The sequence below is a fragment of the Lactuca serriola genome, chromosome 9 (genome assembly GCF_051521515.1).
Source record: "Lactuca serriola cultivar US96UC23 chromosome 9, Lser_US96UC23_V15, whole genome shotgun sequence".
In the NCBI taxonomy this organism is placed as follows: Eukaryota; Viridiplantae; Streptophyta; class Magnoliopsida; order Asterales; family Asteraceae; genus Lactuca; species Lactuca serriola.
The window spans coordinates 185066095-185138183 of NC_136416.1; the positions used below are offsets into that span (position 1 = coordinate 185066095).

The following is a 72089-nucleotide window of genomic DNA, read 5'->3' on the forward strand; positions in this document are numbered from 1 at the left end:
GATGGTACCGAGCCCATCGGCGAGAGGTTGCGTGAGCTCATCGCAGCTGAGGTTATGAAGGGCATCCTTGAAGCTACCCCAATTATCTTTGGGACGCTCAAGGAGGGTATGATAGAGATTATGGAGGAGAGGCTCAGGGCATTCAGAGTCGAGAATACTACAGGCCAGGTTGGGGCACGAACTCCCTCATTCCAGGAGTTCAAGGTGTATGGGGCGCTGGAGTTTTTTGGGGTCAGGGACCCCATTGTTAGCTGACGTTGGGTGGCGAACATAGAAAACGCCCATCGCATGAGTTCATGCCCTGATGCGGTGAAGGTGGGGTTTGCTTCATGTATACTGAGAGACAGAGCCCGAGACTGGTGGGGAGAGGTTACTAGCCATGTGGGAGCAGCCGGTGTGGCTGAGATGACATGGGTCGAGTTTGTTAGGCGGTTCGACTTAGAGTTTGCACCACCTATTGAGGTGCAACGACTTGTGAGGGAGTTTCATGACCTTCAGCAGACCACCGAGACTGTGGCGGAGATCACTGCCATGTTTTGAGAACGAGCATTGTTGATCCCACAGTATGCTACAGATGGAGATATGAGGTGGACGAGGTATCATTCCATCCCGAGGGATGATATCCAAGAGTTTGTGAGCTTTACAGGGTGCAAAACCCTGAATGAGATGGTGGAGAAGGCCCGTGAGCGGGAAATGGAGTTGGACTTCCGCACCAAGCGGAAGCCGAAGCAGGCACATACAGTAGTAGGTCAGCCTAAAAAGCCTAAGACCTCATATTCTTCTAGTAGAGGCCAGCATGGTCGTGGCCAGTGTGCCAACTGCAGCAAACCGCACTTTGGGCTTGTCGGGCGGCAGGCTCGGGATACTACGCATGCGGCCAGTCGGGCCACGTGATCAGAGATTTTCCCCAAGAAGGGCTTGATTTGTTTCCACTGCAACCAGGCTGGCCATAAAAAGGCTGATTGTCCGAGGTTGCAGGGAGGGGGAGGAGCAATGGCGGTGCCTGTATCCGCCACAATGAGGATTAATGATGGCCGCCCTTCTAAGGCGGATGCTCCAGCGGTGAAGAGCCGCAAATTTCAGTTGACTACCGAGGAGGCTTGGGCAGCGCCAGATGTTGTGGCTGGTACATATTCTATTCTCATGCTCTATATTTATTTGCATTTCTTACGTGTGTATTGTCCTTATGTATAAGGACCTTTTTGGTCAACGGTATGTCAGCTCACATTCTATTCGACTCGGGGGCTACCCGGTCGTTTATATCTCTTACACATAGCAAGAAGTTCCAGATGCGACATGGACTTTGGGTTCCCTGCTTAAGGTTGAGATTGCAGACGACCGCACTATGAGTGCTGCAAGGGTGTACCGGGACTGTGTCCTGAATGTGCTTGGAGATAGGTTTTGTGTTGATCTAGTTCTGATACCATTGCGAGGGTTGAAGGTGATTATCGGGATGGACTGGTTGGGGGCCAACGGAGCCATGATCGATTGCGAGCCCCAGTTGGTGAGGGTTCGAACCCCAAGTGGGGGAGAACTGATCATTCATGGTGAGAGGGCCTCACAGGGGCCAACCATTTGTTCAGTTGCGAGAGCTAGGAGATTTCTGCAGCAGGGTTGTACGAGATTTTTGGCATATATCTCGGATACGAGGGTTGAGCCCACAACGGATGTGGGCAGTGTGCCGGTTGTATAGGAGTTTCAGGATGTCTTTCCCAAGGCGTTACCGAGAAAGCCTCTGGAGAGGCAAGTGGAGTTTCACATTGATTTAGTGTCGGGTGCCGCTCCTATAGCGAAGGCATCGTACCGGCTAGCACCGCCCGAGATGCGGGAGCTATCTATGAAGCTTCAGGAGCTGCTAGACCGAGGGTTTATCCGTCCGAGCAGTTCCCCGTGGGGAGATCCGATCCTGTTCGTGAAAAAGAAGGATGGATCACACAGGACGTGCATTGATTATCGAGAGCTGAACAAGCTAACGGTGAAAAACTATTACCCGTTACCGAGGATCGATGATTTGTTCGAGTAGCTACAGGGTGCGTCTTGGTTTTCCAAGATTGATCTTCGGTCATAGTATCATCAGATGAGGATTCGAGAGGAGGATATAACGAAGACAACTTTCAGGACTCGGTATGGGAACTATGAGTTCGTGGTGATGCCGTTTGGGCTCACCAATGTCCCAGCAGCGGTCATGGATCTCATGAACATAGTGTGCAGACTGATGCTGGATCGGTTGGTAATCGCTTTTATTGATGATATCCTGGTCTATTCTAAGACCAAGGAGCAGCATGAGCAGCATCTAAGAGACGTATTGGAGACACTGAGGGCGGAGAAGCTTTATGCAAAGTTCTCCATGTGTGATATCAATCAGGAGGGCGCACATTTCGGTTGACCCAGCCAAGGTTGAGGCAGTGATGCGGTGGGAAGTACCGAATAATGCATCCGAGATCCGTAGCTTCTTGGGTTTAGCGGGCTATTACTGGAGATTCATCCGAGATTTCTCCAAGATCACCGTGCCGTTAACCCGCTTGACCAAGAAAAATGTGACATTTCGATAGAGCACAGATCAACAGTTAGCTTTTGAGACCCTCAAACAGAGGTTATGCGAGGCTCCGATTCTAGTAGTACCTGAGGGGTTAGATGATTTGGTAGTATACTGTGATTCATCGTTCTCAGGGTTAGGCGCAGTATTGATGCAAAGGGAACATGTGATAGCCTACGCATGGAGGCAGTTGAAGCCTCATGAGGCGGATTACCCCACTCACGACCTGGAATTGGGGGGAGTGGTTTTTTTCCCTCAAGATTTGGAGGCATTACTCGTATGGAGTACGGTGCATGATTTATACTAATCACAAGAGTTTGAAGTATTTAATGGGTCAGGAGAACCTCAACAGGCGGCAGAGAAGGTGGTTGGATGTGATGAAAACTATGATTGTGAGATCTTATACCACCCAGGGAAGGCCAACGTGGTGGCCGATGCTTTGAGCCGCAAGGCGACTGGTTCCCCGATTGGTAACGTTTGTTTAAGGATGACGGTGATCTCTCCATTATTGTATATGATCAAAGAGGCTCATGTAGAGGGGGTTAAGAAAGAGAATTGGAAGATAGAGTGGATTCGAGGTTAGTATCCCTTTTTTGTTCGGGAGAGCCGAGGTCTTCGGACACAGTGCGGCCGGGTGTGGGTACCTGTGACTGGCCTTGCCCGGATGATACAAGATCTCACAGTCATAGTCTTTCACTACATCCAACCATCTCCTTTGCCTCATATTCAAGTTAGGCTGATCCATAAGATATTTTAGGCTTTTATGGTCAGTGTAGATGGTACACCGAACACCATAGAGATAGTGGCGCCAAATCTTGAGAGCGAAAACCACTGCCCCGAGCTCTAAATCGTATGTGTGATAATTGTAACACCTAAAATTTTAGACCAAATTTTTAATGTTTAATTTACCAAAATCAGAGTTTCACAACCAAGTTATCAATTACATAATTATCTCAAAACAACCAGTATAAAAAATATTAGATTTCATAAACATGTCCCGGTAGTAAATCTCCCAACACATGTGTACAATCAAACCTTCGCCATCTCGTGGTCCTCGGAAGTACCTGCCACATATAAATGAACAAATGTAAGCACGAAGCTTAATGAGTTCCCTAGGATACCACATACAACAGAACATAAATAAACAACTATGGGTTATCAGCAACCCTGGGAACTATCAGCAGTCCCAATGAGCTAACAACACGCCTTGTAGGTTATTAGCAACCCTGGTTGGCTATCAACAACCTCAATCTTATATAAATTGCATCACACAACCATACTAGCTAGACCCAAATGTCATCATAAATACATCTATTCTACCACATAGGTAAGAATAAGTGAGGAGACTTACCTGATACTGACGACACGTAAATCTAGCACCCGAACTGCCGGATCTAGACACTGCCTAGTCAACAAAATAACTAACCCTAATATAGCACCTGGTTCCTGGTATGTGAAATTTATCTAAGTGTTTTGCATTTTTAGCCTTGGACTCGGCGAGTTGTAGGCCCGAATCGCCGAGTAAAGACGGGATATGGAACACGTTTAAGTTGGTGACTCGGCGAGTCCATATTCTGGACTCGGCGAGTCCCCGGTGTCTGATGAAACCCTAAATTCCAAGGGTTTGTACCCTATTTAAACCAACCATATGCACCCCAACCTCACCCCCTTCACCCTAAGAGCTCCCTATATCGTCCAAACCTTGTTCCTTGTGAGATTGAAGTGCTTTGGTGTGTTTTCTTGAAGATTTTGAGAGAAAAGAAGAGTAGATCAAGAAGAGAAGAAGGAGGCCATACATCTTGGTGTTATCTCAGTGATTCCCTTGAGGTATAACTCAGTTTCCCTCTGTTTTCATGCTTATAGTCCCTTATAGCTCCATTAAAGTTCTTCTTGAGCCACTTCCAAGCTTAGGTAGGATTTAGGGTCTGTAATAAGTCGATTAACCTTTAGATCTAGGCATGATTGAGCTCCAGGAGCTTGGATCCACTGCCTTTATGAAGCCATATTGCATGAAAGCCCTACATCTACTCTTTTAGTGCATTTTGAACCCTAAAACTTTCATTGGTGTTTATTTACACGTAAAGTTGGAAACTTTACGTGTTAATCAAGCCCTAGAAACCCAGATCTAGGTATGGCATGAGATGGATTCAAGCAAAATCGAGTGTATATTATTTGCATGTGACTGACTCGGCGAGTCGAGTCGCAAGTCCCCGAGTTTTCCCCCTTTTCGTGTTTGCGGAGTGGAGTAGTGAGTCATGGGGTGTGACTCAGTGAGTCGGAAGCCAGACTCACCCATGAAGTAACTCAGTGAGTCAATGCCCTAACTCAACGAGTCCAAGGCAATCTTCTTGCCTCAAGAACAGACTCGGCGAGTTGTTCATACAACTCGGCGAGTCTCAGCATAGCATGTTCTTCGGATGAAGATGAACTCGACGAGTTGTTCATACAACTCGGCGAGTAGGATGAAGGACTATTGGACATCGGTTAGAAGAAAACTCGTCGAGTCAATGCCTAACTCGAGGAGTAGAGACGGGATTATGGTCAATCAAATGAATAGGGACTCGGCGAGTTAGCAAGCCAACTCGGCGACTCGGGTTAACTGGAAGTTGACTTTGACCTTGACTCTTGGCTTGGTTAGGGATAAATGGTCATTTTACCATGAGGTCGATTAGCAGTATTTGATTGAGTGTTTTATGTGAATTATAGCTGGAGGATTTATGGGGCAACAGCGGCAGAAGACAGTCAGTTCCCACGCAGATCAGCAGCTACTTTGAGGTGAGTTACCTTCCAGTAGCGGTGGGTCTACGACCATAATGCCGGCCCACCAATAGGAGTTTTATGATAGATGTTTGTCTCTGTGATATTCATCTAGGGTTGCTAATACCTGTGATGTGTTATTGTGCGAGTATGATATGATGTTATGTGCTAGTGAAAGTAGGGAGGGGGGGGGGGAGATAGTCCCCCAGAATACCGGTCGATAGGGCCTAAGGGGCGGTCATGCCCAATCATGCTAGATAGATTATGTGATATATGTGTTATGTGGTAGTAGTAGGGGGTGAAATAGTCCCCAGTATTTGGTCGAGAGGACCGAAGGGGAGGCCAGCTCCCAGATATGCTAGTCAGCATCTGGTCGAGAGGACCGAAGGGGAGACCAACACCCAGATATGCTAGTCAGTATCCGGTCGAGAGGACCGAAGGGGAGGCCAGCTCCCAGATAGACTAGTCTGTATCCGGTCGAGAGGATCGAAGGGGTAGGTCGGGCACCCAAATATGCCTGACAATATATGTATGTTATTTGATTGTATGGTATGTGGTTTGTTGGGGGAACTCACTAAGCTTCGTGCTTACATTTTTCAGTTTTGGTTTTAGGTACCTCTTCTTCGAAGGGGAAGGAGTTGGCGCGGTAGCGGCACATCACATACATGCTTTGTATTCCGCACTATGAGATCTTCCTGGGGATTTGTACTCTGACATTGTTATGTTTTATAAAACGGTTTCCAGACACGCAACATCTTTTATGAAATGATATGATCAGTGAATGTTTTATTTCTAATGTTTTGCTAAGTGTATGTTTTAAAAATGAAACTTTTGGCTCGTATTTTTGGGACGTTACAAGTTGGTATCAGAGCCCTGGTTTGAGGGATTCGTACACACCTTCGGGGGTGTTTGAACTTAAATCAAGGGATTAAAAGATTTTAAAGAAGAAAATATTTTCTAAAAAGCTAAGTAAAGAGTTTTAAGAAGGAACGAAGTGTGTGATGTGCGCGACTGGCCGAGCTCAAGTAAGTATTCCCCAAAGTACCCATACAAGCTTATGTTATGTTTATCAGTTTCGGTAGAACAGCATGCTAGAATAGGACTAAGGATCTAGGGTGATGCCTTATGTGCCTGCTTTATGTGCTTCAGTATATGAAAATTGCATGCTAGGATTGAGTAGACGGCAGTAGGATAGCCTGTTTAGGTTATGCCTGATAGTATGAGTTTAACGTTGGATGCTAGTTTAGCTTCTCTCTGTGAGGACGGATTTGCTTGAGATTGTTCCCTTTTGTCTGAATGTTGCTTGCTTTGTGCTTTGTGGGACTCTGAGTGATGGGAATTAGACATTAGGTGAATACGTCACGTCACATGTGATTAGGGTTGAATAATCTTAGAATGCTGGATTTGGCCCTATTGCGCAACTCTTGTCCGAGTCTAACCGTTGTAGAGCCAAGTCTGTTACTCGAAGGATTATCTGAGCCTCGCCTCATGTGATGGTATTCAGGTAATGACTAATTGGCATTACAAGGAGGCCTTCAGCAGTTGAGGACCGGGTAGGGTGGAGTTAGAGATTTTCCTGGGGCAAGCCTACGATGAGTATAGCAGTGATCAGCGGTAGTGAAAGGGACCTGGTGGAGTCAAGGCAGTCCTTGGAGAAGGTACGAATAGATGTGGAAGGTAGTATGGGCCCGTACTACTGAAAGCAGAGGATCCGTACCCGAACCGAGGAAGGCCAAGATAAGACCAGGGAACTTGTAGTAGGTGTGATCCCTCCAGAGGTATCAGTATCACTAACGATTATTATTTATGTATTTCAGAATGGTGGTACTACGCTCGAGGCCAGCAGTTGGCAGTACGGGAGAGGGATCGGGTTCGGGATCAGGTTCTGAGCTAGTAGATGAGGGGCTACATGAGTTGATCGCGTCAGAAATCACCAGAGGCATCCTTGAGTCGACCCCCATTATCTTCGGGTCGATCAAGGAAGGGATAGTGGAGTTGATGGAGGATCGCCTTAGGGCATTCAGGAGCGACATTGCATCCAGCCAGTTGGGATCTTGCACACTGTCCTTCAAGGACTTCCGGGGCAGTGGTGCGTCGGATTTTCATGGGGCGAAGGACCCCATAGCTGCCAGGCGATGGATCGCAGACATTGAGTCTACACAGTTGACTAGCTTCTGCCCTGAGGGGTTGAAGGTGAGATATGTAGCAGGATGTTTGAGAGATCGAGCTAGGGATTGGTGGGAGTCCGTTGGTGACTCGTTGGGAGCCTCGGCTGTCGAGGCTATGACCTGGTCGGACTTCGTGACCAGGTTTAGGGCAGAGTTTGCGCCGGCTGTCGAGCTTCAGCAGCTGGCCAGGGAGTTCCTAGATATGAGACAGACGACGGAGACTGTGGCGGAGATCACCGCCAAGTTCCGGGAGAGCAGGTTGCTGGTGCCCCAGTACGTGGGTGATGAGGATATGAGGAGGACCCGCTATCATGACATGCTACGAGCTGATATTCGGGAGCATGTCAGTTTTTCAGCTTGCCCTACCCTGGACTCTATGATTGCCAGGGCAAGGGAGAGGGAGATAGATCTGGAGCACATCCGGAAGAGGAAGGCGGAAGAGGGGCATGTTATGGGGGCTTCAGGGAAGAAGCCCAAGGGACCAAATGCGGGGCCGAAAGGCCAACAGGGGCGGGGCCACTGCCGGAAATGCGGCAAGATGCACAAGGGAGCGTGCAAGTTGGGATAGTCAGGCTGCTACAAGTGCGGCAAGTTAGGGCACTTCAGCAGGGATTGTACCGCCCCTGCACCTGTGATGCAGATATCGGAGTTGCTGTGTTTCCACTGCAACCAGAGGGGCCACAAGAAGGCCAATTGCCCCTAATTGACAGCATCAACGCCGGTTAAGGCGCCAGCTCCATCTACCCTGCGGATTACAGATGGCCGGCAGGTCAAGGCAGAGGCTCCAGTAGTGAGGAACCGGACGTTTCAGCTGACTATCGAGGAGGCATGCGCCGCACCCGATGTGGTGACGGGTATGATTCTTTCCCTCTATCTTATTTTTATGATGTTATGATATTGATTTGTGCTCTGTGTATATGCGTTAGGATCGTTCCATGTGAACGGTATCCCTGTTCAGGTGTTGTTTGACTCGGGTGCCACCTGATCATTTGTTTCCCTTGCGCTTAGCAAGAGGTTTACTGAGTCTTCGGGCATGTTGGATTGCCCTTTAGAGGCAGAGATTGCCGATGATCGATCGGTGCGAGCGTCAGCAGTGTTCAGGGATTGTGTTCTAAGGTTATTTGTGGAGCGCTATTTGGTAGATTTGGTTCCCATCCCATTGCGGGGGAACAGGGTGATTATAGGCATGGATTGGCTGAGCCCTAATGGGTCGGTGATAGATTGTGCACAACAGCTAGTGCGGATCAGGACCCCAAGTGGGGGAGAGTTGGTGATCCACGGCGAGAGGTCACAACGTGGACCCGTAGTATGTTCAGCAGCGAGAGCTAGGCGCTACCTTCAGCAGGTTTGCGCGGGATATGTCGCGTACGTTATGGATACCCGGGAGACGGGTAAGGCGACAGTGAGCGAGGTTCCAGTGGTGCGAGACTACACTGATGTGTTCCCGGAGGAGCTTCCTGGAATACCTCCGGAGCGTCAGGTAGAATTCAGGATCGACCTAGTTCCTGGTGCGGCTTCGATAGCCAAGGTACCCTATCGGCTGGCTCCTCCCGAGATGCAGGAGTTGTCTACGCAGCTGAAGGAGCTGCTAGACAAGGGATTTATTCGACCGAGCAGTTCAACCTGGGGAGCCCCGATCCTATTTGTGAAGAAGAAGGACGGGTCGCATCGGATGTGTATAGATTATCGGGAGCTGAATAAGGTAACGGTGAAGAACCGTTACCCACTCCCGAGGATTGATGACCTCTTTGACCAGTTAAAGGGAGCATCTTGGTTATCCAAGATCGATCTGCCTTCAGGTTATCATCAGATGAGGGTCAGAGAGGAGGATGTACAGAAGACCGCGTTTCAGACACGTTATGGCTATTATGAGTTCGTGGTGATGCCGTTTGGGCTCACCAATGCTCCTGCCGCGTTCATGGACCTCATGAACCACATGTGTAGACCGATGTTGGATCGGTTTGTGATAGTTTTCATTGATGACATCTTGGTTTATTCCAAGACGTAGGAGGAGCACGAGGAGCATCGATCTGAGAGAGGTTTTGGAGACCTTGAGGAGGGAGAGCTTGTACGCCAAGTTCTCCAAATGTGAGTTTTGGTTGCGCGAGGTGCAGTTTCTTAGGCACCTCGTCAACCAGAACGGGATTTCAGTAGACCCGGCCAAGGTGGAGGCCGTGATGAGATGGGAGGTTCCGAAGTCTCCATCCGAGATTCAGAGTTTCCTAGGATTAGCAGGCTACTATCGGATATTCATTCAGGATTTCTCCAAGATAGCCGTACCCCTGACACGGTTGACTAGGAAAGCCGTGGTCTTTCGATGAGGGCCTGAGCAGCAGGCAGCATTCGAGATTCTGAGGCGAAGATTGTGCGAGGCGCCAATCTTAGCCCTGCCTGAGGGCGTTGGGGATTTTGTGGTATACTGTGATGCGTCTATCTTAGGTTTACGCGCAGTATTGATGCAGAGGGGGCATGTCATTGCTTATGCCCTGAGGCAGCTGAAGCCTCACGAGGCGAACTACTCGACGCATGATTTAAAGTTGGGGGCGGTGGTCTTCGCCCTCAAGATTTGGCGGCATTACCTCTACGGGGTTCAATGTACCATTTACACGGACCACAAGAGTTTGACGTACCTCATGGATCAGCCGAATCCGAACATGAGGTAGCGTCGGTGGTTGGACGTGGTGAAGGATTATGATTGCGAGATCCTTTATCACCCAGGGAAGGCCAATGTGGTGGCCGATGCGCTTAGCCGTAAGGCGGCACCGATCAGGGATGTGTGTATGAGGATGACGGTGGTGACACCACTGCTAGAGCAGATTCGGGAAGCTTAGCGGGAGGCTATGAAGGAGGAACATCGGAAGAGCGAGCGAATAGTGAGTCAAGTCACCTCCTTCGATTATGATAGCCGAGCATTATTGACACTACACCATAGGGTGTGGGTGACGTATCACGGAGGCGTGCGCCAGATCTTGATGGAGGAGGCGCACAAATCCCGATTTTCTACTCATCCAGGGGCGACGAAGATGTCTAGGGATCTTCGCCTAGACTATTGGTGGCCCTGCATGAAGCGGGATGTGGCCTGGTATGTCGAGCAATGTTTGACCTGCAGGAAGGTCAAGGCCGAGCATCAGAGACCGCACGGCAAGATGCAGCCGTTGGATATCCCGTTGTGGAAATGGGAAGATATTACGATGGATTTTATCACAAAGCTTCACCGGACTGCGCAAGGAGTAGATTCGATTTGGGTCATCGTGGATCGATTGACGAAGAGCGCCCATTTTATTCCGATCCAGGAGAGTATCTCGGCCGAAAAGTTGGACGATGTCTATATCAGGGAGATAGTGGCGCGGCACGGGGTGCCAGTGTCAGTGATATCAGACCGAGATGTGCGGTTCACTTCCAGGTTTTTGGAAGAAGATTCATGACGAGTTGGGCACTCGTCTGCATTTTAGCACCGGCTTTCACCCGTAGACGGATGGTCAGAGCGAGCGGACCATCCAGACGTTGGAGGATATGTTGCGGGCATGCGTGCTAGACTTTGGTGGTAGTTGGGATACCTATCTTCCCTTGGCGGAGTTCTCGTACAACAACAACTACCACACGAGTATCGACCGCCCTCCATTCGAGATGTTGTACGGACGGAGGTGCAGGACCCCGATATGTTGGGGTGAAGTTGGCCAGAGGGTCATGGGGAGCACTGAGGTGGTGCTCAAGACGACCGAGAGAATCCAACATGTTCGAAGCAGGCTGCAGACTGCGCAGAGTCGGCAAAAAAGCTATGCCGACAAACGCCGGTCAGACCTAGAGTTCAAGGTCGGGGATATGGTTCTCCTGAAGGTGTCGCCTTGGAAGGGCGTCATTCGATTTAGGAAGCGGGGCAAGTTGGGCCCGAGATACACTGGTCCGTTCAGGGTTGTAGCCCGGGTGAGCAAGGTGGCATATAGGCTGGATCTGCCAGCCGAGCTCAGTCAGATCCACAACACCTTCCATGTCTCCCAACTGCGGAAGTGCCTAGTGGATGATTCAGCGGTGGTGTCATTAGAGGATATCCAGGTTGATGACAGCCTGAATTACATTGAGCGCCCAGTCGCAATCCTAGACCAGAAGTCGAAGGATCTGAGGAACAAGAAGGTGGAATTAGTGAAGGTGCAGTGGCAGCACCGAAAGGGTTCGGAGTGGACTTGGGAGCCGGTGGAAGAAATGATGGAGCATTACCCCGAGCTGTTTCAGGATCGAGCAACAGACTTCGAGGAAGAAGTCTAAAATTAGTGGGGGAGATTTGTAGCACTTGGTTCCTGGTATGTGAAATTTATCTAAGTGTTTTGCATTTTTAGCCTTGGACTCGACGAGTTGTAGGCCCGACTCGCGGAGTAGAGACGAGATATGGAACACGTTTAAGTTGGCGACTCGGCGAGTCCCCGCTATCTAATGAAACCCTAAATTCCAAGGGTTTGCACCCTATTTAAACTAACCTTATGCACCCCAACCTTGCCCCCTTCACCCTCAGAGCTCCCTATATCGTCCAACCCTTGTTCCTTGTGAGATTGAAGTGCTTTGGTGTGTTTTCTTGAAGATTTTGAGAGAAAAGAAGAGTAGATCAAGAAGAGAAGAAGGAGGCCAGACATCTTGGTGTTATCTCAGTGATTCCCTTGAGGTATAACTCAGTTTCCCTCTGTTTTCATGCTTATAGTCCCTTATAGCTCCATTAAAGTTCTTCTTGAGCCACTTCCAAGCTTGGGTATGATTTAGGGTCTGTAATAAGTCGCTTAACCTTTAGATCTAGGCATGATTGAGCTCCAGGAGCTCGGATCCACTGCCTTTATGAAGCCATATTGTATGAAAGCCCTAGATCTACTCTTTTAGTGCATTTTGAGCCCTAAAACCTTCATTGGTGTTTATTTACATGTAAAGTTGGAAACTTTACGTGTTAATCAAGCCCTAGAAACCCAGATCTAGGTATGGCATGAGCTGGATTCAAGCAAAATCGAGTGTATAGTATTTGCATGTGACTGACTCGGCGAGTCGTTCATCGGACTCGGCGAGTCGAGTTGCGAGTCCCCGGGTTTTCCCTCTTTTTGTGTTTGCGGAGTGGAGTGGTGAGTCATGGGGTGTGACTCAGTGAGTCGGAAGCCAGACTCACCCATGAAGTAACTCGGCGAGTCAACGCCCTGACTCGGCGAGTCCAAGGCAATCTTCTTGCCTCAAGAACAGACTCGGCGAGTTGTTCATACAACTCAGTGAGTCTGCATAGCATGTTCTTCGGATGAAGATGAATTCGACGAGTTGTTCATACAACTCGGCAAGTAGGATGAAGGACTATTGGACATCAGTTAGAAGAAAACTCGTCGATTCAATGCCTAACTCGACGAGTAGAGACGGGATTATGGTCAATCAAATGAATAGGGACTCGGCGAGTTGGCAAGCCAACTCAGCGAGTCGGGTCAACTGGAAGTTGACTTTGACCTTGACTCTTGGCTTGGTTAGGTATAAATGGTCATTTTACCCTGAGGTCGATTAGCAGTATTTGACTGAGTGTTTTGTGTGAATTATAGCCGGAGGATTTCCGGGGCAACAGCTGTAGAAGACAGTCAGTTCCCACGCAGATCAGCAGCTACTTTGAGGTGAGTTACCTTCCAGTAGCGGTGGGTCTACAGCCACAATGCCGGCCCACCAGTAGGAGTTTTATGATAGATGTTTGTCTCTGTGATATTCATCTAGGGTTGCTACTACCTGTGATGTGTTATTGTGCTAGTATGATATGATGCTATGTGCTAGTGACAGTAGGGGGGAGATAGTCCCCCAGAATACCGGTCGATAGGGCCTAAGGGGCGGTCATGCCCAATCATGCTAGATAGATTATGTGATATATGTGTTATGTGGTAGTAGTAGGGGGTGAAATAGTCCCCAGTATTTGGTCGAGAGGACCGAAGGGGAGGCCAGCTCCCAGATATGCTAGTCAGCATCTGGTCGAGAGGACCGAAGGGGAGACCAACACCCAGATATGCTAGTCAGTATCCGGTCGAGAGGACCGAAGGGGAGGCCAGCTCCCAGATAGACTAGTCTGTATCCGGTCGAGAGGATCGAAGGGGTAGGTCGGGCACCCAAATATGCCTGACAATATATGTATGTTATTTGATTGTATGGTATGTGGTTTGTTGGGGGAACTCACTAAGCTTTGTGCTTACATTTTTCAGTTTTGGTTTTAGGTACCTCTTCTTCGAAGGGGAAGGAGCTGGCGCGGTAGCGGCACATCACATACATGCTTTGTATTCCGCACTATGAGATCTTCCTGGGGATTTGTACTCTGACATTGTTATGTTTTATAAAATGGTTTCCAGACACGCAACATCTTTTATGAAATGATATGATCAGTGAATGTTTTATTTCTAATGTTTTGCTAAGTGTATGTTTTAAAAATGAAATTTTTGGCTCGTATTTTTTGGACGTTACACCTAATTAATAATTAAGGTCCAATACTTACTCGCGAGTCCAAATCCCACAACTAAACCTTTTTAGGGCAAAAGGACCATTTTTCCATTCTCATGGTCCAAAACCCTAAATCTTGACCAAGGATCAAAGTCGATAAAAGTCAACGCTCAGCGAGTACACTGAGCGTACCATTCCTTACGTTGGGCATACAAAGAAGTTAGCTTTAATCGGGGGAGGAAGTGGCTACACTGAGCATAGCTAGGAGTATGTCCGACGTACTCTGTCTACCTCTACTTCCACCAAGTTAGTGTCTTAATCCTTTAAGACAACTAACCTAACCACATATCTGACTAATCTAAGATGTCTTAACCCATAAAGTTGTTTGCTTTAAGCCTTTACATGGCGAGGAAGGACCTAATGCAACAATCTTTAGCTTCTAATGCACTATAAGCTACCTTACTCATGCATGAGCCAAAGGGAATGATCAAGGAACCAATTTTATGGATCTATAGGTCCTAAAATGCATGAACGGATATATACAATTCCTTAGAGTGTTCGAAACTCATAAAGGTCCAATCTTAGGGACAAAATTTCATAAAACATCAACCATGAAGATCTAAAGAAAGGCTTGCCAAGGTATAGAATTTATACCTGAAAATGATGCATACAGAGGGAAGGTTTATGGATCTACAAGCTTGCAAGCACTCATTCTTTCTTCTTGTCACAACTAGAAATTTTGTGTCTTGTAATCACTACACTCAAGTAAAATGTAGAATAATAAAAAAAAAAACTCAAAGAGCATGTACGATGCTTACTCTATGACAACAGAATTTCAATCAAATACACCATACAAGTGCTACAAATAGTCAATAAGCAATTGGAAACCCTAGAAGTTCTTGTTTAGGTCCATTTTGGACTAGGACTTCCTTATTGGACTCAATGGGCCAATAAGCTTCCAATTTGACTATCATGGGATTAGAACCTTTAAATGGGCTCTAATTAGACCCACATTCATGTATTTCAACATTTTGGGCCATATTGGACCTAGAATGAAATAAATTAAATATTTTGAATCATAATTAACTCAAACTAGCCCAACAAAGTGTAAAAATCATATTATATTTTTTTTTGGGCCAAAGATCATCCAAACTAACTATAATATGGGCTTAGGGGCAATAAAGCCCAAAAATCTTTTCTTCCTTTCCAAATCTCGGTCCAAGACAAGCCCAAGAAGAGGAAGTGGACTATTGGCATGACACCTCACTTTTGTATGGGGGATATCCAAGTTTTACACCTCAAACATCCATGCAAATCTCATCTCTCCATGCAAACCACTCTCTTCTTCTCCCTCTCTCTCATTCTCGGCCGATTCCAACACACACACACACACACAATTCACTCACTTTTCTCTCAAGGAAACTCTCTCATAACTCATCTATATTTCGAGATCTAAGGAGAAATCAAGAGGATTTTTACACAAAAATCAACATCTAAGGTAAGAAATCTCTTAGATCCTTAAACTAGCTACTTCATTTCATCCAAAAATCACCACTTAATTCATTCAAACTCATGATCTTGCATCCTAGAAACACCTCAAGGCCGAGATCTTCATCAAAGTGCTAGGGCCGAAAATCACCTCATTTTCTTCCATCTTTTCTCCAAAACCGAAACCACACCCAAAGGTGAGCTTCATACCCCCTATTTTTCGGTTTTTACAAGTTTTGTGGGGGGGGGGGGGAATACAAGCAAATGTGTAGATCTATAAGTATATGTATGCTTTGTATGATTTCTATGCTTATATACATGTTTATATGTGCTTATGGTGTTGAAACTAGTCAAAAAGCCCTTAAAATCGAGATTTGCATTAGGATGTATGAAACAAGTGTTAAACATATTGCTATACACAAATCATTTCTAGAAAAATAGCCAACTTGGTTTAGATGAACATCTTGGGCTAAAAATCACATTTTTGGACTTAAAATGTTAAAAACATGAAGTTTAAGGGCCCAAAACGTCAAAATACAAATTCTGGAGGTTAAGATGTGTCCAAACAGTTTCATATAGTAATTTTCCAGAAATATACACTTTAGAATGTTTAAAATGTATATTTCTAAACTTAATGGGCTAAAAGGGAACTTTTCGGCCCAATAAGGCCCAATATGCGAAAAATCCAAAGTTGAGGGGCTGAAATTGCGTTTTTCTGTAAAACAGGGGACTACTAGTGTCCCAAGTCCATTTCAAAGGTTAAAAATGCTTTTCACATTTAAAAGGGACCAAAAATGCAAAAATATTCTATTTTGGGTCAAAAGTGTAAAAACTGCGAAATTAAGGGTTCTAGCCGAGAAAAATTTCTTTTGGTGGACTAAAACTGTTTTTCAAATAACTTTGGGCTGAAAAATAACTTTTCTACAAGTTTTGATACTAAAGTGTCAAGAAAAATAGTTTGAGGACTAAAATAGAAATTATTTTATATAAAGGATTAAATGTGTAAATTATCCAAAAGAAAAGGGGATGCAATAATGAAACATCCTAAAGTTGTAAATAATAGATCCGTCATGATGAAATTCTAACATCTCGACTATCGGCAAATTATAATACACCTCCAACACCAAAATCGTTATCAAACGAATTGATTCGGTCTCGAATCAATAACAAATCCGAAACTACTAACGCGACGACACTTCAATACACACATGAAACTCTCGGGAACTCAATACACACGTGGGAATACACCAGACGTCGATACACCGTCTTTGGGCCCAAAAGTTTCAAATCATGTTTGTTAGGCCTAGCTAGCCCAATGGCATGATCTTTAGGCCCGATGGAAATTTGCTTACATGTAGTTGGGTCTAATACGACTTAATTCCGTGTAAAAGGACTTTCAATGGCAAATGTGCTGCTGGTCCCCAAGGGTCCTTCGGTACTACTAGCAAAGTCGAGAATTCACCAATGCGAGTTGGGCTAAGGGTCCTTCGCATTCACGATAGTCTTGAACGACGTAGGGAAATACCGAGGTTTCGCACCCTCTTCTTTTCCCCTCGGTTGTGGGGCTACATGAGTCCGGGTGGTTGGGTTAAGTGAATAAGTGCAAGCAACGCCTAAAGGATCGTTTGTACGGTTGTCAACTGGTCGTTTTCAATAATGTACGTTACAACAATTCACAATCCACTATTAATCCAACGTCTCCGGAGCTCAACGAATACACCTGTCGTAACGAAATAACAACACATGAACTAATTAAAGTAAAGTGATAGGAAAACGTCGGGTTTTCCTAGGGTTTTCAATTAATTCACCTTCGAACTACATACCGAGTTTTACAAATTGTACTCTTACATTTATAGAAACAAACAAGCATACTTATGGATCTTCACACCTTTTTGACTATACTATATTCAAAAAATATCGGATTTTCTGGTGGTTTTCAAACAATACAAAACATTGGATTTCAAACACTACTTATGAACTCACCAACATTTCATATGTTGATGTTTTTCAAAATACTTGTATTCTCAGGTAACAGATAAAGTGAAGGAAAAATTGTACTCTATGATGTTTTGCTGTTGTTTAATTAGTATCGAACAATCTACTTTTGGGCATGTAATATTATGGAACAATGTAAAGGATGTAAACACTATCAGTTGTAATATTCCAATGCTTGGTATTGTATGATGTTATGTTTCATGTATATTCATTGTGATGGTATTCAATTTAGTCACAACAGCCCCCGGACGTTTCCGCCGTCTGGTTCGGGGGTGTGACACTTCTCGTGTCTCCTTCTTCCACTACAAGCACCAAGAACACTCAAAAACTTAAAAAAGCTCACATAGGCAACACAACTCGGGATTAGGGTTGTAGAGAGGGTTTGGAGGATGATAAGGATGCTCAAAATGAAGACATAATGCTCTTTAAACAGAGGAAACCCTTAAGAACAGGGTTTAAAATATGGGATAGTACGCCCGGTGTACCACACACTGTGTAGGACCAATTCTGCAAATCTTTTTCTTCAAGTGACCAAATGTGCCACTTTTGATAAAGATTCAAGAGATAATAATTATACCTAATTTTAGGATGTTACATGAAATATATAATTTTTTCTAAAGGTATACTACCAATTTGTTTGTGTGCTTCCATTTGTTGAAAATTTGATCTTTGCTTTGGTAGGAAACTTGGCCCATTTCATTGTGGAATCATTGGTAAATTTTGTTTCAAAAAGATTACCCACTTAAATAGCCATTAACCATTGGGTCCTCCTTTACATCCCAAGGCTACCAACTACCTCTTCTGTGGGGGTCCAATGATGAGTGGTTGAAGAAACCCTTTTTTTTTTATAGAGGTTTAGTGTAACACCCCGAATTCAGAAGACCTAGAAAGGAAAGGAAAACCTCAAAATCATAAGGCGACTTGTCGAGTAGGTTGGGTGACTCGACGAGTAGGAGCGCGTTCCAGGTCACGGGTTAAGTGACCTACTCAACGATTCGGAGGACCGACTCGGCGAGTTGGTCAGGGTTTGGGAAACCCCAAATTCAGGACTTAGCACCCTATTTAAGCATCTTATTCTCCTCCTCTTGGTTCCATTCCCAACCCCCATTGTCCAAAACTTAACCCACGAAACCCTAGATCATTTGGTGAGTGTGTGAGCCATTCTTGAGTGTTTTGGTGTTCTTGGAGACTAGACGAGAATGAGAAGGAGATTAAAGGTTCCAGGAGGAACTTGTATATCTAGCAACACCATCTCCTTTCCATCATTTTCTGGTAATCAAGTCTTCATCTTGACTTATAGCTTCTTAGATCTATTTGTGTCCACTTTATGAGAGTTTTGGTCCATGGAGCTTGATCTATGGGACAAGGATGTCCCAAGAAAAGATCCTTTCAGATCTGGGGTCCCTAAGAGTGTTTAAGGCATAAAGGTGCAAGCTTTATGCCATTGGAACCCTCATGAAAGCTTTAAAGAGGCTATTATGGCCTTTTGAGCAAAAAGGGCCATGCATGGATGTAAAGGCATAGGATTTGTGTGTTATTTTCGACCCTAGATGGTTAGATCTGGGTCCTAGATGCTTTGTGTTCGACTGAACTCGTCTGAATAGACTTGGACTTAGAGGGTCCCAGAGAGTCGCTCATAAGACTCGATGAGTCAGGCCGTTTTCTTGCCCAAAACCCTTCTATTAGTGGGTGTGAGTTGAGTTGGAAGAGGACTCAGCCAGTTGGGTTCATTATGGACTTGAAGTTCATCATACTCGACGAGTTCAAGGAGGAAGTCGGCGAGTCCAAGGCAAAATCCCTAACTTATGAAGATGGACTCGACGAGTCCAAAGGTGAACTCGGCGAGTTAGTTGAGCAATGGTCCCGACATATTTGAATGAAAACTCGCCACGCTCAAGGAAGACTCGACGAGTAGGATCGAAGTCTAGAGTTATGTGTAGATTGTGGGACTCGACGAGTTGGTGGGTCAACTCGGAGCGTTGACTTTAACCTGGTTTGACTTTTGAGGGTATTGTGGTCTAAGTGTTATTTTGGGTATTGATAGTTCAGGGAGCGGAAGGATCAACAGTTCAGGAATTGCCGATTAGCAGTCAGAGGTGTTCAGCTAGTCTTCAGCAGTGCGAGGTGAGTCTCCTCACTGTGTGCATGGGTCTACTGCCACAATGCCGGTCCATTATGTTTATGTATCGTAGGAAGGCCCGGGGGTTAGCCCTAGGCACTTATTGTATATGTTCCGGGTTACAAACCGATGCCGAGCGAGGCCCCATGAATGTTAGTATAATATAAGTCTTTGTGATTCTTGCATGTGTCGATACGATAGGTTCCGGACCAAGGTCCGATGTCAAGGTAAGACCGAAGTACATTTATATGGTAGTAAGTTCCAGACTAGGGTTCAATGCCGGGGCAAGCCTGAGGAGGATTTATAAGTACACGATAGATTATACTTGTTGTCTTTGTGATACTTGTATGTGCCTGGTAGGGAGGTGAGTGTGGGCGAGGTCTCGTATCTCATCACTAGTTGAGTATGGATGGGGTTCTATATCTCGATATTAGCAGAGTAGGGGCGAGGCCCGTGATAGGAGATAAGTGAGTGTGGGCGGGGGGCCATATCTCACTAACAGTAGGAGTGTGGACGGGGTTCCATAACTCATCAGTAGCAGACTAGGGGGGGCCAAGATAGGCGATACCTTAGGACAGAAGTACAGTAGATAATGTTTTCTTTATGTGCTAGTATGTTTTCTTTATGCGCTAGTATGTTATTTGATTGCATGTATGTGTACGAGTTGTGTTGGGGAACTTACTAAGCTTCGTGCTTACGGTTTTCAGTTTTGGTTTTAGGTACTTCCGGTAGCGGAGGGAAGAGCTCGGGATGATCGCATGACACACACCAAAAAGTTTTAGCCTGTGATGTTTTTACTCTGATAATTAGAACCTGTTTTGAAATGACAAACTAATTTGACATATCTGTCTTTCGTTATGGTTGAAATGACGCTTTTTGAGGCGACAAATGACCATTAGCGACGACTAGTTGGAGGGAAATGAATGTGCCATTTTCTCATGATTATTGGCCGTTTGATCATGTGAACATCGTAGGGTCAAGATTTCTTGTCATGTGGGTCACACGGATCGATGGCAATAGCGGTGACACTCTCGCCGCAAAAGGTATCATTGCTACTGCCTTTTAGCGGCGACACCACACATGTCTTGTCTGATGTCGCTAAAAGGGTTGTCCCTAATGCTCTGTTTTCTTGTTGTGATCTTTTATTATTTAGGTGTAACGTCCCAAAAATTCAAGACTAAAAATTTCTTTTAATAAAGTACCACATAAAGTAAAATCATAATTTCAAAACATAAACAGAGTATTAGTTTTCAAAACGCATGTTCATTATCAGAGTAAAACATTCCCAGGCTAACTAATCTATGGTGTGTGCCATGAGATCATCCCGAGCTCCATCATCCGCTACCGGAAGTACATGAAAACAAAACTGAAAACCGTAAGCACGAAGCTTAGTGAGTTTCCCCACCTTACCACATACCATGCAAACATGTAACATACATACTGCCAGGCTATTCTGGGGTGCCTGACTACCCAGTACGACCGTTCTGGGGTGCCGTCCTACCCGTGTCAAGCCATTCTGGGGTGCTGACTACCCATGTCAAGCCATTCTGGGGTGCTGACTACCCATGTCAAGCCATTTTGGGGTGCTGACTACCCATGTCAAGCCATTCTGGGATGCTGACTACCCATCGGTCCTAACAACCGACCACAGGGACTGGTCCCCTCGTACTACCTCTATCGCATATAACATAACAAGCCAGCATGCAACATATCATCATATTCTGTCAGACGTATCTGGGGTGTCTGACTACCCTTCGGTCCTAGCGACCGAACTCGACTACTATCACATACAACATATCACGCTAGCATATAACATATCAGGTAGTAGCTATCCTAGATGATATCACAAAGACAATCATCTATCATACGTCTCCTACTGGTGGGTCGGCGTTGTGGCCTTAGACCCACCGCTACTGGAAGGTAACTCACCTAATACTGCCGAACTACTGCTGCTAACCCCTTTGACCGCTACCTGACCACTGACTCCGAACTGCTGCTCCGCTAGCTCCCCGAGCTACCAATATCAACATAACACTTAGTCTAACTGACCTTCAAAGGTCAACCAAGCCAACTCTGGTCAAAGTCAACGTCCTGGTCAAAGTCAACCTTCCAGGTCAACCCTACTCGTCGAGTCACCCTACTGACTCGCCGAGTTCATAAGTCCAGAGTCCTTCCACTCGCGACTCTACTCGCCGAGTCAGCCCCTGACTCGCCGAGTCTGCTGATTCCTGATTCCTGTCCTGCCCAACTCACTGAGTCCTGGCTCGACTCGCTGACTCGAGACTTAACTCGAAGGGTTTGGGACCACGCGACCTGACTCGCCGAGTCTAAGAACAGACTCGCCGAGCACACGGCAAACTTCATCCAACTCGCCGAGTTCATGCTCATCTTCATCCGACTCGACGAGCTGTTCATCCCACTCGTCGAGTTCCTCCTCATCTTCAAGCTACTCGCCGAGTCCACTCGAAGGACTCGCCGAGTCCATTAAGATCCACTTACATGCAGAGGACTTCCGAGTCATGCATGAACTCCAAACTGTAGATCTACCCTTCCCGAGCCTATTCCCCACGTAAAGTTGCAAACTTTACGTGTAGAGAGGGAGATCTAGGCAAAATGCACTAATAACTAGGGTTTAAGACCAAGAGGCTCCAAAATCCACCCGATGGCTGATACTTTACGGAATTCTATACCAACTCAAGCATGGATCTGAGGTAGCAACCTCAGATCCGGACCTCAAGCTTGAAATTGATCTTAGGCATGGCTTAAAAGCCCCAAAACTCATAACCAAAGAAGATCTAAAGGAGGGAAACGAATTGATACCTTCCAATGCTCTGAAATGTTCCCCAAACTTCAGATCCAAAGCCACTCCTTGATGCTTCAAAGATTCCCACTTCTTCTTCTTCTTCTAAATCACTCAAAAATGGCCAAAAGCATGAATCATCACAATGGAGGCTTAGGGTGCGGCGTTCTGGGTGTGAGGGGCAGTAAAGGGCCCCTAGGAAGAAGATTGAGACGTTTAAATAGGCTCCAAGCCCCGGATTTAGGGTTTTCCTCGCACAGACCAGACTCGCCGAGTCCACTTGGCCGACTCGCCGAGTTGGTCACTTACTCCTCGACCCGGATCCCGCTCCGACTCGCCGAGTCCTTCCTTGGACTCGCCGAGTCCCTCCTAAATTTAGGGTTTCCTTTACCTTTTGGCTTTCAAAATCTTGGGTGTTACAACTCTCCCCCACTTAAACTGAACTTCGTCCTCGAAGTTTACCATGGCCCACCGCCTGCGATCTGCCTCCAATACCCAACACCAGCCGCCTACCTGCGCTGGTCTTCCACCTGGTCCAATTAATCTACCGATATCTGAGTTACCGGACTCCCACCGGTCACGACACTCCATCGCAATCTCCTAGTCGCTTCCAGCGACTCCTGAAGATACTTCGACTATCTATAACTGTTCTATCCATTCTGCCGCTCATACTGAAACGATGCTGCTGGAACCAACTTGCTTATCTCCCATCTGATTATTCAACTCCTACTAACTCGAGCCTTCCATCCTGAAAGAAAAGCCTGCCTAGCTATCCTTACAGATCACTTACACTTGGCAGAAGGCTCAACTGATCCTGCTGAGAGAGACTTGCCATTTCCAAATCGACCAACTATACCGTCAGCACTTGCATTCCAACACAAATACTAATACTGTCCAAAATTCTGAAACTTTCCAAACACTGAACTGCCTGCAATACTGAACATGCCTGCAACTCTAAACTGCCTGAAACGCTGAACCGACTGAAATGCTGAACGACGTGAAACACCAAACTGACTGAAACACTGAGCTGCCTGAAACACTGAACTGACTGAAACACTGAGCTGCCTGAAACACTGAACTGACTGAAACACTGAGCTGCCTGAAACACTGATCTGACTGAAACACCGAACTGACTGAAACACTGAGCTCCAACCCAACTGTGGAGTCAAAGGACTCCTCACTTAGTCGCTTCCACGACTTCTGAACGAAATCTTCCTCTGGGACTAGTTTCCACTAGTTATCCTATCACTGTGGCTCTAGCAACCTTCCGACCCAACCGATCGGGTCCATACGTCACATCCTGACATCATCAATTCCACGACTAACAACATGATGGCTCCCAGACCGACGGTAGCCCTTAACATACCCGAACCCCAACGGTCCACTGCTACTCTGATCTCATAACTGATGTGACGATCTATATCCAAAATTGCTGACTTAGCCCTAACTGAACCATTTGGGAAATCCAAAATCTAACCCGTGGATTCCCATATCCTCACTGCTGCACCCGAACTGGTGGGTACTACTGCTTTCCCGCGTCCAACACGCGCTCATGCTACCTACTAAACTGATAAGGGCTGCGACTACGCTCGCGGACTTACAACTCTCTAATACCATCTGGCTACTAGTGACCGCTACGGCTACCCCCGCAGACTTACAACACCACTACTACTATCTGACTGCTAGTGAATGCTACGGCTACCCCCGCAGACTTACAACACTACTACTACTATCTGACTGCTAGTGAATGCTACGGCTACCCCCGCAGACTTACAACACTACTACTACTACTATCTCGAGGACATCCTGACTATCCCTGGTCCCGCTAGTGATTCCTCGTCCTAATTTCTCAAAACCAGCCCTCAATCTTTGAATACTGCATCATCCTCGACATCTTATATCCTTAATATACTTAGCGCTTCGTCGAGGAACTCTTCGGCTTGGTTCCCAAACCAACCGTCTACTAATCCGGATACAAGAAGCTATTGTTGGGAAGTTTCCAAACTCCCAACTCCTGAATTTACACAACCCTGCATGCTGACTCTGACACTGGCTACTAATACGAAAACATCTCTTGCTAACCGCTCCCAGGATCCTCATTCCGATTCACTTGAGCCCCTACAGGTAATCCTCCAATCCTGGATTCTCAACCAGATTTCGACCATCTTGTTTGCACGCGCTAACTGGTGGGGAGTTTCTCAAACTCCCAACCCTGAATCCTTAGTCCATCAAACGCTGAACTACTCCTTTTCCTTCTCGGAGGCCACATACTCGCTCTGGGTATGCGTGCTCTTACCTGGGCACACTCGGAGGATTCTCCCCCACTTCGATCCTGCTTACCCCTTGTTGCTTGATACTCAAAAGAGATCCCGATCTTTGCTGCCATTCCATAATCATTCTGCTAAGGAACCCAAGCCTGCCATAGCTAGGGATCTAACCAATCCGTCTCTAACACTATGCCACTCCGAACTAGCGAGACGTACCAAATCCTTCCCAAGCATGCTACAGTTACTGCATCCTTCGAAACCTTCTTCAATAGAGCACATCCCCTAACTACCATACAATATCCAAGGTATGCAGATGGCATATAAATCGATCACAATCAACCAATCAAAATAAAATACTTTTACCGCTAATGATGCAGAACCATAACAATGAAATCATGCACAAATAAAAGAACTGAAAATGGGAAATTGCATACCTGCAACGCCCGGCGTTGCTCGCGTCTCCAAGGTCGTCATCTGAAAAGCCCTGCTCCCTGCTGCAGGTGTCTCTACCCGGCCCTGACGGCCATCTGCGATCCTCAAAGTTGCAGGGGTGGGTGCCATCACCCGTCCCGCCGAAGACAAACTGGGGCACTAGGCCTTCTTGTGGCCCCGCTGGTTGCAATGAAAACATATCAAGTCTGGTCCCTGCGCGGCGGTAACAGTACAATCCCTGCTGAAATGACCAGTCCGACCGCACTTGAAGCAGCCAGACTCACCACCGCTACCACTCCTGCATGCGCCCCCGTGCGCCCTGCCACACTTTCCGCACCGACTGTGGTCCTGATGATCCCTCGATCTCGAATCCGATCCCTTGGGCCTTTTGCCCGAACCCGTAGCTACCTGAACCTCATCCGGCTTCCTCTTCCGGATCTGTTCCAAATCAATTTCCCTTTCTCTAGCCCAAGAAATCATATCTTCCAGCGTCTTACCGCTGGACCTGCTCACGAACTCCCTGATGTTATCCCTCAACATCTCATGGTACCGAGCCTTCTTCATCTCCTCATCCGCTACATACTGCGGTACAAGAAGAGCCCTCTCCCTGAACTTGGCGGTGATCCCCGCCACAGTCTCAGTAGTCTGTGTCAAGTTCTGAAACTCTCGTGCCAGCTGCTGCACCTCAATAATTGGCGAAAACTCCGCCCTGAACCTGGCCGAGAAATCGCTCCAAGTCATCGCGTCCAACGCGGCATCATCCCCCAAAGCATGACCAATCTCCTCCCACCAATCCCTCGCTCTGTCCTTCAGGAGACCGGAGGCGAATCTAACCTTGTCCCCCTCGGGACACTTGCTCGCACGAAAAGCGTTGGCAACATCAGCCAACCATCTGCTGCTAGCAACGGGGTCCCTAGCCCCATGATAATCTGGTGCCCCGCAGGCTCTGAACTCTCGAAATGTCAAGGTACGCGCGCCCATCAATGCCATCGTCTCAGTATGGAAGGCTCTCAGCCTCTCATCCAAAATCTCCAGTATACCCTCCTTGACCGTGCCAAAGATCACAGGAGTCTGAGCTAGAATACTGCGCGTAACCTCAGCTGATATCAACTCTCTCATCCGCTCCTCGAGCTGCTCGGTCCCTGAACCTGAGTCTGATCCCTCTCCGGCGCCTGATCCGCCCGCTGGTCTCTCTCGCAATGTCACCATGCTGAAAATATACCACAACCACTATCAGAATACTCATCACTGATGCGAGACCAGACATGCCCTACCAGGTTCCCGGTCTTGTCTCTGCCCTTCCCGAATCGAGTACGGATCCTCTGCTTTCAGTAGTACGGGCCCATACTACCTTCCACATCTATCCGTACTTTCCTCAGGAATTGCCTTGACTCCACCAGGTCCCTTATCCACTAATACTGCTCCCAACACTATCTCATCCTAGGCTTACCCTAGGGAAACCTCTGACTCAAATCAAACCAGTCCTCAGCTGCTGAAGGTCTCCTTGTGATGCCAATTAGCCATCATCTGGATACCATCACATGCGACGAGGCTCAGATAATCCTTCAAGTAAAAGACTCGTCCCTACAACGGTTAGACTCAAACGAGAGCTGCGCAATAGGGCCAATTCCAGTACTCTGAGATTATTCAACCCTAATCACATGTGACGTAACGTATCCATCTAATGGCTAACTCCCATCACTCAAAATCCCACAATGCACAAAGCAAGCAGCATTCGGACAAGGGGAAAATCTAACCACAACATACTCAAGCAATCATATCCACGTAGCAAGAGTCTGAACTAGCATGCATCACAACTCATAAACTCAGGCATAACCTAAACAGGCCATCCTACTACTGTCTAATCAGCACTATCATGCAGCTCAAAAGCACAAATAACAGGCACATAAGGCATCATCCCTAGATCCTTAGTCCTATTCTAGCATGCTGTTCTATCAACTGATAATCATAACATAAACTTGTATGGGTATTTTGGGGTACTTACTTGAGCTCAGTTGATTGCATGCACCACACCTCTTTTCTCTTTTCAAAGTTCTTTTCTTTTTGAATTCTTTTTGCTTTTCTAAAACTTTTTTTTTTCGTTCTCAAAATTCTTTTTACAAAACTGTCTTTTCACTTTTGAAAACTTTTTATCCGACCCCTCAGTTTGAGTTCAGGCACACCCGGGAGTATGTCCGAATCCCTCAAACCAAGGCTCTGATACCAACTTGTAACGTCCCAAAAATTCAAGACTAAAAATTTCTTTTAATAAAGTACCACTTAAAGTAAAATCATCATTTCAAAACATAAACAGAGTATTAGTTTTCAAAACGCATGTTCATTATCAGAGTAAAACATTCCCAGGCTAACTAATCTATGGTGTGTGCCATGCGATCATCCCGAGCTCCATCATCCGCTACCGGAAGTACCTGAAAACAAAACTGAAAACCGTAAGCACGAAGCTTAGTGAGTTTCCCCACCTTACCACATACCATGCAAACATGTAACATACATACTGCCAGGCTATTCTGGGGTGCCTGACTACCCGGTACGGCCGTTCTGGGGTGCCGTCCTACCCGTGTCAAGCCATTCTGGGGTGCTGACTACCCATGTCAAGCCATTCTGGGGTGCTGACTACCCATGTCAAGCCATTCTGGGGTGCTGACTACCCATCGGTCCTAACAACCGACCACAGGGACTGGTCCCCTCGTACTACCTCTATCGCATATAACATAACAAGCCAGCATGCAACATATCATCATATTCTGTCTGACGTATCTGGGGTGTCTGACTACCCTTCGGTCCTAGCGACCGAACTCGACTACTATCACATACAACATATCACGCTAGCATATAACATATCAGGTAGTAGCTATCCTAGATGATATCACAAAGACAATCATCTATCATACGTCTCCTACTGGTGGGTCGGCGTTGTGGCCTTAGACCCACCGCTACTGGAAGGTAACTCACCTAATACTGCCGAACTACTGCTGCTAACCCCTTTGACCGCTACCTGACCACTGACTCCGAACTGCTGCTCCGCTAGCTCCCCGAGCTACCAATATCAACATAACACTTAGTCTAACTGACCTTCAAAGGTCAACCAAGCCAACTCTGGTCAAAGTCAACGTCCTGGTCAAAGTCAACCTTCCAGGTCAACCCTACTCGTCGAGTCACCCTACTGACTCGCCGAGTTCATAAGTCCAGAGTCCTTCCACTCGCGACTCTACTCGCCGAGTCAGCCCCTGACTCGCCGAGTCTGCTGATTCCTGATTCCTGTCCTGCCCAACTCACTGAGTCCTGGCTCGACTCGCTGACTCGAGACTTAACTCGAAGGGTTTGGGACCACGCGACCTGACTCGCCGAGTCTAAGAACAGACTCGCCGAGCACACGACAAACTTCATCCAACTCGCCGAGTTCATGCTCATCTTCATCCGACTCGACGAGCTGTTCATCCCACTCGTCGAGTTCCTCCTCATCTTCAAGCTACTCGCCGAGTCCACTCGAAGGACTCGCCGAGTCCATTAAGATCCACTTACATGCAGAGGACTTCCGAGTCATGCATGAACTCCAAACTGTAGATCTACCCTTCCCGAGCCTATTCCCCACGTAAAGTTGCAAACTTTACGTGTAGAGAGGGAGATCTAGGCAAAATGCACTAATAACTAGGGTTTAAGACCAAGAGGCTCCAAAATCCACCCGATGACTGATACTTTACGGAATTCTATACCAACTCAAGCATGGATCTGAGGTAGCAACCTCAGATCCGGACCTCAAGCTTGAAATTGATCTTAGGCATGGCTTAAAAGCCCCAAAACTCATAACCAAAGAAGATCTAAAGGAGGGAAACGAATTGATACCTTCCAATGCTCTGAAATGTTCCCCAAACTTCAGATCCAAAGCCACTCCTTGATGCTTCAAAGATTCCCACTTCTTCTTCTTCTTCTAAATCACTCAAAAATGGCCAAAAGCATGAATCATCACAATGGAGGCTTAGGGTGCGGCGTTCTGGGTGTGAGGGGCAGTAAAGGGGCCCTAGGAAGAAGATTGAGACGTTTAAATAGGCTCCAAGCCCCGGATTTAGGGTTTTCCTCGCACAGACCAGACTCGCCGAGTCCACTTGGCCGACTCGCCGAGTTGGTCACTTACTCCTCGACCCGGATCCCGCTCCGACTCGCCGAGTCCTTCCTTGGACTCGCTGAGTCCCTCCTAAATTTAGGGTTTCCTTTACTTTTTGGCTTTCAAAATCTTGGGTGTTACATTAGGAACCTATTTACCTCTTTGGGCTTCTACTAAATTGAGAAATAGGTTTGACCGTCTATCTTTTTGATATATGGATATTTATATAAGGCATTTTCTGGATAATTCAAATCGAAGCAATTGGATATCCAGTTTGGGCCTATGGTCTTCGATGAGTAGCAAAAGAGCAAGAGAGGGGAGCAGTAGTGGGTTGGGTGGCCAGAGATAGAGAGAATAAAAGAAAGACGAGACAAGGGGTGTCGGTGGGGTGTGTAACGATGCATAGGTTTCAAAATAAACTTAGTGATTAATACCATCTAACAGTTTTAATCTCAATTGCTTTTATATATAACTTCAGTTAATCGTGTTTTGTGACAACTTTTGTCATATGTCATGGTACAACAATTGAGTATTTTGGTGCTCAAATAGCCGATTCATCCATTTGATTAGGAATTTGTAGATATTGTTGTGTGAATCATGACAAGACACTTGGTAATAAATTGAAATAAAAAAATCAACATCTTCTTTTTATCATACGCTAAATGGCAGAAACTTTATCGACATTTACAACACATAAACGCTCTCTGATTCGAACTTCTGGAGCTTAAGAAAACTAGGGCGATAACCCATTCCAGTGAAGTAACGGTTGAAAATTTTTGTGTCTTCAATTGTTCTCGTTTTAGGAGAATATGCCAACAACTTGTCTTCATAATAGATCATCAAAATTGTTCCATCTTTTAAACCTTCAGTCAGATACACAGGCTCCCACATCACCCAATCCAGATCAGGGCTGATACTTTCCTTGATAATCACCTCTCTATGCCAAGATTCCTTGATCCCATATTCCTTCATCACCCAAATCGTGAATTGAGATTCAAACGTATCAGATTGACATAAACAACCTTTAAGGACTGCCAAACTTTGGAAATGCATCTGACTCTCTTCTATAATTTCAACTGGAGGAGATGGAAACAACTCAAACGTCTCCTTGTCAAAATCAAACGTGCAAAGCTCTTCGGGGGAATCCCTGTCAAGAACAATCCAATGAGCGTTACCATTTAGAAATGGCCCAGACCATCCATTAAGCAAGTAAGGGACATGACCGAGACTTCGCCATTGACATGTGCCAAGGGTGTAAACCTCGGCTTCTACTATACTCGGCCGAGATGATGAGGTGGGGTCGGGAGGTATATCCCCTTGGAAGATCCGTATCACTTTGTATTCCTGTGTTAGTGACCCAACACCAAAACAATAAATAATCATCGCATAACCTTCTCTATAGTATTGCTGCCTAGGGAGGATCATATACTCTCTAGTGATTGGATTGCATATGTAAGTGTTATCACTTTTAGGACCATACTGCCATAGGCAGATCAAACCATTGACTGAGCCCACCGGGAGTATTTGAGAGTGTTGGAAAATGGGTGCGAGATCAAGGTCAAATGTCATGACAGGGTCATGGTTTAAATGGTGGTGATCAAGTTCGTCTTTCACCTCCACCCACTTCAAAATGCCCACTTTACGTGGTGCCCTCATTCCATTATCAGGATTATGGTGAAGCATGAGGCTTGCAGGTGATCTCGAGAGGTGAAGATTGGCAAAGTAAGAGTCGGAAATGAGATCCAACCATTTCTTGCATACAAACTTGCAGTGGATGATCGTCTTTACAGGAAGTCTTGAGAGAATATCGATCATGACATGTACAGGTAAGTCTTCCATTGATGGACTTAGAATAGACATAATATTCTGGTAATAAAAGCTTAATTAGACTTTGGTGGTGGATAGCAGCAGAACAAAGAGAATAGCTGAGTTTGGTTTGATTGTGGTTGTGGATATGAATATATTTTATGGTGTGTATGTGATTTATAATGGAGGAACTTGGAAAGGTCCTTTGCTTGGAAGATAAGTACAGTTGAATTTGACAAGTATTTGGTCCAATAAGTCGTCATCTCTGACTGGATTCATGTTGGAACCTTCTATAACGTTATGTTGATTTAAACTTGCAAATTTGAAGGCCCAAAAAGATAAATAGCGGCCCTTAAAAACAGCGAGTTGGATGCCTGGTGTTTAGTGAGTTTTTTTTTGTAAAGAAAAGGAAAATATTGAGAGAAAGAAGGGGAAGGGTGTGAAAATTGAGTTCGAAATAAATGAAAAGAATAATTTTAAGTTTTTGTGTTTCTCAGCCGGAAGGAAAAAGAAAAATAATACTTAACAATTTTCTTTCCGCTCACTTTCTTCCCAATCCGCTTAATTTGAGATGAAAATTTGAAAGAAAAATATTGCTCCAAAATCTTTTTTTTTCTTCACTTTCCTTCCATTAATGAAATTCGGAAACATAATTTTCCTTCGACATCTCTCACTTTCCTTTCATTTTCATCTGTATCCCTCATTAATTAGAACTCGAAAACAAGACGTAAATGTTTTGAGAGTAAAACAAAAATCGTGTGGTTTTCTATACTATTTCGATGTAAAGAAATAGCATAATATTTTTATGTGTCATATTTTATCCTTCATTTTTCATTTTATTCTATAAAATATAAAAAATTAATCCTAAAAAATAAATTGTCATTATATATCATTAAATATAAAAAAATTGTGTATTAAATATATATTTTTATTTTAAAAAATGTCATTTTAATAAAATAACACCTAATTTATATTAATAATATGCAAATAACTAATTTCACTATAATTTGACAATAATATATTTTATAAAGTTTTTACACAAAAAAAAAAATAAGTAAAAAGCTAACAATATATTGTTTTTGACAATGTATATAAGTTTAAAAAATATATATACTAAGAAATATACTTTTTGGTATAAAAAGTTGGTGCTAAAAGTATTGTAAGATTAGAGATTAAATACTATTTGCACCATTTTTGTGTAAAAAAAACTGAATAGGGTTTGAGATAGTCTTAGGTGTTGAAAATGTGTGTTGTGCTTGAGAGTTCAAGTCTAATGGTTGATAAATGTTTAGTTTATAAATAAGATTTTGAGAGTGTGTATTAGCCGTTGTAACAAAAGGTTAAAGTCCAATGGTTGAATTTTAGAATAAATGAGCTCTTTTTGATTCAAGCTTCTGGACCTTAAAGGATCTTGGACGATAAGCATATTCCGGGAAATGATTGAGAGAAGACATGGTTTCATAGTTGGTTTTGGATTTGGTTATGGTTCTTGTATGTATTTATTGTGTGTTTTCAAACCATCTAATGAGACTCAAAAAAGTGTTTTAGGGACATAAAAAGTTGGTTATAGGAATGACCTTGCCGCCTCTGTTGCTTTGGATGATACTCGGTAGCCGAGGCATCATATTTTCTCTTCATCATACATTCCAACGAATTAAAAATCATGCATTTGTTCAATGTATATGTTATCAAATGATAAGGATGCAAGTGACACCAACAAATTGCGACTTGAAGACCTAAAAAATCACTTCTGACAACCAATAGCAAATCACTAAATGAAATGTACATGGCAAAAGTATCATGTGCACCCATAAGAACCATTTGATACACATATGACAATGGATGTTCCTTAAAGAACTTATGTTGAGCTTTAAAAGAAACGAACTCTTTCATTTTCAAAGTTGTGTAGTCTATGAAAACTAGGACGATAAGGCAATCCGTTGAAGTAGCGGTCAAATATTTCCATGTCTACAATTGTTTTCCTATGAGGACAGTAAGCAAATACTTTGTCTTTATAGGACGGCATCAAAATAGTTCCATCTTTTAAACCTGCAATTATATGCACGGTGTTCTTCGTCAGCCAATCAAAATTAGGGATGATACTTTTTTTTATCACCAACTCTTTATGCCAAGATTTCTTGATCCCATATTCCTTCATCACCCAAACCGTCAATTTAGAATTGTAGGTCTCACTTCAACATAAACAACCCTTTAGAACTCCTAACATTAGAAAAAATGTCTCACGTTCTTCTATAACTTCACAAGGAGGAGATGCAAACAACTCAAATGTCTCCTTGTCAAAATCAAAAGCATAAATCTTTTAAGGGGAATCTTTGTCAAGAACACTCCAATGAGCATGGCCATTCAAAAATGGCCCATTAAAACCTTTGAGCCGGTATGGTACATGACCGACACTTCTCCATTGGCCATTACTAAGGGTGTAGACCTCCGCTTCAAATAGGCTCGGCTGAGATGCTGAGATAATATCTCAGTATACATCCCCTTGGAAATCCGTATCACTTTGTATTCCTGTGTACGTAAACTATAACAAAAACAATGAACAAACATAACATAACCTTGTCTATAGTAATGTTTCCTGGGGAAGATGATATATTCTATGGTGATTGGATTGCATATGTAAATGATACTATGGCCAACCTGCCACAGACAGAGCAAACCATCGACTAAGCCCAATGTGTGTATTTCAGAGTCTGGGAAAATGGGTGCAAGATCAAGGTCAAGGCTTATGGAAGGGTTGCAGTGTAAATGGTGGTTATCAAATTCGTTTTCACACCCCCAAACCGGAACGGCGGAAACATTCGGGGATGGTTAACGTCATACGTAGTATCACAACAGTTGTATCATAGTAAGCATAGTAAATACAACCAAACATTGAATACATATATGAAAAAGGTTTACATGGTCTTAATACATAGTTTTGTTCATATCAAAAGTAAAGTGGAAAGATGTGACTCTAATGCACCGCCTTCTCTAAAATCCTGGAAGTACCTATCTACTAATTTCCTGAGAATACAAGCAGTTTTGAAAGAATATCAACATAAAGCTGGTGAGTTCATAAACATTTGGTTTTGGTGGAAAATGTTCTTTGATCCTTTTGAAAAGTGTTCCTCAAGAAAATCCTATATTTTCTTATGAAAAGCGTGTTTGAAAACCCATTGCTTCCATGACTTCCAGATTCATACAAGATATGTACAATCCAAGGTGTCGTGGAATGAATATGAATATCCGTTAGTTACTTGTTAAACAACCCGTTTATGAAAAGCCGAGTTATCCTGGGAATATCCTATATTTTCCCTAAAGGTTGATCATTGATTATCCGTTCTAAACTGAGGTGCACAAGTATCTACTATACTTATATCGATAAACGTAGTTTTCTTTTCAAAATCCTGGTTACTCCCAGTGAGGTATATTAGCCCTATTACATAAATAAAATTAATAAAAGAAAACGTGATGAACTAAATCCTGAAGGTACTATTAATACCCTCCAATATTCAAATTCGTTATTACTTTGAGGTTGGTTTACTTGATTCATTATTAAAAAAGTAAATCTATGCTATCTACATTGTGAGTTTCATGACCATAACTCACTGGATATGGCCCGCAACGGGGTCGGTATCCTTTATGACTTTGTAACCCGTAAACCTGCCGGTCCGACTGTAGCTAGCAGCAAGGTGCGGGATTGTCAGTCCCGTATAGATCTATACACAACAGTCACGGTCTCCCTACAAGGGATTCTGGTCACAAGTGATAGTCCCACACTCTGATTCTGTGGGAGTGTTACCAAAGACGTGTCTCCAACTTAGACTAACAAATTTACAAGTAATAATATAGAAAAATCCTTTTGTGATTAACATGAATCCTTAATAAAACGATACATTTTACTATATGATTCATAAGTTCATTGCTCTAGTTTTGAAAACTGTTTCTACGAGTTGATTTCTTAATTGTTTGGTAAAACTGTTTTCGGTGTTAAAAGCATACTGAAAATATAATTATCTTAAACAAAATAATATACTTTGAGCACAAGTTTCCTTGTACTTTTGCTTGTATTCCCCCCTGAAAACATGAAAAAATCAAAAAAAGCGTAGGGGTATGAACTCACCTTGGGTAAGTGGTTTGAAGGAAGGATCGATACGGAATGCCGGATGTTCAAGCGAAGCATTGAACACGATTTGATCCTAATTAACAAGTAATGACACATAAAGGATGTCAAATGAGGGTATTTCACCACTAGATGTGATGGAGAACCACTCTAGGAACTTGGAACTACTTGTACTAAGTGTTAGAACCTTAAAGGATTGCATGAGGGACGTGTATGGCCAACTTAAAGGTGTGTGTGGCCATAGGTGTGCGGCCGTACACTCATGATGGAAGGTGTCATTGAGGCGTTTTCAATGTCCATACTTGCATCCATGAAGTGTTCTATGTCCATACTTAATTGTAGTACAAGTTTAGGGGTCCTAGAAATGGGTTTTTGGTCCTAGGGTGTGTGTGTGGTCGCATACACATGAGTGTGCTGCCGCACAAGGGAGTGTGCTACCTCACACATGAGTGTGCTGCCGCACAAGGGTGTGTACAGCCGTACACAGGCGTGTGCGGTCGTACACCCTACATGTTTGTGTCCAGAACGCCAATTCTAAGGTGCAACAAGGCTATGGACATGTCTAACTCGAAGATGGAAGTCCAACTCTCACTTTGGAGGGTCTTTTAGGAGTGTGAGGCCACCTTATGTGGGTGTGCAGCTGCACTCCTTCAAAGAGATGAAGAACATGATGGGACATGATGAATAAAGGCTTAGATCAAGAGGCTCTTCAAGCACAATAAGCTAAGGGATGGATTACTCATGTTTTTGAAGCCTTGGGAGGGTTTGTGGTTGAAGAAGATTGAGAGAAATGGAGTGGTGTGCTGCCTAGGAGTGAGTGTGCGGCCGCACACCCATATGTATGGCCGTACACTCCCCCTAAGGGTGTGTATGGCCCGTTTTTGTCACCCTACGGCTTGCTGACTCATTCCTAACCTCAACCTTGGTTGTACTCAAGCTTAGAACGCTTATATGAACCCTTAATCAGTGCTAGGAGTTATCAGAAACGAGTTTAACATAGATTAACGGACTAGATGTACCAGGTGAAAGTTTCGGGTTGCCACATTCGTCCTTGATCTCCACCCACTTCAACATGCCTGGTTTACAGTACCGCAAATTTATTTTTCTGATTATTGATGAATCATGAGGCTTGTAAGTGATCTAGACAGGTGAAGATTGGCAAAGTAAGAGTTAGAAACGAGATACAACCACTTCTTGCATACAAAATTGCAATGGATGATTGTCTTCACATGAAGCCTTAAGAGAATATCGACCATGACTTCTGTCACACCCCGACCGTCGGCAGAAACATCGGGTGGTGTAACGTCATTCTTCGTATCACAGTTATATAACATACACTGAACAGTACTAAAGAAAATACATACCTTTATTGATGATTGAAAGTTACATTATTGTTTTCCTAGTACTTATTACATAATATCCGACTATGGCATACTTCTTAATGAACAAAAAGGTAATAATAAAACTTCTCCTGTTCGAATACATACCAACTTTTCAAGTTCCTGAAAACACATGCATTTTAAAATACGTCAACATAAAGTTGGTGAGGTCACAGGTTTTGACTCCATATGAAAATAATACCTTTCCTATGTTAAAAAGTTTAGTTTCTGAAAGTACCATTTTGACGCTCCAACATTTAGTATATATTTTAGGTATAATAGTTTACTTATCAAATAAGTGTTATACCTAAACGTTCCTTGAACCTAGGGTATGAGTAGGGGAAACTTATACTTAACATTAATACTTTTATACGACAAAGTGTAATGTTTCTAACTATTTGCTACCATGAGCCTGTAACCGCTGCTATGACATAATACCTCTGATAAAACACACTCATGATTTACCATGAGAAACAACACACTCATGATTTACCATGAGAAACAGTACCGCACGCTTCATTGACGTCAGAACAATAACAAGTATAAGGATAGTTCGTCACTTGCTTATGGTTGACTGTAGCTAACAATCACAAGTGGGGTGGTCAACCCGTATACTAATTATACATGACTTCCTCGCTCACACGGGATTAATGGTTACAGTTCAGAGGATTTCCGCTAAGATCCCCAATCTTAGTTGATGAATACAATTACTCATGTAGACTTCGACGGCTTCCTATAGCTCTAACAAAAAATCATTTTCATGTCTAAAACCCTAAGTTACTAGACTATGCTTTTAAACATTACTCCTAACTTCATAACATTTAGGCAGTATAACAACTATAACTTGAAGTAAAACCAGGTTTTATCTTGACATAAAACCAATAATAGCAACATACTTTATAAATTAACATATAGAACTTCCGAATATAACTTAGGAACTATATCGCACACAACATATATATAGAATCCTAAGTATAAATCAAGATCTACATTAGTATAATAACATGCTGACAAGTTGATAATAGTTGTATATATTCAAAATAATATATTTAGAACACCTATACCCCGGTTATTATAACTATCTACGTTGATACTAATATACTATCAAATAGACATAATAGTAACATATATACAATATTTAACATGCGTTTTCCCCCGAAATGTTAGAAAGTGGGGCCGTGAAACTCACCCTAGTAGCGTGATTTTATGTAATCTAAGCAGAAACTGTCAGCGTACGAGGTCATCGGGGCTCGGGATGCAAGAGGGCTTCAGCAAATGAGAGAAAGGAAAAAAGTTCAGGTGTAGGAATAGCTGAAGTTGGACCTGCTATTTATAGTAATATTTTTCTCCTTCACGTCGTGAGTCTAGCATGATCATCTCGTAGACTTGTCATTTGCGTCCCTAGCTTCGGAAGGTGGCCAGATGAGTCCTCACGTCGTGAGATATCCTTGCTCACGTCGTGAGTTTGGAACTTATCCCTTCGTAGCCTCGTCACACACCTTCTAGATCTGAAATGTGGCAAAATGAATCCTCACGTCCTGAGTTTCTGTGCTCACGTTGTGAGCACAGTCAGATTAGGGTTTCTGACAGCTGAATCTTCAGAAGGTCGTAAGTTTCACATACGAACTCCGTTTTTGATGTTCTTTATATGCACGTGTAGGTATTTACAAGTACTACAACTCTCTTTTAGACTCCAATAGCTAATTCTAAGTCAGATTTATAGTGTTCGGTTTATCATAACTTCTTCATGCAAAGTCAAATTCAGACGTTCTCTATATTTTTGGAATCGTATGGACGTATACTTTAAGTTGTATCATAAAGAAAGTTCATATTTGTATTAGAATTTATCATGAGATACATATCACTCTTATCACATTACTAGTTTAACAAAATCACATTACATAATTAGCATAATCACATGTGATTGTCTATTGACCTATTTTGACTGGTGTTACAACTTCTACCGGTAAGTCTTCCATGGATGTATCTTAAAGAGACATTATTTTCTTGAATTATGGATGGATTCAAAACAATAGTCAATCATATCACAATATTATTAACATAATAATAAACTAAAAGTTAATTAAAGACCAACTTATAATCATTCATACAAGGGTTCCTAGCAAAGTATAACCTATTAATAATCCCTAACCAAAATACGTCCATAATCCTAACAAAACATTTTATTTGATAACCACTAATAACTCAAATTAACACAAATTAATTACTACTAATGAAGACTTTCCCACTAACAGTAATCAATAGGGAAAATTACACATACGACCTATGAACTTTCTAGGGTTTACCCTTTTAGTCACTAAACTTTTTAGTGGCTTTATGAGGGAACGAACTTTATTTTGTCGTGTCAATTACGTCATTATGTCAATTGTGAAGGGGTCATCCGGTCATATTCCTGTCGCATGTGTTACTTAAACCCCTTGCCTTGATGATTGTGTATTACTAAAAGGTTTACTTAAATGAGATATTTTCCCGTCTACTGTTCACCATTCACCACTTCCAGCTCATTCGATAAACCCCTCCTTTCATTCTGTCTCCTCAAACCTCACACATGGATCCCGTATTCATCCAATTCGATGTGCATTTCCAAGGAATCTTTGCAAACTACCCTATACGCTACACCGGGGGGATTACTCAGAGGTTGTCGGACATCGATTTCATAAGCATGGACAAGAACGGGTGTTATGAATTTATCGAAAGGTTCACCAGAGAAAAGTGTGCAAAGCTCTATTACTGTCAACCAGATATTCATTTTCCCAAAGGTCTGACATTAATTTAGAATGAGTTGGATTATGCCGATTTTATCGCAATAGTGTATGAATGTGGTGTTATACTACCTATGTACGTAGAACATTTTGGTGATACTAACATGTAGGAATGGTTGGAAGAACACAAAGAAGAGGTAGTTGATAACATAGTGGAAGAAGTTCTTGATGGTGCAGGACTAGTTAAAGAATTTGAGACAAGCCATTTGTATTATGAAGATGAAAATGAAAATGAAGATGAGGATGAGGATGACCATGGGCTGAGGATGTGGATGCTGATGAAGATGAGGATAACCATAGCAGCCCTCATTTTATCAAAAAGGATAGTGGCCCTGATGTCGAAATGGGTGAGAATGCAGCTTTGGGTGGCTCTCTGGAAGAAGCTATGGATGATGATGAAGATGTTTATCCTCAGTTGCCAAACATTTTCAATGAAAATCTACACTGGAAGGAGCAGGAATCTGTGTTAGGTATGAGGTTTAAGAGTCCTAAACAATTGAAACACATGCTCTGTAACTATGCTGTTGTAAATGGTTATCAATTATGTTTTGTGAAAAATGATAGTAGACGGTTGCTAGCCACATGTTATGATGGAAAATGTACATTTAGGGTTTAGGGTTCATGGATGATTGATGATAAGTCTTTCAAAATTAACTCTCTTATTAGTGAGCACAATTGTTCAAAGAATTCAAATTCGGATCAATTGTAACTTATAGATGGATAGGTACCCACTTTACCCAATAATTTTTCAACAATCAGAAGATGAGTGTGAGATTACTAAAAGAGGAGGTCAAAACCACTTTAGGCATTGTTGTAAGTATGAGTCAGTGTAGGAGAGCCAAGAAGTATGCATTGAGTCTAGTTGAAGGCATAGTTGCAGAAAATTATGCTAGAATATGGTCTTACGGTGAAGAGATTTAAAGATCAAATCCTGGATCCACTGTTAAAAAATTATGTTGATACAATGCCTGATGGTAAGAATTACTTCAGCCAGATTTACATATGCTTTGATGCAGTCAAAGAAGGGTGGCGTGGAGGGTGTAGACGGATCATTAACTTGGATGGTTGTTTCTTGAAAAGTTTTTGCCAAGGTGAGTTACTGTATGTTGTTGGTAGGTATGCTAACAATGGAATATTCCCAATTGCTTGGGCAGTTGTATGTGTGGAAAACAAAGAGAATTGGAAATGGTTCATTGAAAATCTTGTAGAAGATTTGCAATGTTGGAATGATGGAAGTGGTTTGGTCTTAATTTCGGATCAACACAAGGTATGTTTGTAAATTATTTAAAATAGTATAATAAATATTTACATTTCTAACTTCACCTATTATTGGTACATATGCAGGGTGTGGTTGAGGCAGTCAAAAAAGTATTCCCAGTAGCAGAACATAGGCAGTGTGCTAGGTATATATATGATAATTTTAGACAAGGGCGGATCTTATATAAGGCTAGGGGGCTGTGGCCCCCCTGATTTTTTTTGGCGGAAATAGTCCTTATACTTTAAGATTTATACATATTAGGCCCAAAAATATAAAATTTTGACTATGGCCCCCCCTGTTCACCAATTTTTATACAAATTATATTTTCGGCCCCCCAAATGAAAGATCGAAGCTCCGCCACTGATTTTAGAAAGAGGTTTAGTGGAGCCAAGTTTAAAATTTTGTTTTGAAGAGCAAGCAAGGCAACAACTAATGCACATTTTAACACAGCCATGAAAGATATTGAAAAGTTGAATCCTGAATTGGTTAAGCATTTTATGGATAAGGATCCAAAGACTTGGTCTCTAGCTTTTTTTAGAGTTCACCATTCATCATGTGAATCTGTGGAGAATGGCTTTTCAGAGAGCTTTAATAGTGTCATTTTGGATGCTAGGAAGAAACCTATTATCAGCATGTTGGAGGACATTCGTGTTGGATTAGTGTCTGAGTCCATAACTATAATTGGTAAGACTTGACCCGACTCGGCATGGTCCATTTGGGTTGCATGGCATCGGGACATTTGGATAAACTGTTTGTAAGAAAAGGACATTTGTGACGTATTACTATATTATAAGTTCTAATATATTATGTTATTTAATTAGTATTGATCAAGAATAAAGTTAGACTTAATTTATTGATCAAAAGAGACTAATTGAATATATGGGGATTGATTGTGTAAATCATTCATTCTTATATATGTGGGCTTATGATCCAAGATTCCTTATGTTGGGTTTAACCCATGTGGTGGTCCATGGATACTCCATGGAGGTTAAAACCCATGGAGCATAAGGAATAGGTAAAGTCATGGGTTACATGGTGTAACCCTAATGTGCACACTATATAAGGACCCCTTTAGCTCAAGAAATTGACACAAGTAATACACATATGAGGGCTAGTCAATTTGAGCTTGGAGTGTCTTCTTCTCATGGTTATTCCAAGTGTTCATGATGTTGTGTGAACCATTTGAGGTGTTACACTTGGGGCACTAGGCTCTCAAGCTTCATGAAGACAAGTTACATAAAAAAAGGTATGTATTCTATCTATTTTATTACCCAAGTACATGATATTTGTATGCTAGTATAGGGTAATATCTTGGAAAATTCATATTTGCATGTATAATAGAGAAAACATAGATCCAAGGTATTTAGGGTTGTATGTGCACCATAGGATATTGTAGTATACTAAAACCCAACAGTGGTATCAGAGACATGGGTTGTTTTCTGTTATATTGATGCAAATGTTTTATTTTCAAAGTTGAAAAAAAAGGAAAAAGAAGATGACGTTTGTCAAATTTTAAGATAATTACTTGTTTTTGTGAAAAACTAATTATTTGTAAAATTTGAATCATTTGCTATATGAGTTGAATTATGTCAAATTTTTAGTAAAAGATAAAATGATACGATTATTTTATTAATTTTAAAATTTTGATCTAAATGTTTTAAGGAGTTACAAATTTTGTCATAAAATTTTGGAGCTCAAAAGTTTTTCTTAAAGTTGTGATCTTAAGTGTTTTTGAAACCTCCATAAGTTTTTATGGATATCAAAAGGTTTAAAAAAAAAATTGATTCAAAGTTTTTATGGAGTTACAAAATTTGGTGTTAATGTTTTAAAGAATTCCATAACTTATTCTTAAGTTATGGAACATGAAAAGTTTCATCATAAAACAAACATTTAACTCCATAAGTTATGGGTTACCAAAAGTTTTATGTTTCCTTGATTTATGAGTTAGTTTAGATTAATGAAAAAAATTGTGTTTTAGTTGTTTTCAATCCTAATTAATCTAGAGGTAGTTCATAAAATGTGTTTTTGTAACTTGTCGTCAAGTTACATAAAAGGTCACATTTATGAATCTTAAAACTCATAAAAGTGTCATAGGTTACATAAAAAAATGAAGAGTCTTTTCTTATAAATAGTTTTTATGGCTCCATAACTTGCCCTCAAGTTATGGATGTCAAATAGTCTCTTCATTAAAAGTTTTAAAGCTTTAATTAAAACTCATAAGTTATGAAAATCCAAGAGTTTTGAATAGTTTCAAGACTTTCCCTCAAGTTTTGGAATTTGAAAAGTTTTCACTTATGAATACTTTAATTCCAAGTTAGCCCTTAGAATTTTAAAAGTTAAAATTCAACCCTTATACTTTATAATATTATAAGTTAATAATATATATATATATATATATATATATATATATATATATATATATATATATGTATAAGAGTAAAGTCAGTCTTATCGTTAGTAGGCCTCATTCATGAAGCCGAACTATAAGGGGGGTATAAGGTTACTGCCTATAAAATGGCAGTTTAATGGGTGTCCACTCTCACCCACCGCTTCCTTGACCGGTGGAGGGTTGTTAGCCGAACGGGTAGGACAAGGACTATAATTCTCCCTTCATTAAAAGTATTAATGATAAATACTAAGTAACTAAACCTTTTATAAATACCCAATCTTAGTTACTTAGGAAAATGTGAATAAGGTGCTAATCCATGAAATTACACTTTACACTTTGTTTAAGTCGGTTAGTTGAGCGTGTGTGGTTAACCGGCACACTAACTCGTATTTAACAAGGTAGGCAAAGGGTAACTTAATGTTTATCATAGTATCGATGGAGCGTGTGTGGTTAACCGACACATCGATTGATGGGTAAACATTTAAGGGTACCAAGTAAGTTGCATGGTTACTTCACACCTTGTTTTGTGATCCTCGGCATCCCAGTCACAAAACCTGAAGGGCACACTCGAGATTGAAACATGCCATTGAACAGTTCAATGAATCTCAAAAGATCTAGGAGTTTCAAATCCAAGTAAAACCTAATTAAATTATTTCGTTTTCATGGTGGAAATTGGTGAATCATCATTCACCTACCTTCAAATATTCTATAGCTTGGATTACGACATCCCTCTTCCAAGTTATAAAATATTGTGTTGGGTCCTAGCCTTAATATTTCATATTGGGGTGTTATATTAAGGACTTTAAATCAACTATCTTGAATGTCTCCTAAAAAGATGTCTTGTTCAGACATCTATGATCTTCCCAAATCTCTTGAAACTTCACTTCCTCCACCTCCTCCAATTATTCCCCCTATCCCACTAGTTCAAGGTCACTCAAGCCCTATTGGCAAGGCAAGGTCTAAGTGTGATCACATCTTGGAGATGAAGTCACATATTGACAAGCCGGGAGAGTTGGGTGTCAAAGTCTTGAGATAGTTGGTGGTTCAATCACTTTCTAAGTCACATAGTGAGTTCCTTTGGGACTCCGATGTAACTGACTATGACAAGACCCTTAATGATCTTATCTATTTGCTAAAATCAACTTCCTAAAACTTTATGGACATTGACAACGATGACACTGGAAATCCTGAAAAAGCATTCTCTTCCCAATGGAAAAGGATCGGCCATAGTCAACTCGGTTGACGAAATGGTAAAGAGAAAAGCTAAGTTTGTGATAGTCCCACGTATCATTACCAAAGGGTCCATTTGTTTATATTGCCAAAGGAATAGGCGTTATTTGCGAAGCTGCCAATTTTACCTAAGGATGTTAAAGTTAATAAGTTTGACCCTACTTCAGGTAAAGTCCACTATCTAACTTTGCTAAGTATCTATTCTGAGATTCTTGATACATGATGTGACTGGGTCACATGTTGATGCTTTTAAGAATCAAAGAAAAGTGAAGAAACTTAAAGAAAAGAATATGCTGAATCTAATCGCGTAGATGGATTTCTATCGCATATTTTGAAGATCAAATTCTTGAGCTACTTCTTAGGAGTTATGATATATTGCTTAGGAATAGATAACAACAAAGTTTTCATGTGCTTTTGCATTGTAAGGATAGTTTTTCCGCAAAGTTTTTAAAATAAGAGGATTTTTTTTTTTGATTTTATTTATTTTAAAATATCCTTACAATGGCATTTGAGCAAAAGATTGTTGCTTATATGATTCCATTAATAGCAAGAGTGGAAATATGAAATTGATTCTTTCGTTTGTGGTAATGTCTAAATTTACCAAAAAAGGAAAGATCCTCATCACTCAAGTTTCAATTGGACCGAAACTTGGAATCATGCAAGTTGTATAGTATGATGAATGAGAGCTTTCAAGCATTGGAAAATTAAGACTAATTACTTGTTCACATGGATGTGTGAGTATAGTAAAGGACTAAGGGACCGAGTACACGTTCTTGTGCACTAATCAAGCCCACCACAAAAAATCGTTAAGACTATTCGTCATGATTTACTAAAGTTTAGTAAATATGGTTATACTTATAGGCGTAAGTGCAATTCTGATAAATTGGAAAAAATTCCAATGTATGGCACAACGAATGAGAAGAATCAAATTAGGCAGAAGGATAAAAGTTTTTCAAATCTAAAAAGATGGGAGAGTACTTTAGTATCATGTTATATGATCATCTTAATGATTAAGAGACCTTATCAGAATTCATCCTCTAAGTGAATTCTGATAGCTAAAAAGAGGACCTATGAATTGTTGAAGTGGTTAAATCAAGAAGATGACTCATACTTCGTTCCAAAAACAATTCTTAGAGTCATACTCCAAGATTGTAACTTGAGTGACATATCTTAAAAGAAGGTTTTATTAACACTAGTCAAATGTAAGAGTAAAAGATTTTCTACTCTTGTACATTTGAAATTGGTAAGTTGTGGTGTTTTGGATAAAAGAAAGGCCAACTTAGGCCAATTGTGTGCTTGTCTTGATAAAGAATCCACACTATCTCTTGGATATTTGACAAGGGAGTATTATATGTCAAGAGGACAGTAGGAGTCTTAAAGGCCTTGAAAGTCTCAAGAACTAATCAAGAATAAAACATGAAGTTCTTCACTAGCACACGACTTGAGGTTTATAACCTATCATGTTGACATATTTTGTGCCCATTCCAGTTAAATTTGGGTTTGCATACGAGTTTTTAGAGTTCTCAATTGGTTGCATAACAACTTGGAAGCAATGGCAGGCCCTTGAGCTACCAGATGGAAGAAATTCAGATTGAGTTCAGTCCATATGAGTTTGGATTTGTCATTATCCTTGTCTTGTGACTAGGGTTTTGACAATTCACATGGATAAGAACACATACACCATTAAATCTAAGTGTCATAAGGTTTCCCTCCGATTCATGAAAATGATGGTGAGGAAACACTTTCACTAAGTAGATTTTAGCTAGATAGCAATTGTGATATTTGCATTCTCAAAGTCGTTAGTGGAGCGTGCGTGGTTAACCGACACACTAACATTGACTTATGAGAAATGGCTAAAGGTCTAAACAATTGAGACTATGATTACGACATCCCTTTTCATAGTTTTAAAATTGTTTAGACACACCTGTGAGCTATCTAAGATAAGGTGTATAATTTTGATAAAGCCTTATCAAAGCAATCAAGTATCAGAAATCTGAACTTTGGTAAGAAAGTCAATAAAGTATTGATTTCTAGAAGTCCTGTAATTTCTGGGTACATGTCAAAGCTAGTGGGAGCATAAGTGTTATGCTAATAATCATCATGTTAGTGGGAGCATGATAATTATGATAAAGGTTGCAAGTTAGCAATGTTAATTATAGAAAACTAAAGGTTTCAATTAGGAAAAAGTTGTTTTGCTATAATTAAGGGAGAGGAAGTTATACTTCATCTCAAATCTAAAAGCTTAGATTGAGGTTTTAATCGTATTTAGTCAAGGATATATATATGAAATTCATGTTGGATTGGCTCAACATAAGGAAATTTTATATATGGGTCTATTATTTGCATTCTAAAATTCGATTATGATTACGACATCCCTTTTCATAATCTGAATTATGAGAACTTGGCAAATTGAAATGGAAATATTATAACAAAAGATTGGTTTAGTCTTTATGTAAGACATCATGAATCGTGTCCCATATGCTTCGGATATAGGATCGATTACATGTGCTATATTCATCCTTTCTAAAATTTTTCAAATGCCTGGGGCATTAAGAAGGGAAAAGGTCTAGAATTGGATATGACTAAAATGATTAAGCAATTGTCGAGGACAATCTAAGGTTTACCAAAGATTGGTTGCTCAGGGGCAGTTGGAAGTATATTTTTAATTTTTTGGAAGGACCATATTGACATATTCTGAAAAGAGGCAACTCTTGTTCAAAAATGATAGTCAAAATGGGAATATGGGAAGGTGGAAGTTATATGTGTAAGATTAGGAAACTTAATGCAAGAAGAATGTTCAAAGGCAATGAACTTTGAATATGAGACTTTGGTTCCATGGAGTTGATCTCCATTGAAATACTCTGTAATGTTTGTTGACAAGTCTTTGTGATTTTGTGCATAATCATTACATGAGGAACAGTGCATATAAGTTTAAAATCTAAAAGATTTCGATAAATGATAGGAATTTGGAATTCTTACATCTTCGATATGGATTTGGGAGTGTGAAATTAGAATCACTGAAAGTATGTTCAATTGGTTTATTTCACAAAGTAAGGATCTTAGACAAACATAGAGTGCATACTTAGTGTATCGCAAAGCTATTGTTTAGAAAAACATAGTGTACATGCTTGGAGCATGGGACAACTAGTGTTTTTTAATTCAAGTATAAACTTGATTAAAACCCAAACAATGAATAATGAGTAATTAGTATGGTGATTAATAAAAGGTGTTTTATTTATATTCATAGGTTTTGATACCATACTAGATTCATTTATTCTTGTGTTTCACTTTGCATGTTTAGACTTCCATAATAACTAGGTTATTCTTCCGGGATGACTAAGTTATTCAAACCATCCATAGTCGGTCATATGTTGGAAGTAGATGTGAATCAAGACTGTCATGGGTTGGCTTGTAGAGGTCCAAGTTGGTGGAAAAAGTTGTGCTACAACACTCATGAGTGCTCATAAGTTATGAGTATTGGATTCAACCCGCACTCATTTGAATCACTTCATGGATTTTATCACGAGTGATCATGAGATGATAATATCTTATATTATTCAAACCTAGAGATATGAGTTGTTACTATGAGTTGGTTATACATTGATTGCACGAAACCGCATTCGGTAACTCGATGTTATAAAACGTGCCTTTGTGTATGATTCAACAAGTAGTAGAACAAGCCATATGAGTCGAAGTTTATCCATTCCTTTTACCTTCAGGATAAAAGCGATATCTGTGGGCCCCTCCATGATTTAATGATGATACATGTGAGTGCTTGGCCAAGCCAGGACTGATTTGATTTGTTCAATCAGTCAGTCATCATAAATCAGAAATCGGGAAACAACAAATGGACAGAGAGAATGAACTAAATCCATGTCTCAGTCCATATGATATCTAGAATGGAGGAATATATGATCCCTTATCTAATGGAAAAGTCATTGACAAAGGTCAGAGTTCATCGACAAGGTCAGAGTTCGACAACAACTTTTTGAGAGCTACGATTGCCAGTTAGGTTTGAAGTCATACGCAATAATAGGTTTAGACTTATCCAAGTGGGAGACTGTTGGATTAGTGTCTAAGTCCATAACTATAATTGGTAAGACTTGACCCGACTCGGCATGGTCCATTTGGGTTGCATGGCATCAGGACATTTGGATAGACCTTTTGTAAGAAAAGGGCATTTCTGACATATTAATATATTATAAGTTCTAATATATTATGTTATTTAATTAGTATTGATCAAGAATAAATTTGGACTTAATTTATTGATCAAAAGAGACTAATTAAATATATGGGGATTGATTGTGTAAATCATTCATTCTTATATATGTGGGCTTATGATCCAAGATTCCTTATGTTGGGTTTAACCCATGTGGTGGTCCATGGATACTCCATGGAGGTTAAAACCCATGGAGCATAAGGAATGGGTAAAGTCATGGGTTACATGGTGTAACCCTAATGTGCACACTATATAAGGACCCCTTTAGCTCAAGAAATTGACACAAGTAATACACATATGAGGGCTAGTCAATTTGAGCTTGGAGTGTCTTCTTCTCATGGTTATTCCAAGTGTTCATGATGTTGTGTGAGCCATTTGAGGTGTCACACTTGGGGCACTAGGATCTCAAGCTTCATGAAGACAAGTTACATAAAAAAAGGTATGTATTCTATCTATTTTATTACCCGAGTATATGATATTTGTATGCTAGTATAGGGTAATATCTTGGAAAATTCATATTTGCATGTATAATAGAGAAAACATAGATCCAAGGTATTTAGGGTTGTATGTGCACCATAGGATGTTGTAGTATACTAAAACCCAACAATTCGTATATATGGCACGCAAAGGATGGTCACGATGAAACTCACAGGTCAATGATGGAATCGTTATTCTATTTGTCCAAATATCAGAACAAGATTGAATATTCTCCAAAATGAGAAAAGGTATGCACACTTTTTTTCATACATAACTTACCTCATCCAATTCTAAAATTTACATTACTTTATGTCGACATTGGCATGTTGTGTATTGTGGGAGTATGAAGTTTGAAACGAGGAAAATGGATGAGTCGTACATTATCGATGTCACAAAAAAGGAATGCAGTTGTAGGTTATGGCAGCTAAATGGGAATGGTTTTGTTCATTAAGTTGCTACATTAGTGTTTTTAAACGTAACGCCTGATGGGCCATATGTAGACCCTTTGTACCTGACAGCCTTCTTCCATAATACTTACAAAAAGTCTATTAGTGGTATGAATTGGATGACCATGTGGCCTTCAACAACCTTTACACCTCCATTGCCTCCTTTAAAAAGAAGAATGCCAGGCAGGTGAACAGTCAAAAGAAAAAGGGATGCTTCTGAAAGGTCTGGAAACACACTGTTTCAAAGGCAGGGAAAAAGGTTTCTTGTGGAATATGCAAAGAGGAAGGGCACAACAAGACCACTTGCACTCAAGTGCCAATGCCACCTAAAACTAATATCATAAAGAAACAAAAAAATTATGCAAACACAAGAATCAGTGAATATGCAAGGGGCTGGAGAAGATGTTGTGGTGGGTGACGCAGTTGAGCCACAAACCGATGAAGTTATGAGGGTAAATGAATATGAGTAAGTGGTGAGGGTTAATGAAACTGAGGAATTGGGCAAGGTTAATCAAGTTTTTAGGCAAGTGAATACTACGGGTCAACCAAGAAAGATGAAAAAGTCAGCGAGAATTCTTAAACTAAAGCTTGCTAAAAGAGTTGAAGGTGAAGGTAGTAGTGTTGGATCGCCAATCGAGTTAGATTAATTACACTTCTAATTGTGTGTCTGTTATGTGGATTGAACAAGGGAATTTGTGTTTTCTATGTTTATGTATGTTATAACAATCTTAACATTTGATATCTGAATGCGTGTTTGTATTTATAATATGTATGGTCTTATTTATAGTAGTGTATACGGGGTAATTTAGTCATTAACATTTTTTCAGTAGGGCATGTCAATGTTATTTTTAAAGTAGGGGTATTTTAGTCAACCAAAGTAGATTAATTACACTTCTAATTGTGTGTCTGTTATGGGTCATGTTATTATTAAAGTAAGGATATTTTAGTCATTGAATCAGTTAATACAATATGAGTATGGTATTTCATGTACTTATTAAGGTAGGGGTATTTTAGTCAATCAAAGAAGTTAAATTGCATACAATCCCCCTAGGTGTATTAGTCTCATTTTAATTGGTAAAAGAGGGCATGTGAATGTTAGTTTAGGGGTAATTTAGTCATTCGAATGAGTTAATCCATGCAATAGGTGTATTCAAGTAACTATTAGCATGGGGGTATTTTAGTCAACCAAAGAGTCATAAAATACATACAGTCTCTTGTCCCCCTAGGTGTATTACTCTCATTTTAATTAGTTAAAAATGGCATGTGAATGTTAGTTTAGGGATAATTTAGTCATTCGAATGAGTTAATCCAATTGGTATATGTTATTTCAAGTAATTAATAAAGTAGTAGGGGTACTTTAGTCAAACAAAGAGGTTAAATAACATATAGTCCCCTAAGGTGTATTACTCGCATTTTAGTTAGTTAAAGAACTAGGGGTATTTCTGTCATTATTTTTTAATTTACTAAACCCACCAGGGGTATTTCAGTCAATATTTATTATGTCACTTAACCCACCAGGGGTATTTCAGTCAATATTTATTATGTCACTTAACCCACCAGGGGTATTTCAGTGATAACTTTATTATTTGACTTAACCCATTAGGGGTATTTCATTTCTTCTAGGAAATTATTCAAAGTGGGCAATCACAAATACAACAAAAAAACACTTTTCATTGTTTTCCATTTCTGGGTTATAGACAACGACAAATCTGGGTATTAGATTCTTCTCTTTTGTCCCATGTCCCCACAAACAAACATTGGGGTTCATGTTTTAATGGTATAAAAAGTTTGACTGTTTCATGTGGTCCCAAGAACAAAATCAACATAAAAAATGCCTACTACTGCATGACACATGCATATTTACATTTATATAAGTAGTCCATTTATAACAGGAATAAGTTAACTTAATCAACATTTCATTCATGGGTTTTCTGCATCTTTACATCTGTTGACCAAGTTATAACAGAATTTTCATAGCTATCTAAGTATATACGAGAACCATCACCTATGACTACCATTAAAATGCTAATCATCACAACATCATGATCATAAAACCACCAACTACTACAACCACAAACCAAAAGACAACCAACAAAACCCGTTACTAATAAGGAGAATAAACAAGATGCACATCAAAACAAAATAGAAACCCAGGATTGAAATGTTTAACCTAAAGTTCTTCTGTCATTTAAACAAACTGTAGCTTAAAACCCCCAGAACAGCAACGACAAAAACCCTAAAGACCCATTTCACTTTCTTCGACTTCTTTTTTCCCAGAACGATGTTGACATACGATGATGCTCAAAAACTTCTTTCATTAAAGTCCAAAGCTTACTTCCTTAGTGCCCTAAAGCATTCACATATTCAAATTACGGTCTACGGGCCCTGAATCACATATTGATACGAAACATGGTGTTACAACTCTCCCTACTTAAATTAGATTTTGTCCTGGAAATCATTTCTTACTATCTCATCTACCAAACCAAGCGATCCTGATTCAAATCCTTGAATATCAATGAAGACTAGAGAAGTCACCTCACTCCGACAACCACCCAATATTACTGTTGTCGAACCTAAATTAGTAGAAATCACAAGCCTTAATGAAAAACGAACCTCAAATCTTTGCCCTAAGTCAACGAGCATCCAACCGTTATGCCTAAATCTGAAACCCTATACGATGCCTGACTCCCAGACAGACAGAACCATTCCAAACCATTCTAACAATGACTCAACTTCACAATCTAAACCGAACAAACCTATCAGTCCTGAACAAGTTTATGGATACCCGAAACATCTCGACCATTTACCGGTGTCGAAAATTCTGATCGAAAACAACATCAGCTCCCGATTTCAAAAACTAAACAAATGCAAGTGTACTTGGTTTATCAGCCAATACGATTACCTCAGTTATTCACTCCCGATGAAAGACAACTCAACCAACCAACACATGAACAATCACTGTTGGGGTACAAAGTTATCCATGTATGACTTTATAATGTGTTGACTTTTATTAAACCCACTTGCATGTGGTGCATTAGCCTTTTAACTCATGAGATAGAGAATGAGAGAGAGACATGTAAACACCTCTATATAAGGTGGGTTTAGTCCACTTGTAGATGTGTGCTTGAGAGGTGTAAAAGTTGAGTGTGTGAGTGTGTGTTATTTATGTAGATGTAGATCTATGTCTTTTTTTGTAACACCATACATATTCAATACATCTCTTAAACACCCAAATCACCATGTTCATTGTGTATTCTTTAATTCCACATGCCAAACCATGTTCATAATTCACATCAATTGGTATCACAGTAGGAATCATAATCTGCGATCTGATTTTCACTCTGATTAAAAAAGGTTTTTGAATCAAATTCTGAATCAAAAAGTTTCCGCACCTTTTGAAGTGAAAAGTGTTCTTGATCTTAAGTTGTGATTCGATTCTACAACTGATTTGTTGAATCGAGTGTTCTACTTGATTTTCTGTTCAATTCAGCAATTTGCTTTCAAATTCTCTTTGATATCTCAGAAAAATTTAATCCATAAATCAATGGCGAACTTCAACTTAAACTCAATGACTTCATACTCTCATCTGCTAGGATCTTCAACTAAGATTCCTATGCTCATTCTGGAGTACTATGATCAGTGGTCTGATCGTATGCAAGACTACTTGAATGGACTCGATGAAGAGCTTTGGTCATGCATCTCTGGGAATGTTACTCTTCCGACAAATCTTCAACCGATTGGATCTTCATCTGGTACTACGAGTGTTGATGCTCAAACTGATCGAATGAAGAAACTTGAAAAACGATGTATAAGGGAGTTACATGGTGCATTGCCTCCAGTTGTGTATAAATATGTCAGAAGTTGTACAACTGCAAAAGAAATCTGGAATAATCTCAAAGAAAAGTTCCAAGGAAGCGAGAAGACAAAAATTATTCGGTTAAGCACTGTTTGATTGAATTAAAAGATTTCAAGCAAAAAGATGGTGAGTCAATTGAAGGTTACTATGATAGGCTGAATGAGTTGATCTATAAATGTCATCGTCATGGCATTACAAGGACGACAATGGAATTTGATTTGACGTTCATCATGGGTCTACGAAAAGAATGGAGGAATGTTACTTTAATGGTGAAAACACAACAGAGTTTCGACATATCATCATTGAATGATTTGTATAATTTGCTAAAGACTCACAAAGGCGAGGTAAATGAAATGGCTGAAGAATCGAAATTAAGCTTGGGTGGACCATTGGCTTTAGTTTCGAAAGTTTCATAAAAGGAACAGGTTGAAGAAAAGAATTCTGATGAAGAAGGGTTTATTGTGAATTCGGATGATGAGGCTGTTGCGTTTTATTCAAATAACAAAGTAAAGAAATTTTTCAAGAAACCGTTCAATTTAAAGTCGAAATATGTTGATGTGAAAGGAAGATTTTTTTCGAAGGCTGGAGGAGAAGAGAAGAAGAAGAGTGAGAAAAAGGAAGTAGAGAAAGAAGAGACAAAATTTGAGAAGAAGATTAAAGGTGATTCATGAATTGATTGTCATTATATTCAAGGAGCCAATCATATGGCTAGTGACTGTCAACTTCGTAAAAAGGATGAGAAGAAAAACAAGGTGAAGGACGAAGCCAATTATGTTGAGAGGTTGGAAGAAGCAAGGGCAAAGGCGAAAGGAATGTCTCTGGTGGCAAAGGGAGAGGTCGGTGATGAGAATGAAGGAACTTATCAGATATGGTCATTGGGATCGGATGACGAAGAAATGCGTAATCCTACACATGGAGCCATGTTTGTGAAATTTGAGGATGAATCTGACGAAGCGGTGACAGGTCGTTGCTTCATGACTAAAAGTTCTGACAAATCACCAATGACCACCAAGGTACACACTATTCTTAAATCTTTTAATATTCCTTTGAGTGCATGTGATTCTGAATTAATTGCTTTTGATGATATTGTTGCTTATTTCGATGCTTTGGTTATCTCTACTAGCAACGAGGCTAAGAAATCAACTTCTCAGTTAATAGAAGTACAGAAGCAGTTAGATGCCAAGAAAATAAGAATTGAAAGTTTAGAATTGCAGATTACAAATATCATGTCTGATAGGGATTCGTTAAGCAGTGATGTTAAAATGTTGTTAGCTCAAGAAATATATACTGTAATTCTGCAAAGCGTTTATATGCAAAATTGACTGCTTTGCATCATTCGTCTGATATTAGCAAAGAACAACATAGGAAGTTATTGCCTTTTCTAGCATTCGAAAGAGAGAAAATTGATAGCTTGTCTTATGATTGTGAGAAAACCATAGCATAATTCGATAAAGTACCTGATAATTGATTTGCTTATGGTATTGTTAAGATAGATGAATATTTGAATTCTGATGAACTTGTTGACATTGTGAATGATACTGTGACAACCCGAAGTTTGTTTCATTGCCGTAACTCGTTTCCGTCCATAAAACTCGTATTTAGCAAATTGTTCCGATTACGTTTTTGGATGAATTCATTTAATTTAAGACTTTTATTATGACCTCGTAAGTATCCAAACACGTTAGAAACACATGAAAACGCCCCAAATTATTATTTGGAAAATTTTTAGTTTCAACCACGTCGGGTTACAACGATTAAATCGGGTACGACCAAAAGCCTCGTCTAACATCAGTATCGGGTAGATTTCCACCGAGCCTCAAACTCAAACCATATTTAAGGTTGAAGGGGCCTCATTTGAAGCCTTTTCCACTCTCTCTCTACTCTCTCTCATCAATCCAAACCTTTGATCCAAAATCATCCAATTCAAGCTCCAAATCGGTAAGGATTCAATCCTAGCTCATAGTATAACATCTTTAGCTTTCAAATTCGTGTTTGAATCATGAAATAGGACCAAGAACATTTGTTTATGGCCCAGGAACAACCCTAGGCCGCAAACACACATTAATGGGGTTTTGGAGCCCCAAAACCCTTCCAAACCACCTTTAGAGCTTAGATATGACTTAGGGGCTTACAAGATTGGACTTAGAACACCAAAACCTTAACATTTGAGGGGTAAACATGAGTTTACGGCCCAAGAACATGCTTGGACCGTAAACACCCTTTCTTAGGCCGTAAACACCTTTTAAGGTGTTAAGATGCCCCTTAAACACCTCCTAAGCCTTGGAATAAAGTCTAGAATCATCCTCCAATGTGTTAGGGACCTTAAACTTCATAAAAACCATCCTTTTAGGAGTTCACAGCCATAAACCCCCCAAGGAATGGTTCCTGGGCCGTAAACTCCTATAAGGTGGTCAAATGGTGCCCTAACTTCCTTCCATGGCTTGTGTATTGAGTTAGAATCACATATGATTAACCTAGAACCACCAAAACACATAAGGAATGGATACTTGAGATTTTACGGCCTTAAACTCCTAGTTTACTGCCATAAACTCCTTAAATGGTCCATATGTTGATCAAGTCCCCTTCCAATGCCTTAGAACTAAGCCTAGCATCATCCCACTAGTGTTGTAAGACCATTTAACAACCAAGAACCCACCACCCATGAGTTTACGGCCATAAACTCATGGGGATATGGTTTTAGGGCCGAAATCTCCATTAGGAGTTTACTCTTGAAGAGCAAACTCCATGTCTAGGCCATACACCCCCTTAGATGCTACCCAGATCACTCCAAACACTTGAATAGAAGTGTTTTCGCGTCTCGAAGTGTTATTCATGTTTAATTAGTAGTTCAAAGCCTAATTAGATACAAATTGTGTATCTTTTCATATTATATAGGAACCTCGCGCGTTTTCAAGCCCCGAACTGATACTTAGCATCCTAAGCCGACACATTTCTCGTCTGGTGAGTTCATACCCCTACACCTTTTTCCGTGTTTTCAATGTTTTCAGGGGGGAATACAAGCAAAAGTATAAGGAAATCTTGTACTCAAACTTATGATTTTATTGGAAATGTTTCATATTTCGTATGCTTTTAACATTAGAAATCGTATTAACCTACTGTTTAACTTGCAGAGTTAGTTTTCGAACTGTTTGTGAAACCCATTATAAAATGTTGCATTTTATCTTCACAAATGAGTTTATCACATCATTACTGTTAAAAGCATTAACCTTAGAACTTTTGATACGTCCTTGGTAACACTCCCCCGATATACAAGAGTGAAGGACACGTCCTTGGTAACACTCCCTTTAGATACGAGAGTGAAGGACTAATAAACAGAGTTTTCCATATTATTATCACTTTTGAAATGTCCTTGGTAACACTCCCCCTAGATTCGAGAGTGAAGGACAACTTTTAAAATTCATTAATCTTAAGGTTGGAGACATGTCCTTGGTAACACTCCCCCTAGATACGAGAGTGTAGGACTACCCCTGTAACCAGAATCTCCTGGAGGGAGAGCGTGACTTGAGTGTATAGATCTATACGAGATCGACTACCCCGCACCTGGCTACTAGCTACAGCCGAACCGAAAGGTTCAAGGGTGACAAAAGTCATAAAAAGATACTGGCCCCGTTCCGAGCCTTATCTAGTCTGTAGTATGGTTATGGAACTCGCAATCAAGATTATGAAAAAATTTCCACCTACTTATTAGTTTAATATACATGTTAAAACTAATATACTTTTTCAAGGATAACAGACTTTCAGGAAACTTCACACAAACACATTAAGTATGGTACATACTTGTACATTACGTTCAGATTCGATAACTAACCATAAACTTTTAAGGAAAATAAGGGTTTTTCCTGGGATAACTGAACTGTTCTTAACTAGACCGTGTAACTAATGGATAACTAAACTTTACTTATAAGAAAATATGGGATTTTCTTGGATTCATAACTTTTACAGAAAACCAAAGGAAACTTGTTCATTTTCAGAAAACAAACCGCTTATGAACTCACCAGCTTTATGTTGATTTTCAAACTGCTTGTATTCTCAGGTCCACATTAGACAGGTACCCTGCGATCTTTTGGAGAAGAAGGAGCGTATAGAAGACTCGTCTTAGCTTTTGTTCATATGATATATACGTATAGAACTTGTATCAATTTATTTTCAAACAAATGTAAATACTTCTATGTAATGTAATGGTTGCGTTTACTATGCTTACTATGTACATTAGTTGTGATACTTAACATGAAGTCACCTCCGCCCCGGAACGTTTCCGCCTTCGGTTTCGGGGTGTGACAGATAGCTTAACCAAAAATGAACAAATCAAAATTTTGAAAAGAACTGAGAATTCGAAACTAACTTGAATCTCAATCACCAAGTCTACTTCACTTCAGTGATCTCTACAAACTGAACCGTGTTCTCACATCACATTCGGCCCCAACCTAGCCTACGATCTAACCAAGTATTACAAATGATGTGGCCCACTCACAACCCTTCACCCAATCCTGCGATGATTGAATTCATCCTAAAGAATGCTTTGAGCCAATTCGTAGACTTCCATCCATGACATAGCCACCTACCAACCTAGTGAATGCTATGGTTGCTCCGCAGTCATACAACACTTCCACAACCGCATACTAACCTAGTGAATGCTAAGGATGCTTTGCAGTATTGCATCACTTCCACAACCGCATACTAACCTAGTGAATGCTAAGGTTTCTCCGCAGTCATATATCACTTCCACAACTGTCACACCCCAAACAAGAACGGCAGAAACGTTCGGGGGCGGAGGACGTCATGCTCAGTATCATAACCATAATGAAGAAAGTAAACACAACCATCGTAAATATAATTTAAAAGGCTACATCGTTTCAAAAGTACATGTTTCCAAATAAATTACATATGATGTCAAAATATAGCAAAAGAATCTACGCCTTAGCGTCTTGACTTCAGAAATCTTGAGATTACCTGTTTTACTGATTACCTGAGAATACAAGTTGTTTTGAAAGAGTATCAGCATAAAGCTGGTGAGTTCATAAGCAATTTATAATTGAAAAATGAATGATGTTCCTTTTTGTTTGTTACAAGTTTGTTTCCAGGAAAATCCAATATTTCTTAAGGGTTTTTATAGTCTTAACTAAACCAAGACTTAGTGTATGTAAGTAAATCGTCATACTTGTGTGTGTGTGGTTTTATATTTAAATAAAACTCCTTAAATCCCCGTGAACTGTGTGTTTTGTTAATTTCCCATGTGAGATGTTATAACCATACTAAACTCAAAGAGCTCGTACTCGACGTTTTTCAGGCGTCAGAATGTTATGACACTTGTCACCCCAAACCTGGCAGGCTAGCTGTTGCAAGTAACTTAGGTGCGGGTTTGTCAGACCCAATATAGATCTCTACACAACTACCACGCTCTCCCTCCAGGAGATTCTGATTATAACTGCAGGACTTTACTTTGGTACTTAAGAGTACCCCGAAGGAGAATGTCTCACAAATTTATTCATTAACAAGTTCACGTAGTGTTTAATGAAATACTTGTTTTGTAAGTCGATTGAGTTACTTTTTTCTTTGTCAAATGAAGTGCTCAAACTATACCTATTATAGTTTATCACAAGTGTTGTGTGTTTGAATGAAACCTTGTTATGCATGTCTTTGTATTTCCATAAAATGAAATTTAAAATACTAAGTTTAAATCGCACACACCTTGCTCAACATGTTACAAGGTGTGAATAACTCTTAAACATGTATTTGAGAGTTTTACCCTTAACTGTCACTGTTTTAGAATATTTATAGAAAAATCATCGTAAGTTGAAAACTGAATCCGTAAACTCTGAGTATTTGGAAAAAGAGTTTATTGTATTCATAAATTTTCCTATGATTTTTGGTTGTCTCAAACCAGGGTGAAGATGTTCATCTTCACAACCTAGTCCGACTTTGATGCTGCAGTGATAGGCAATTTTTTAAAAATCACGATAAATTGTAGAAAATCTTATGCAGATGTGCAAGTAATCATTTTAAAGGTATAAACCTGAACTATTTGCATACTAAACAGTTTTGAAAAATATTTAGTTTAAGTTGGGTAAAACAGTTCGTGAACAGGTCACAACTTTTCTATTGTAAGCTATCAAGTTAAGTTTCAAATATGTTTTGGTGTTTTAACTTGTATTCCCCCCTGAAAACTAAAGAAAACGGGAAAATGTAGGGTTATGAACTCACCTTGAGTGATTTCTAAAGGAGTGGAAGGTTGAAGTCGAGGATTATCAAGTCAAGAACACTTGATGAACATGTGGAAGCTTGGATGATCCTAAGAACGATTTTTTTGGTGTTAAGATATGAGTCAATGATCCAAGAGTGTTATGAAATTATGAAATAACACTTGAGTTTAGATGGAATGAATACCAAAAAGTGTAGTAGTAGTAGCTCAAGAACACTTTCACAAAGTGGTGGGAAGTAGAGAGAAAATGAGGCTCTTTTGGTGTTTTGAGAAGTGTAAGTGTTTGAAATGATCAAGTAAGCCAAGAAATCCTCCAGGGATTTCTATATATATTGAAGGTTGTTGGAGCAACTTGTAAGTTTGAAGTGATGTTTGCCTTGGTTTGTGTGATGTGGATAAGGTTGGCTAATGAGAGGATGACACATGGAGGCAAGTGGACACACTTGACCCACTTGTGGGGTAGGATACTTCTCTTATTATAAAATAATGATTTTTAATTAATAAATCCTTGAGAAATAAATAAAATATGAGTTTTGGGGGTTTAAAATGGTAAAAATATGAATTTGGTGAAAAAATCCCGTCAAAAACGTCAAAAATGGGCTTAGGAAGCGAAAGTAGTAGAAAACCGGACATTATGGACCGAACTTGCGAGGTTCGGCTCTTGGAAGTGTTGAGGACCGAAAGTAGAGCAGGAGCCGAGAGAAGGGAGTAGGGACCGAAGGTGGGGGTCTCGGTCTGAAATGTGAGGGAGGCGAAATAGGCTGAGCCCTCGGTCTATTTCGGTTGTAGGAGGCTCGGTCCGAGATGGTGGGTTCTCTTTTGACAAGCTCGGTTCTGACAAGTTCGGCTCTGAGAGGGTTCGGTCCTAAGATGTTCGGTTCCTAAGAGGTTCGGTTCCTAAGAAGGGTTTCAGCCCTAATTAGCTGTTTTTTGATATAACTCTCCGTTTCAAGCGGTTTTTAGCCAAGTTAAGGGTCAGGATGACTATAAAAAGTTTTGAGAGATTTTGAGAGAGATTTGGGAGAGATTTCACATACTTGGAGAGATTTGGGAGAGATTTCACATACTTGGAGAGATTTGGGAGAGATTTCACATACTTGGAGAGATTTGGGAGAGATTTCACATACTTGGAGATATTTGGGAGAGATTTCACATACTTGCAGAGATTTGGGAGAGATTTAATCTTAGCCATTATTATCGTATAATCTCGTAATGCAAGGTTCGTGAACCCCGTTATGCTTCGTTTATGATTGTTTTAAGTCCTCAAAAGGGTCCTTAGTCGTGTATTGATGCGTTTAACTCCATTTTAGGGTTTTTTACATTGCTAAACACATAGATTCTTCGAGACACTTGAATTCTTGACATACAAATGCACATTTTTATACATAGAATAACTTTTAGCATACAAATACTAATTAAGTTTGACCGGTTTGACTTGTGGACTTTGACTTGTTGACGTTGACTTGAATTTGACGGTTGTCACAACAACCACATACTAACCTAGTGAATGCTACAGCTGCTCTGCAGTCTTACGTCACTTCCACAACCGCCATGGGCCTAAACGATGGTCTTACCAACTACACGCAAAAATGCCTAACCAAAATCACTACAAGACAAAACTCCATCCTGGTGGACTCTATCAGGTGTTCGAGTCGTGCTTCAAACCCCAAAGCCTTCATCAGACAAGAACTGGCAGAGAGGTCCTAACACAACCCTCAAACCGAACCTAGCCATGAATCCATATCATTTGCTCCACTGTTTACCACTGACCAAAGAACATTATTCCTCGCTTAAACCGTGAACCCTTTTGCAACCATAACTGGCTCTATAGTTGTCTTAGGATGATACCATGTTGACTGGCCTTCCCATTTAATCCTTAATCAACCAATATCTTACCCGCACCACCTGATCAACCGTTTAAGGCCTCACCGACCAAACGGTAGTTTGCTCCACACTCATAATCCTGATGTATCTTGGATTCTTCCCGACCTCAGGGAACTTTGGCGCTCCTTCCAAATATACCTATCCAAATCCCCGACACGGGTACAATTTCTAAAATGGATCACACTTGGAGCTATCTCTGACGGTCCCAAGTGACCATCCCTCACTTGGATTCATCTACATTCTAATAACCTCATAATCACTAGATTACTGAGCTATCCCATACTCTCCCTATCTAACCACTACCACACTAGGCTTGCTGGACTAAGATCCCATGACCAAACAATATCGGGTGCCTACACCCCAATCTAGATGAAACACATTACTACTCTTGAAGAAATATTGTCATATCCAAAGTACCATCCACGGATACAATTCTACATCCTTGTGTAATCCCAACTGATGAAAGAGAACCCGTGGATCCACAATTGGAGCAAATTGATAACCACTTTAATGTTCTACTTACTACCAAATCAAAATCGAGTTTGCTAAAGAAAATAATCACATAATCCAACAATTAAGGTCAATCGTACCCAGAAGCCAAGATATATCGTAGACAAAACTTGACAATAGGTTTTCACATCCACTAACCTCTGACTCTTACAGACTTGAACGTTAAAGCATCCCAAATATTGACGATGAACAAGAAACAACCAACAATCGATAATGCACTGACAATAACCTTGTAATCAAATTGTTCTTTTGCTAAACTAAACCCATGCAGAACTACACATACCAACTCTAAAGTTGATTGACAGGTCAACCATTGCTTATCTTATACTATAAGTAGCAATCTATACATCAAGCTGGTAAATCCTCCAACCACTAATACTCGGCCTAAGCGATCTATCCAACTCTTGATCAGTTCATCGACATCCCCGCAAGGGACCAGTAACTATAGAGATCTCCTTGACCAATAACTTCTTGCCACGAAGAAAACTCATGTATTTATGAGCACATACATCTGTTGGAAACTTGCTCTGCACCCGCGACTTGAACCAAAGTCTCGCAGACCCGAACCGCCGATCCCTACAACCCATTCTTCTAAAACCATAAACTTGAATAGATTGACGTTCTTCTAAGTAGCATACCTAGTTCTCCCCCACTTGGGTTTGAACTATCACCAATGGACGTTGCAAATAAATCCCATTCAAACTGGATCAACCAGATTCATACCCTTCCCGACTCTTGGAATGTATGACACAACATATAATGATTTTCCAGATAAAGGCCAAGAAAACTTGAAGACATTCCAAAGCTTAGATGGAGACCTCAAAAACTTCCCGATCAAAACCGCCTCTATCAATAAGCATCCCATGCAGAAGCACAAACAATAACACTGGTACTCCTTTCATTGCACCGTTTCTCTATCTACGAACAAATTGACTACCACACACCTCGCCTTTGAATCCTAACCATCACTTCATCATGAGAATCAATCATGGAAACAAAGGGTCATCATTTGCATAGTCGAGATATAACATAGAAAAAGAAAGTTGACGTTCCCAATTCACTTCTCTTGATAACCTAGAACAACTTGCTGGAACCCGCACTAACCGAACTCAAGGAAGGCATATCCTTGTTGTAGACACTGTAACCATCTAGTCCCCCAATGGGTCTAACTTCCAAACTCTGAAATCTTACGCTCGATATCTCTTCTCTCCAACAAAAAAACTGTAAGAATAGAATCCTCTTCATAGAAAATGACATCATGAGCCATCGACCGATCACTCTACCTCAGACTGTAATCCTCAAGCCGCTCATCCTAATCTCTCCCTACTTGAGTCCCATGAGTTAGAGTAGAACTACCTCAAGCAAGTCCCCTAAGACCTCAAAATCCACTTCTCATCTAGATATACACCATTCAATCCTAAACTGAAATACCCACTAAGGCCCAAACAATCACTAGACCCCTCTTCATCCCGGATATCCATAACCGAAAGGCTGATAATTACCAAAATGTTGCAACAGATTTATGGCCCCAAACCATTTCCCTACCCTCCACCAGCTCCTTAGAATTTCTGGGACTTTCCTTGATTTAAGTACGAATCTTGTTCTTTCAGTAGTACGTGCCCAATACTACCTTCCACACCTATCCGTACTTGCCTCAGAATCATCCTGGATCCACTAAGTCACTTCCTCATAATGATACCTTCCAAAATCTACTAAAACGCACTACTTGCACTAAAACGATTCCTAAGCTTTCCTAGGATTCCCACCTCACCTTGCCATCAACTGCTGAAGGATTCCCATCGATGTCCGCTAATTATTTCATGAATACAATTACATGAAAAAAAACCCTAAATAATCCTTCGACTAAAAGACCCATCCCTACAATGGTTAGACTCAGACAAGAGTTGCACAATAGGGCCAGCTCAATCACTCTGAGATGATTTAAATTTTGTAACATGTAACTTAACATATTCATGCAATAAGTAACTTACATCAATATGAGTCCTACAAAGCACAAAGTAAGCAACATTCGAGCATCTAGAACTAAAAGTGTTGCATAAACAAGCAGTCATATATCGTAACTCCTGAAGATCTCTAATCACCAACATGCAACACTACCAGCTCACACAACAAGTATAAAGGCATCTCTCCTAAACAAACATTCTATCATGCACTCCATATATATCACTATTTTATGAAACACATCAACATGTATGGTTATTTTGGGAACACTTACTTGAGCTCGATTGATTGCACACATTGCAACCTTTTTATCTTAAAATATCTTTAGAAAATAGTTTTTCTTTTTAAAATATTTTCAAAACTCCTTAGTTTTAGTCCAGACACACCTAAGAGTGTGCCTGAATTATCACGTGCACAAGTCTCCCGAATTATCATGTGCACAAACCATAAGCACCAAGCTTAGTGAGTTCCCCAAAATACAATATACAACACAACACAAATAAACAGATATGGGTTATAAGCAAAATGGAGACTACCAGAAGTCTCAGTGGGCAAACAGTACGCCCAGTGGGTTATCAGTAACCCTAGAGACTACCCGAAGTCTCAATACACACAGTAACACATATCACAATAACAACAAATAAGACCAGCTGGTCAGCACGTATATAATATCACACCAAAAATTATAGTGAGAAGACTCACCTCAATCCGCTGACAGACGATCCCACACACACGTTGTTGCTACGAAAAACTCCTCATAATGAACATATCTAAAACCATCCGTAATTAAAAATTAGGGCAGAAACCCATACTCAAGGGTCGAATTTATATTCTCTCTTTCTAAGGGTAAAAGACAATATTACCCTTCCCATTCTAGAACCAACCATATAAAGCCCAAAGTCCAAAAATGACATAGTCTAACTTATGGGAGTATGCCATACGTACTCTTTTAGTATGTCTTGCGTACCAAGCATCCACAAAAAAACAGGAAAGGCATGAGCTACACGCTGCGTACCTGAAGTTACGTCGGACATACTCGCTTTGAGTCCAAACGTCATTTTTGAGGTCTTAAACCATTTAGACAAAATGTCCAACACTAAGGTCTAAACCTAAAGGACATCCTAATTCATAAAGTTCCTGACTTAATGCATTTGCATGGCTTAAAGAATCCCAAAACCAAACCCTAGGTTCATAATATCACAAGATTGACAATAACTCATGCACGGTTGAACTACAACCATCAAGGTCTGATTTTTATGCACTAGAATCCTCAGAACCATCAAGAAATGCTATCCTGAGCCATGGAGTAGCTTTTACTCACAAGAGTCAAGACCATGGGACCAAAACTTGCCAAAACCTTAAGGTAAACTAGATCTATGCATGAGAATCATAAAGGTTGAAGTTTTATACCTCCTAGGGTTCCCAAATGAGATGGTAGTTCAGGATCTTCAATCCCAATTCGACCACAACTTCAAGCAGTCGTAACTTGTTCGTTCCAACTCCATTTTTTAGCGTTCTTTGTATCCACGGAAAGGTCTTGAAGAGATCTATAAATCTATCTTGTTACTTTGGCTCACCACCGATTGAACATAAAACCATAAGCCTTACATGTGGCCTGACACATAGATTTCCCCATTTTACCCTTGGTTCCAATACACGATTTAAGGGCTTATCCCTCCTTACCAACAATAACCTCTTTCATTAAAGTCCAAAGCTTACTTCCTTAGAGCCCCTAAGCCTTCATATATTCGAATTACGGTCCACGGGCCCTAAATCACAGAATGATCTGAAACAGGGTGTTATAATGGGGGGTAATGGTGGGTGCACCTAATCCCACATCGACTAGGATGGAGAACTAAGCATTCCTTATAAAGGGTGTGGATGCCTTCCCTATCATAACGTGTTTTAAAGTCGTGAGGGTAACAGATCCCATAAGAACTTTGCAGTTAAGCGTGCTCGAGCGAGATTAGTACCGGGATGGGTGAACCCATGGGAATTCTTCGTTTCAACTGGCCCAAAGCGGACAATATTGTGATACGTTCCGTAGGGGATGTTACAAATGGTATCAGAGCTAGAGCATGAGTCGATGTGTTCGACAAGGATGTCGAAACCTATAATAGGGGTTGAAGGTGGATTGTACCTGATCTGACACCGACTAGGATGGAGAACTAAGCATTCCTTATAACGGGGTATGGATACCTTCTCTATCACAATGTGTTCTAAAGTCGTGAGAGCAGTAGATCTCATAAGAACTTTCCAGTTAAGCAAGCCCGAGTGAGAGTAGTACCGAGATAGGTGACTCCCTGGGAAGTCTTCGTGTCGATTGGCCAAAACGGACAATATTTTGATACGTGTCGGCGGGGGATGTTACACGTATGCCTTGAGTCTTCCCACCGCTTCATCAAAAGACATGGTTTCAATGTCCAAGTATTGCTCGATGGAGGCAATGATTGGTAGATATTCCTAAGTATCGAACCCGATTCGCTTCACGTTTAGAGACCTGCAACATAATATCTTCTGGTAGAGTTTGAAAGATAATGGCTTTTGTGGTGTGGTTTTTCTTTGCTTCTACAGTTCATCCTGTTACGGGATCCACTGACTCCCATAAACCATATGCCCTTAGCATCATTTCAACCATAACTGACCACTAAGTATAGTTCCTTTCTGTTAGTTTATGACATTGAAGTGGTACATGAACTTGCTCGTGAATAGTTCACATGTTTCTTGGAATTCTTGCTAAACTTTCGAGTTCCCAAAATGCTCTTGATCTCATTGTTGCTTCTCTTCTTCTTGCTTCTTGCTGCCTACTTTCTTTTCCTGTTGTTTCTTTTTACTTGCGTCTTTTTTCTTGCCTGCTAACATACAACACATTTATGTTCTCGCTTCTTTCTTCTGATTAACAAATGTGATCGACCTTGCTACTTGCTTTCTTCCTCTCGACTTGATGTCATAGGGTTTCATCGGTCTTCTCATTCTTGCTACGAACTAGGTATGAACCTTGGTGATCTGATACCAAATATAGGATTTAAAGGCTCACTATTTGTGTACGTGAATTTGATCGAGTGTAAATAAGTCTCACTCTTGGGTTATGAATGTGTACGAGGGTAAAGAAAAAGTAAAAAGTGCATAAGGTTGATTCTCTTATTATTCATATCACATAAAGGCTACATATAGCTTTCCGTACATCATCAAGTGGGAACGAAAGAAAAGAATAAAATAAAATACTAAGTTAAAGAATCGGTAGGTAAAAAGGTTGAACTATTCCCAATATGCCTCTTTCAATTTATTTATTTATTTATTTATTTTGGACATCAAATCTAATCTACAGTAGACACAGGTCGTGAGAGAGACCTACCGCCACTAACCACTACCATCACCGGTGGAACGCCGCCGCAGACCACCACCGGATACCCCTTGACCTTCACCACCACACACCTTGCATACCCACACCACACACCAGAAATTAGAGGATGAGAAAAAAGAGGGAGTACGTGGCGGCTCATATGAATGGGAGAATCAACCGAACATTGAATTGAGTTACACTCACAAATGAACAGCTTACACAACGTTGTGTATATTACTCTCTAATTGAATCGAATACAATTAGGCTGCCATAAGGCTTACATAAACCGAAAGTACAGAAGGTGACTACCCCATTAACACATGACATGGAAACTAATAGAAACTACCCACTACAAGGATATCAAGTAAATAAACAAAACTGGACAATAAACACAAGGGCATAGACGTAAAAGATATAGATATGCATGGTGAATCCATGCAAATGAAAGGGTTATACTTCAACAAATCGAAGTTACAAAGATTTGATTAATTAATTTTCTTTCAAACTCGTTGATAATATGATAAATATATTTGCTTTATTAATCTTGAAACGTTTCAATGCATTTGAGTGAGCTTCAAAGTTCTTGGCTTTGATCTTTCATCTGGAATAGGAATTTCTCTCAACTTGTTAATTTCTTTGACATCTTTGCAAGCTGGTGTAGTTATGTTACTGTGTCACACATTGGATTTTACAAATGCTAATGGGGTGTCATCAACAATTAAATACGGGGAACATGAACGAAGCCGACTGGAAGAGTTTGAGAAGTTTCGAAAATAGCTTCAAGATTAAAATCACTTTTGCAAAACCATAGTAAATCACTTGATAAAATTTAGAAGACAAAAGTAACATACTGAACACGAAGGACAATTTGATACAAAAATGACAATGCATATTCACTATAGAATTTTTCTTGACCTTTAGAACATATGAACTCTCTCGTTTTTGAAGTTCTGGAGTCTATAAAGCCAGGACGATAAGTATATCCTTCCATGTTGTAGTCAAATCTTTCTGTGTCTATGACTATTTTCCTCCGAGGACAGTAAGCTTGTAGGTTGCTTCGACAAGATGCCATCAAAATAGTTCCATCTTTTAAACCTAGTAATTCAACCCCATTTTTTAGTCTCGCATCCTTCCCGCGGCTGCTATCAGAATATCGCTGTCAAGGTTTTGGAGACTTTTCTTTCTCAGCAGCTCTTAATCTCTCTTTAGGTACAAAATTATTAATTTTATAATCAATTCTCCTTTTACTTATTATTAATTTTAAACCTAGTAATTTTGTCCCAACGACGGCAGTATCGGTGGTAGTGGCCGTGGCGATTGTTTTTCTACTATTCAGGGTTGGGATTCGAAGGAAGGATGCGAGACTAAAAAATGGGGTTGAATTACTAGGTGGGCCCACTGAAAGTGGGCCACGTCCCCTTGCCATTGCAGTTTGATTATATTTGTTGATGCCGGTTTGTATTGGCATATTGCATTGGACTCAGCTGCTAAAATTTAAAGTTAACTTATTGGAAGGCTCTTCTTCTAATTAGGGATATGTGGGATAGAAATCCTTTTTTAACTTGAATCTGATAACTAATTGTTTTTTTTTATTTTTTTAAGTTATGAGTATTTTTGTGGCATATAGGAAATTCAAGACTCTCTTTAGGTCGTTTTGCTTATGGGCCTCTTACACAAGGAATTCATTGGTGTTGTTATTACACTAGCTACCAAGAAGCATTACCTAGTCGAAGCTTGGTTTTTCTCTTCTCAAATTTCTTAGTAACTTCTACTAGTCGAAGCTTTGGGGTATTATGAGTTAAGTCAAACTTGAACTAATTTGATGATAGATCGTCATTTCATGTACTGATGTAGTTTCTTAGCAAGTTTTTAGAATTGGTATTTATGTAGTATTTCTTATGAAAAGAGCTATCATTAGTACAAAATTGTTCTTTGGCCACGCAAAAAACATGGAGAAATTAAATATTCTTCTATTTTTGTTCCTACAAATTTTCCTACCAAATTAAATGATTACATATGTCATTTTATGTTGTTTAAATATCATTAAATGAACATTAAATGTAACATATGTCATCATTTCATTGGGTAAGAAAATTTGTAGGAACAAAAAGTAGGAGGATATTTAATTTCTCAAAAACATGTTAGTGTAGACATTTTATGACGATTTTTTTCTATAAGGAAATGTCGCATCATTAAAAGTAACTTATGGTGACATATAATTGTGGTGACTATAACCCATAAAAACCGTTACTATAGGTAAAACCGTCATCATAAGGTAATAATTTTAGTAGTTTTTTAATCAATTTTTTATAACCTTCACCATAAACTATTTTGCCTCACAATTTATTTTGTTTTCATGACTATTATTGGCTTTTAGCGACACGTAATATATTAAAGACAAAACTGTCAAATTGGTTCTTGTGGTTTGCAAAAATTTTTGGATAGGGTACAAAAAGTTTTCAACTTGCATGGAATATCCAAAATCAAGAATTTTCTTTGGTTTTGGTCCTTGAAATTTTGAAAGGACTATTTTGCCCTTATTATTTATTTTTCACATTTTCTTTATTTGTTTTAATTGTTTTGTAATTAAAAAAAACAAAAGAAAAGAAAAATCGGAGGACGACCCCACCTAGGGATGAGCATAGGCGGGTACCCGCCTCATTTGGTGAGAACCGGAACCGACGGTTCCTAGAAAGTTAGAACCGGAACTGGAACCGCTCTAGGCAGTTCTTAAATGTTTGAAACCAGTCCCGGAACCGGCGGTTCCGGTTCCGGGAGCGGGTAACCCGATTACATTAATTTTCTAAACTTTTGTCGATAAAACAGCAATTCAGTTCGATCCAAATAAAATCGGTTCGGACCAAAGACGCATGTTTACATGAAATTATATATATATATATATATATATATATATATATATATATATATATATATATATATATATATATATATATATATATATATAAACCGGTTCCGGCGGGTACCCAGCGGGTAGCGGTTCCGTAAAAATAAGAACCGGAACCGGAACCGCTTAAGGCGGTTCCTTAACTTTAGGAACCGGAACCGGAACCACTTAAGGCGGTTCCAGTTCCAAAACCGGCAGTTTCGAGGCGGTTTCGGTTCCAAAAGTGGGTACCCGGTTCCGATGCTCATCCCTAACCCCACCCTCTCTCTCTCCCGCTCTCTCTCTCCTGGAAGCCTTTCTCATAGATCTCTGAGTCCATGTTCTTTAAAACCCTATCAACCATGATATAAAACCTAACTTAGTGTATAGAAACACAAATCGCAATTGGTGTCTCCGGTCTCCTTCTCAACCTTCTCTATTCAGATTCACCATGAACTGTCGCAATGAACCTAAATGATGTTCCAAGGATTTCACTAGAAGATATCGCCAGAATGATGGGTCGGACAACTATGAAATATGATTTTGTGGATAGAGAATGGATCGGAAAACCCGATATAATGATAGAACATTATACAGAAGGCGAATAGAGATCGTTAAGGAATCAAACTCCCATAGGGTCCGATCAAAACCATCCTCCCTACCCCTTCTAGTTAAACTCCTTTTCGACTAATACATGCCTCCTCTCTATTCATTTTTAGTATCTAATCTCTTTTCATCTCGATTCAATTATTTGACGGGTCTGATGGATGCTTATGGTGGAAGTGGTGGATTTGTATCTTTGTTACAAGTTTTCTGGTCTAGAAATGGTGAAGAAGACTAGGTGGGGAAGAAGACGGAATGGGGCCATTTGAAGACCAGATTGAGTTCAATTCATGTAGGTATAACACATCTGAAAACCTATGGTGGCGATCTCCAAACAAATCTTACATTGCAGAAAGAAAAATAGGCATTGTTATTGTCGTCTTTCTCATCTGTAAAGATCGTTCTTGTTGCATCTTTTTATACCCTTAAACCATTCATGGAAATGGTTTAGATTTAAAGTTGAAAGAATGGGGAATTGAATGATATAAGAAGAAAATAATGTGAAAGGTCACTCAGTAAAGTTGCAACCCATGAACATAAAGTATGGTGGATGCCCACCAAGTGTTTGATCTTTTGTCTAAATGATCTTTCCCTACTGCAACTTGTAGTTCTTAGTTATGTTCATTGATTTTCAGTAATTTTGTTTCACAGATTTCTGTTTAAGCCACAATTGGATATTTAAATTTCTTGAAGCACTTGTTAAAATACCTAAATCAAAAACGGGTGGTGGTGCCGTGAGAATGGCTTGAGAGAGAGAGAGAGAGAGAAAGAAAGAGAGAGAGGGAGAGAGGGAGAGAGAGGGGGAGAGGGAGAGGGAGAGAGAGAGAGAGAGAGAGAGAGAGAATTATTTCTTTTCTTTTTATTTTTAATTAAAATTGTATTTTAAAAATTAAAAAAAATATAAAAAAGAAAGTAAAAGGGTATAACCGTAATTTCATGTTTTTTTGGACCAAAAACATAAAAAAAAAAAAAAAAAAAAACCTTGATTTTGGACCTTCTATGCAACTGAAAAACTTTTTGGATCTGATCCAAAGTTTTTTGAATACCACAATGACCAAATTTGCAGTTTTGTCTATATTAAAAGATAACCATAAAGTAGTATTAGTCACATGATTTTTTCAGTTGTCACTACCTTGTTGACTTTTAGTGACACATAATATATTAAACCATTACCATGAACTAGTTTTAGTCACACGTTTCGTTTGTTTTTCATGACTACTATTGACTTCTAATTACAGATATTTTATTAAACAGTGACCATAAACTACAATTTGTCACATGTTTTTTCATTTGTCGTGACTGCTATTGACTTTTAGTGATACGTAACATATTAATTAGTGACTATAAACTACTTTTCGTCACACAATTTTTTTTTGTCATAGATATTATTGACTTTTAGGGACATATAATATATTAAACGGTGAGTATTATTGACTTTCAATCTCACTTTTTTTTGTTTGTTAGGATTATTGTTGAACTTAAAATCATTTTATGTCAAATATTGTTCGATTAACATTATGTATGTTATTATGATAAACAACTAAAATTAATAGACATACTATACAAAGTGTCTAATATATTAAAAATATCTAATACAATTACATTT

At 40.5% G+C, this 72089-nt stretch overlaps 1 protein-coding gene and 1 pseudogene across 1 annotated transcript; both read right to left on the minus strand.

The window, feature by feature from the left end:
- Window positions 1–29795: 29795 nt before the first annotated feature.
- LOC145076369 (F-box protein At3g07870-like) lies at window positions 29796–30950 on the minus strand. The gene has a single exon (XM_079022266.1). The coding sequence runs from the start codon at window positions 30948–30950 to the stop codon at window positions 29796–29798; it is 1155 nt and encodes a 384-aa protein (XP_078878392.1).
- Window positions 30951–32787: 1837 nt separating this feature from the next.
- On the minus strand, window positions 32788–36296 carry LOC145076370 (uncharacterized; annotated as a pseudogene).
- Between the last annotated feature and the right edge of the window lie 35793 nt (window positions 36297–72089).

Excerpts from the sequence above, each read along its gene's own strand:
- LOC145076369 (XM_079022266.1), bottom strand. The coding sequence starts at position 30,950 with ATGGAAGACTTACCTGTACATGTCATGATCGATATTCTCTCAAGACTT.